Consider the following 72,089-nt stretch of genomic DNA (forward strand, 5'->3'; position numbering starts at 1 on the left):
TTTCATTCAAATCATTTATCTTATTTATTTGTAACATTTAAATCTTTCATTTTTTTTATATATCCCGTTCAAATCTTTTATATGTTAAAATGGATACAAATTAGCCATATCTTCATTATTTTTAATTAAAAAAAGTGTTGAGGTGGCTTGCCATGAATTATTATTAGTAATAGTTTTTAAGTTTAATTGCATTTTTGGACCCCTATCTTTCTAGGCTTGTATGATGAAGATTTGCGTTTGCCTATGAGCTTGATGATTTTTTTTGGAGTTTTTGATTATTTTTTTCATAAAAAAGGATAACTATGTTGTTATTTTATAACATAGAGGACTAAATCGTGACAAAAAAAAAAGATAAAGGACGAAAGTGTTACCTAAAATAAAGTTAAGGGACTAATTGTGTAATTTTGCCTAAAAAAAATGCTATCTTAAACCACCTTATTATAGCATATATAGATTAAAGCGCTATTTAATTCCTATTTTAGATAGCTCTTTGTAGTAAAAATGCTATATAAAACCATCATTTGATAGTGCTTTTTATTAGATAATATTATCGTTATGTTTTATTAAGGATAGTTTAGTCTTTTTTAAATGTCTAGTATTTATACTCTGTTTGATCCTTACTCTACATATTTTTTTGCTCATATGAATGAAAACCTAGTGGTCTCTTGTTATTCACTATGAAACTCTATTGTTAACACTTTTGACATACTTGCTCCGTCCTTATATCAAAACATCTTTTTGACTTAAAATTTATCTTTAAATATAAACTCCTTTTTAAATTACTAGATGCATTTATTAATATTTTTTTCTTAACATATCCCTAATTAATACTACTAACTTGTCTTGAAATATGAAAAATCAAATTTAATACACATACAAACAAAGTACAATTTGGTAATATTAACAAACAAAATAGACACATTAATTACACTAACAACTTCTCTTAAGAAATGTGAAAAATGTAAAGGATGCTTACATACAGGAACGAGGAAGTATTTTAAAGCGTCGTTTTGACCTTTAAGAGAGTGAGATTACTTAGTGCTAAACGTTGTCTAAGCCTCACTTTTTGGCATAGTGATTATTAGCAATTAGCAAAATATCATTTGTAAATCGATTGTAAGTTTGCCATTTATTTGTTGTCATACTTGGCTTTACCCCGTTTGTAATGAACCAACGGAGTAGTTTCAAATGAAAATGGTTGACAAATCTTCCTAACTTGTGAAAATAGGTGTGGATGTACGTTGGCTTGCAAGCTTTGGGAATTGATTCGATGGTAGGAAATTCAATTTGGAATAAGTGAAATCAATGGTTTAAGTTTATCTTCTTCATATTTTGCATGTTCATTGATTCAGAGAAACGAAGGGAGTTTATGATGTCTTGTGAAGTATATATGTACCGGAAATGTGGTGGGTTTTGTCGGAAGCATAATACCTATAGTTAGATATAAAAAAAACACAAACATACACCAAACATGATATTGACACTATTTCTTCAAACAATTGGTAATTCAAAAAGAAAAAAAAAGAAAAATGCTAACGAGTGAGACACTGGTTAAGAAAACTAAATATAGTATGAATATCTTAGAACTTGTGCAGTTAAAGTTTTAAAAGTGTAAAAGATGATGTTTTAAATGCAAATATTTTTTATTTTTTTTTCTTAATTAGTGTCCGAAGGACACTATTTAAGGATTTTAATTACTTTATTCGGTTACATTTATAAGCAAAAATTAATATTTTAGGTTCATTGAATAATTAATGTATCTGATCTATATATAGACCCGATATATTATTTGTTCAATGAATCTAAAAAGTTGTATTTTGCTTATAAATGTGACTTGAATGAGTAGTAAATTTTTATAAAAATTTGAGATTCAATGTATTGAAAATTGTAGTATTTAACTTTTTAAATAATAGTTTCTTAATTTGAAATGCTTTAAAGTGTTCCGAAAGCATTTATTAAGAAACCTTTTACATGGAGCATAAAGCATTTGGTCCAGTCCATTTATTTTCACACTTCCCTTTTATATGATTTATAACATAGCAAAGTAGTAAATTTATTATCATCTTTTCTTATCTTTTCTTATCTTTACAAATAAGAAGAGTCCCTAAGAAGTGTGAAAGGGTTGTTTTCTTTTATATGAGCACCCAATTCCTTTCCATGGTTACCTTTTTCAACTCTATAATTGTACTCACCATCTTGTAGAAAGTGCACTCTTCCAATTTTTAATTTATTAATTTGTTGGTGAACTCAAATCATTGTGCACTACCGCAATTTTTCAAATTTCTTAGCAAACAGTTATCATCACCAACAAAGATAACATAAAAAACCAAATTCATCATTAAATTTGGTTATAAAAGGAACACAGAATTTACTATTAGAATTTAGCATTATTAACAAGAAAAAGGTACATTAGTTGAGTACTACTAAAAACCTAAAAATTAAAATATGAATTGCCTCTTACACAGAAACATTTCTTGATTTTTCATCTTGATTCATGGCATCAGACATAGCTATTTCTTTCTTCTCTTGTTGATCCATTGTATCACAAAGAACAATTCCCATAGTCTCCGGCAAAAAGAACAATGTAAAATTGGACAACATTATAACAACTCCAAACACACCATATGAGTAAATATTGTTTTTCCTCCCCGCCGATATCAAAAAGGGACAAAATATGCAACCGAACACAATAGCTTGTCTCACCAACGACGTTGTTGTGTTCCTCACACATGTCGGAAACAACTCTATAATGTATATGAGAAACACATTATAAGCCGTACAAGCACCGAAAAACGCAACCATTGCTAAAACCACTTTAGCAGCTGGTACTCTATTCTCCAAAACAGCACACATCACACAACAAATTCCACCTAAGATAGAAAACACAAGAATTGAAGGTTTTCTTCTAAGGTTTTCCAAGAAATATGTTGCTACACAGGAAGGTAATTCCATTGAAGCACTAAAAACCACAGCCAAGTAAATGTTGAATCCTAAATTTCCAACAGCTAGTGGCATACCAAAATAAACCATTCCAAGTCCAATTCCAAGAATCATAACAGCTATCATTCTTATAACAGCCCATCTTTTATGAAATAATTCTCCTATTGATGAGTAAAGTTGAAAAAATGAAACTTTTTCTTTTGGGGGAAGTTTTGGTAAATTCGAAGCTAAGTTAACGCTATCATCATCGGCACTTTCTTCAGAAGAAACCCTTTTGAGCATTTTCAAAATTTCTTTCTCTCGACCTTGCATAACAAGCCACCTAGGCGACTCGGTAACAAAGAGATAAGCAATGACAGAGTAACATATAGCAGGAACTGACGACCAAATGTAAAGACTTTTCCAAGAAGAGTTTCGGTTAATATAAGCAAAACCAGGTAAAGACATGTACCCCATTGTGAAAGTAAAATACTCAACAATTCCAACTCTAAATCGCCATTCAGCACTAACTTTCTCAGTTAGCAAAACAAGAACACATGTACCAATAGACGAACGCCAGAAACCAATCAAGAATTTCATAGCGGAGTAAATCCAAACATTGGTTGAAAAGATTATGAGCATGGAAGTTATTGACATTGAGACACAAGAAAAGATTAGCATGTTTTTTCTACCAATAGATGAATCAGCTAATGCTGCAAGAAAAAAAGAACCAAGAAGACAACCTATAAAGAAAGAAGATTGTGGTAAACCAGTGATGAATGTGCTAGCACATTCAAGATTCCAATGAGAAATGATTGTGTTTGAAGGATGTGTGTCCCAAGACCAAGAAGATCTTGGGAGTTTGCATATATCAGAGGATGAAGTGCATATTGAATTTGTGCAGTGCCATTTTGGGTAATTATCAGTGTAAATGCTTATGAATGATTGTTGTGCATCAAAGAACATTGCAACTGCAACAAGAACAGCTTGTAAGAAATCCATCCACCCAAAATTTGATAAACTTTTTTCTATAATTACATCCCATGACAAAATTGGTTTCTTTTCTTGCTCAATATTGGAATGAGATTCAGGTACATTAATTTGTACTGAACCTTCCATTGCTATTGCTAATGTGTTTCTCAGTGTGTGTGTTTTTGTTAGGATTTGATGTTTGAGGTTGAAGATATTGTGAGGGATGAGTGTGTGGTTTTATAGTGCACAAGGACAATTTGAATTCAACTTTGTTTTTTGACTCAACTTGTGAAATCTATTGTAATAATGATAATGGTGCTACGGTGGCTGTTTGATATGTACCGTTTGCAAGTGGTTACTTACCACTGGTCACTGGTGGACCAGGAATATTATAGGAACATGCACTAAGATTTACGAGGCTTTTTATTTATTTTTCTATTGCTACCTAAGAGCATGGATGGAGACTCTCATTGAGAGGTTTTAAATGGGTCTTACATTGACACATCACTTTTTAATAATAGTATCTAATAGGTACTCAACTAGTCCAACAGAATTCCTCTATCAAAAGGTTTAATTGGGTCCCACCAATATTATTTATTTAATATACTATCTATTTAAATACACTTTTTAATCATTGTTTTAATAAAAAGGTGATGTGAGCTCATTTAAGAATGATGTCTTAATTTAGACATTGCATATTTTAAGACCCTCAATTTTTTTTCCACAATGGATGTACCTATTAGGTATCAGGTCTTAAATGTTTAAGACTCTCCCATGGTTTATGCTCTAAGTTGGTTTGTTTTTTTTTAATAATTTATTAATATCTAATTGTACTCCATCAATCTTTTTTTAATAATTTTTTTTAACAAAGATCACATATACTAAAGTTTTGTTTGCGAGTTTGGAGGGGAGGGGGAGAGAAGGTTTTGCGGGATGAAAAATAAGAGGAAAAAGGAGAAATATTTTATTTTTTTAAAATAGTAGTTTTTTAGAGAATAATAAGTTAATACATATAATTACTATATTTTTAATTTTAAAAATAATATAATAACATAGATTAAAATTGAAGAATTCTTATAAACCCTCAAAAACCCTACTCCAATACAGTTTTTTAACTCCCCCAAATGAGGAGGGTTTATTATTATGAAGAAAAGTAAACCCTCAAAGCCCTCCCATTCTATTTTCCTCTATTTCTTCCGGTTGCTCATTCCTTTTTTCCCAAGCCTTCCCCTCCTTTCCCCTGCAAACTCGCAAACAAAGCCTAAGAAAAAATATCTTACCATCATATTAAAACAAGTTTGTGAAAAATAATAATAAATGGTATATTAATATTATAAAATTTACAAATAATTTGAGAAAAAAAAAATTAGAAAAAAGAAGTTTGATTATGATAATGCTTTCATTCGGAGACTTAAATAAAAGTCTCAGACCTCTTTTCATATGAAAGATCTTGGTATCAGGTCCATTGGGTCAGGCTGGAGTGTAAGGAGTGTTTTTTTTAGGGGACGTGAGGGGTGTGTTAGCAGCCAACACTAAGTGGATTTAGTCCCACATTTGATAAATATGATACTTGAGAAGAGTTTATAAAGAGGAGCCACTTCTCACCGTACAAACTGATTTTGTAAGGATGAGTTAAACTTTCGAATCTGACACCCTATTTCTTTATGTTTAGAATATGTGAACTTTTTTTTTTTGTTAAGTAGGCTAGTGGCTAGAGCTCACACAGTTACATTGTTGAGAAATGGAGTGTCGGGGTTCGAACCCCGACCCTCCATATAATATGCAATATCCCTAACAACTGAGTTAAACTCATGGATAGAACATGTGAACTCTAACTACACACTACATGACAAATAAAAAGAGACCGATTATAAGGTGGAAGGAGTAATATCTTACCATCATAGTCGGAAAATGGATCGTCAACTTTGGCTGATATCAATTTGTCGAATATATGAGTCGCCCGATTTTTAATGTCAGTTCTATGTTTCCCTTTCTTTATGTTGCTGTCCCTTTGATATTTTATATTAGCCTTAAGAGTTTTTTTCTAACTCTTTTTTACACTATTGTCATGTACTCCACTTTGTTAGAGGTCAATTTTTTGTTTGGGGAGCATATTTTTTACAAAATTAAAGTAATCTTTGAAATTGACAATTGTCTGTTACAATAGTTTTAGGTTTAGTATGTATTCTTTTTTCTATAAAATTAGAATCTTCTAATTTTAATGTTCACTTAATTTTAATACCTTCTTAGTTTTTAGATAAAAAATTGCAAATAATTTTAGACTTTATCAAAACTAAATTTTTTTAATTATCATTGAACTTTTAAGGGCTAAATATGTTTTTGTTCTTCACAAAATAAAACCCTTTTAACTTTAATTCTTATAAAATTTAATAGTTTCTTTAGTTGATAAAATGTTTTTGCATCACTCTTTGTCGATATATTAAAACCAATTTTGTTTAATTATACTTGAAAATCGAATGATAATAACATAACGCAGCAGTCCCAGTGAGCTTAACTCAGTTGGTAGGGACAAATGCATAATATATGCAGGGGCTGGGGTTCGAACCACGAACACCCCACTTCTCCACATTAAATATGTGTGAGCTCCAGCCACTAGATTACCTGACCAAAAAAAAAAAAACATAACGCACCAAACTATTTGCAAATAATGTGACAAAATAAAAGTTGTTTGGAATATTAATTTCTTCAAGTTTGTAACGTTGACAATCTAGTAATTGATCGAAGTTGATTTGTCAATATGAATCTAATAAACATCAAACCAAGATGAAAAATCAAACAACGTCATAAAATGTCTATAATTGTCTAAATTGTTATGTCAAACTCCGTGTCCCGGAAGTCGAAACACTAATAATCCACTTATTTGTGAAAATTTCCAATGATTATTGTCATTTTATCTATTAAAAAATATTTCTTTTCTTTTAGCCGTGCCTTAAAAAAATATTCTTTGTGTCCGTGAGCTTAATATATGTAAGGTCCGGTGTTCGAACCCGAGTAAAAAAAAAATACTACTCCCTCCGTCCCTTAATACATGACATAGTTGACTCTATTACGCATTCCAATGCATAATTTTGAGCTTAAATATCTTTAATAATATGTTAGAAAAAAATCATGAAAATTTGATATTTTGAAAATACTCATCTAACGATATCTTATATGATACTAACTCTGTCCCTAATTATAGGACCCTTTTACTAAAATCACAGAAATTAAGAAAGTGAATATTTGTATTAAAATTATTTGTAATCACAATTGTTTTTACAATTTTATCCTTAAGAGAGAAAATTTGTTTATGTTTTTCATATGTTATTTATTGGTAATTGAAGAAAAGATATATAATAAACAGGGGCATGTATATAAAGAAATAATTAATGTAGTTGGAAATAGCAAAAGAGTCTTATAAAAAGGGACAAAAAAAATTCTCAAAAGGGTCTTATAATTAGGAACGGAGGTAGTATTATTTATCTATGTATATTAGTAAAAAAATATGATCAAAGTAAGCTAGATCAAAATTATAAATTTTCAAATAGATCATCTATTATGGGACGGAGGGAGTATTTTTTAAAGAGGGGTTCCTTGTTATTAGGCGTTATGCATGATAAAGGTCAATTGGTCAATAGAATTTCTGTCTCCATAAAACAAGAAATACTGCTATATCTGGCATGTGGATTATTAAATTTGGTCATAATTGGCTACGCCTTTGATTTTGACTAGAGTGAATTAAGCAAGCTAGGTGGTTCACGAACATTTGTCTTTAGTTGCCACACAATTAATGAATTCAAAGATTCAGAAGAAGAAAAAAAACAGTACACCAAATAGGATGGGTTGTGCCTGGTTGGCTGAGATATATTCCTCTGAATAGTTTGAGCTTTGGCTGCTGGGTCATTTTACCATCATATACTCCCTCCGTTCCAAATTGTATGATGTTTTGGTCATTTCACACGTATTAAGAAATGTAATTAATATTGTGTGGGGAAGAGAAATTATGATTTGTTTTACAAAATTATCCTTAATAAATTGTATGGAAAAGATAAATGAAATAATTGAAAGAAAAGAGAGTAATTAATAGTTAAGGATATAATAGGAAAAGTAACATTAATATTTCATTGGTATTGTAAAACGACATATAATTTAAGACAATTTTTTTTTTCGCAACGTACAATTTGGAACGGAGGGAGTATATACTCCAATATTCATGGATTCGTTTCAAAGATTAATTACCCAAAACAGTAACTATTTATTTATTGCATTTTGGGTTTTGGACCCTCCTTATCATACAAATTAAATATGAAATGAAGGCGAATTTTTTTTTTTTGGTTACAAAAATGAAAGAGAATGCTATTGAGTTTCCAAAATAAATATAATAATTTGTCAAAAAAAAAATTGTAGACAAAAATAATAGCATACTCCCAACATCAAGTTAATAGCATACAACTACAAAATTCCTACAAAATAATATGATTCCATCAAAGTCTTAGGTTTAATTTTTTCCAAAACCAATTTTGATAGGATAGTTTAATTTAACTTCTTAAAAAAATTATAAAATCAAAATTATCATAATACTCGTATTTCCAGATCTACAATTTTGATACCTAAATCATTGATTAAATATGTCAATGATTGAATACACATGGAGAATTCTAATTCTAATTTTCTGCATATAAATTTGACGTTGAACAAAGCCTTTCGGAATAATATAATACAACATAGCATGTTTATTTATCAAACAACATTAATTGCTTTCAAGGAAATTACATACTGATATAAGATTATTTTTTTTGTGAGAGAAACTCTGTCTTCTCTCTAAGTTTTCTTCCTCTTTCACTCATCGAGGATGGGTGATTTGTCAAAAATTGACCTAGAATCACCCCTCTGCATCTTTTTTTCTCTTTTCTTTCAATCTAAATAAGTGATTTTCACATACATCAAGTTTTTCTTTCGTGTTTTTTCTTGATTTCGTCGTCTTAGCGCGACGTTGTGTTGTTCGTCGTCTTGTGCGGCGTTGTTCGTTTGGTTCGTATTGAAATATCAGCTTCAGACAATCACAAATTCAATCATTGATTTGGACGTCAACGTTGCAGATCCAGAAGCATGGGTATCCTGGTGATTTAGATTTCATCATATTATTTGTAGGCGTTTTGCCGTTGTATGCTATTAACTTGGGTGCTGTGAGTTTGTTCGCAGATTCACCCTATACGTTTTTAGCGATATTGATCATGTTATTATCTCTGATGTATTCTATCAATTTGAATGAATGAATATCCTTTCTCTTTATAAAAAAAATAAATAATATAATACAGAGTTTTATTAGACAAGTCAAGATTTTGGTGTGGTTCGCAGATTCTATTTCGTATCCGTTTCAATACACTTCTCAAACGTATGACCTGACGTCGCATGTACAAACCAGATCTATGTTTGTTCTATTTTAATAGTATGGAGTAACTTTCGTAAATCTTTGATAGTGTAATTAATTTTGTACCATGTTATAGATAGAAACTAGGGATACACGGGTTTGATTAAAATTTTTAATGTAAATGAAAAAAAGATTGTACATTTTTTATTTATAAAATAAGTTTTTTTTTTAAAAGATTATATATTTTTTTGAGTTATGTTTTATGAAGCAAAATTACATTTGCACAATACTAAATGTAAATTTGTTGCAATTTGAATTAGAGATAATTTGTTAAAGTTATTTTTTATCGTTATTTCAATGAAAAGTGATTTGGAGGAGCCCATCAAAACAGACACTAAACATATTTAAAGTTGATTAATGTGTCGAGCCGATACAAACTAAAACAACGAATGTGTAGTTGAAAAAAAAAACGAACGAAACCGTTTCAAAAAAAAAAAAGAATGAATGAAACCATATAAAAGATTATTTTTTAACACAGTTAAAGTTCTTCGTTTCCAAAAAATCAGATGTTTATTGGCATAAAAAATCAAAGGCGTGTAGGCCTATATTCTTAAGTTTAATAGTTGGATTTTTTTTGTTAGTTTTATTTTTGGAATAAGAAATTTTTTTTGTTAGTTATTTTTGGAATAAGAATATTTTTCGTTAGTTGAGTGAAGAAAAATTAAAAAGCTACGAAAAGGGATTTTTTGATATTAAAAAAATACGAAGGTTCCTTATAAAAAAACTGAGATTTTATTTAATTTAAAAGTTTTTTTTTTTAAAGTTAAAAAGGTACTAATAGCATATATTCTATCATTATTAAAAAAAAGCATATATTCAATCAATATTTAAAAGCGATTAAAAAAAGCATAACATTGGCTGCTCATTTGGAACCATTTATGTGATTAGTTGATGTGTAGATAGAAACTTACAGTTGTAACCATTAATAAGTTTTTTCACCATTGAAATAATTCAAATGGTTATTGTTGTGTTGGAAGGATTTTATTTTATTAAGGTGCCGAAGTTTAGATTCTGTTATAAAAAGTCCGATTGCTTGGGATTCACAGTTATTATTGTAAAAAATTAATGGTACAAATCGAAGTGTGTTAGTTAACAATGAATAACGTAGTTGCTGAAGTTATTGTGAATGATAGATAGATTTGAAAACAGTGCATCAAATATATTTACATTGAGGAAGACCACTAAATATCTTATGGTACACTACATTTTTCGTGTATTATACATAATTCTCATCATGCTCAACAATTAGAATTTTCAGTCCCTCTGGGGAAGCGACTCTTGAAAAGGCAACATATAGCTGTCCATGATTAAGTACAGGTCTTGGCAAATATAATCCCACATAATTTAATGACTGGGCTTGACTTTTGTTTATTGTCATTGCATAGCACACATTAATTGGAAACTGCCTCCTGCGCAACAGAAAAGGCCATTTAGAGTCGTTAGAAGTAAGAACAATTTTGGGGATTAGCACCTTTGAACCAACGTTAGATCCTGTAATTATTTTAGCCTATATTACTCGCTCTCCTAGATGCGTAATAATAAGTCTTGTTCCATTACACATTCCTAATGCTGGATTGATATTCCTCAATAACATAATAGGCATTCCTTCTTTAAGCTCCAAACAATGTCTTGGAAATCCATTAATATTTAAGGAGTTTAGAAATTCCATAGGATACATGAGCTCTTGATCTCATATGTTGTCAGTTGTCTTGTCAATCTCGTTTGAGCTTCTGTATTGTTTTGTTTCTCCATCAGTAAACTGAACAATATAATTATTGATTTCATCAACTGTTTCATTTAGAGGATTGAGTATTGCTCTTTCCCTGAAATATTCTTCATCCCACAGATGGCTCTTTAATTCTGGGTAAGTGTTATCCACAATTTGTTTGAGTGGATAACCCATTGGAGGGATAAGATATTGATCTGATATTGTCGTCCACGATGCAACATCTTCACCATGTCGGCTTTGTGCTTCAATGTTTTCATCACCAAGCTGAAGTAGCCATTTATTGAATTCATGTATCACATCATGTTCTTCGCCTGTAGAGGTAGTATTTCTGACCCTCATGCTTTTGGACAACGAAAATATTGTACAGTAGTCCCACAAAGACTTGTTGATGCATGATTGAATTATATCATGTATCTGACCTTTTGGTATTACAGGAAGTATTTGCCTAAAATCTCCTCCAAGAAGAACTGTCTTTCCTCCAAATGGTTGCTCTGCCCTATCCGAAAATTTGAACCCAATTATGTCTTTAAGTGTCCTATCAAGAGCTTCAAAAGCATATCTTTGAGTCATTGGTGCTTCATCCCAGATTATCAGATCTGTTTGAACCATTAGATCAGCTAGATGAGTATTTTGGTTTATTGATCATGTGCTGTCTTCATAGATCTCAAGAGGAATTTTAAATCTACTATGAGCGGTCCTTCCTCCAGGAAGCAAGAGGGATGCAATACCTGTCAGTAATAAAATTAAAAAAAAAAAATTGAAAATACATTTATGCATGCAAGCATATGTGTTTGTGTGTGCGTGCGTGTGTGTGTGTATATATATATATTTGAATAAAGATTGTATGTTTTTTTATATTTTTGTAGAAGAAAAGCATATAATTTTAGATAGATTATAGCATATAATAGTTGCTAATTTGGTACATATAGTAATTTGTACAATAAATATTGGAATGAAGCGCAGAAATAAGGGTGTATGGACTGACATATTTATAAGTACAAATAGACAACATGTAAATTTATATAAGGGTTTGAAAAAGTGATGGGCTTTACCTGAAGATGCAACAACAAGTACTATCTTTTTTTCTGACCTGAGTTTTGCAATAATTGTTCTTTATAGAAAAGTCTTGTCAATCCTTCCATGACCAATATTAGTGTTGACAGCATTTATAATGTTATTATATATATCAATCTGTTGTTCGTTCAACAATGGATGACATCTTTCGTGTTCTTTTTTCAGGTCATCAACATTATAACTAAGCTCTTCTACAATAAGTCGGTTTTCCATGGCTTCAAAGGATTCACTATTTGGCAACGACATTTCATCAAAATCAGAAAGGTAACTTCCAGCACAAACCAAAATCTTGTCAATTTCAATCAAGCAGTATGATTGAATCTGTTCATCATTAAGCTCCAATCTGGAGTGTTGAAACAATATTCTTTATTTGTAGACAATATCGTCAGACAACGTTTTTCAATTAGTTTCCAATAGTTTCCCTATATCTGCCACTTCTCCATAAAGCAAAATGGTAACTGATAGATTTTTAGCAAGTGTACTAAAATTATCGAAGTAATAAAATTAAGTTCGTATTCACGAGGACTGTGTTAATCTCAATTTAGCAATAATGTTAATGTGTAGGATGTGTAAATTTCTTTTAGTGCCCGAGGCAGTAGGTTGGTGTGCATAAAAAGTAAATAACATAAAATAAGATAGTTTTGGAAAAGACAAGGAGAGAGATGAGATTAGGTATTTCGAATCATCGATGTTCCCCTAATTGGTATACTGCACCTATTCGTATTAATGATTTTCTAGTTCCACGATCGTTAACAAAATAGCCCTAATCAAAACAACTGTTTCTTCAAAATCTTGTATTTTTCATGCTTTCCTTGTTGTGTAAGCTTGCTTGTGAACTCAAAACATCATGAAAATGACACTAAAAATAATGAATGACTAACTATCATCAGTAACAAATAACTCTCTTAATTGAGTGCTTGTGGCACGCTGTGATGCTTCATTCAATGCATCATTCCACTCTCTGTTATCATTCAATAGCCCAAGAGCATTACATGTTTATTTGAATGTCTGATAAGTCACCCCTCCCACTGTCTTTATTTCTTCATAGCTTGTTGGACCATGAACAATATTCAGTTAAATTCTGAGGCAATATCTCTCCCCGCTAGTTGGATGTGCATAATAAATTCTTTCAATTGTTCTTCCAGCTTTCCTTTTTTTCCACTTTTTTTTCTCTCGTCCCAAACAATTTTTTTGGGAAACTCAAAATACGTTAATGTACGTGCTTCCGAGCTCATTGAATTCATTAGCATCCATTCTGTAAACATAGTATGTTCAACTCCTTCCTTTGAAATGACGTCTGACAATTTCTCTGAATCTCTTAGAGTGATTGAGTGTTCTTCTGCCAAATGAAAGCTCAATCTCATAACAGCTGGATTTCTGTAGTGTATGTCAAAATTGAATATCCTCCAACATGCTTCACATGTCGATACATACCTACAATGAATAATGCATAAAAGATGAAATGGTTATAAATTCATTGTGATCATTATTATAGTATTCCCTATAACTACATTGACGTACCTACAATCCAAGAATGTTTTGACCTCATCAACCATTATTATCTGAGTTGCATTTGTGCTTCTGTTGCCCAAAACATTATCTTCTATTACCATTGTTGCTCTATTTGGGCCCTTGTGAAGATATTTAAATAGGTACTTTATGCTTCTTGACTTGTTGCACCATTCAACATTTAGATGTGCTTGAAATGCCAGCAACATTTTGATTCACCAAAATCTCCAACAATGAGACCAACAATTTCCGTTGCGGTGGGTGCTGTATATTGTCTTGAATCATTTGATCTTGTGCCAATCAACCTTATGCGAACCTCTTTGTTTTCCGGTACAGATAATCTATCCCTTGCCATTCTAAATAATTTGGCTACAGAATTATTCATGTCGAGCATATCCTTTAGGCGCCGAACAATATCTGCAGCAAGGTCTCGTGCAATCTTCCCACCATTCAGCGAACTCAATCGATTTTGGATCTCATTCTCCGTATCATGGACATAAAGCTGGGAGAATTTAGGTTGTTTTCATTGGCCAGGTATGAGTCCACCAATTCTATGATAGTTTTGACCACTAATTTTGTACACATATAGGCCTGGACGTAAGTTCATTGTGTTGTCTATTTTAGCACCCATGGCTGTGAATGCAAAAATAGAATTATATGCCCGTATTTTTTCTCTAAATTTAACGGAGTGTCTGCCACCTTTGTAAGCTAAAAGTTCCTTCAAGTAGTCTGGTGGTTGCTCTAAAAACTCTAGGGAGACATCCCCTTTCAGGCAACAAAGAGAGAATGTTGGTTTCCTTGGTCGATATGGTTTATCAGCTCTCTCATTAGACCACATTGTGCTTCCACATTTTTCGCATTCAAAATTTGGATGGCCGAGATCCATATAAGTTTGGACATGCTCTGCAAATGAGATTTTAAAGTGAAAGAATATTGGTTTTTGCAATGCTAAATTGTTTAAAGAAATAAGCCATTCTAACCATTTGTTGGATTCATCCTTCTGCTGTGTGTTCTAGATGCGATTGACCCAGTTTGTTGGTTGTTGTTTCCTGTTGAGAGTATATATATTGAATATTATCAGTTCACGTTAGTCAGTTTTTAGAGTCTTAAGCATCGGGAGTCAGAAAAGGTCATAAATGTAGCTATGATGGTTTCATTGTGCATTTAAATATTGTAATTAAATATTATAAGCTACTATTAAATTGTTCATGCAAAGAGATAACACTACCCACTTGTGTGTTGGATTCGACGTGTACTGTGAATACTTTTGGTATTTCTCCTTTTATGCGTTGTTATGGATTTTGATGTCTCACCTAGTTGGCCAGTGTTTCCTGTCGAAGAGTAAGCAGATGTAACAGAAGCAGTAAATGTTAGATTTTTACGACACCTTGAATGTACCGAGAATTGAAAAATGTTAGAACAATTAAAAACTATGTATTTTTATTTATTTTTCTTCACCTATGGATGCTGCCTGTAACACCCCGTTCTTCCAAGATAAAAATTTCATAAAGATAATCAGAGTAATTCACATATAAACAGAATGTTACACTTCTAAAAGATCGTACATGGAATAATTAACTAATTTTCCTTCAAAGTTCAATCAACATAAATATTCAAAACTTCGCAACGGAATTTATTTCAACTTCTAAAAATCGTAGTCTTTGGCACGAAGGTCTCATCATAAATATCTCATAGAAACCCAGTCTAAAAACATAGCTTACATATATACATGGTTAAATGCATTAGACAATGATACATCTTACATTAATTTTCTCCTCTTCTTCTGTAAATCTGGTATTTCAATGCTAAGAGATCCACTTGAGGAAGAACACGCAGTGGCAATGTTGTCTTCTTTCTCAATCTGAAATTTGTTAAATTACATCAAAAATTTTGTATATAATGATTTTCAGCAATGAAGAATAAATGAATGGAAACATGATATAACTAAACACCTTAACAATTGGCTTCAAAATCTTATGTGCTGTGAAACTTTGTATTCCACGACGTTCAAAGTAAGAGCTCAGCTTAACTTGAAAAATATGCTTTGAACCAATGATATGCTGGAGCTGTTTAGGCAGATTAGAGTCACGTCCAGTCTGCTATCCAAACAAAAAGGAATGGAATGTCAGTTGAGAAAACAATCAACTTTTATTCTATGTTTTCAATAAAATTAAAAATAAAAACACATATAAACACCATATTAGATTTAGGATAGAATGTAACACACATTTTCTAAATCCGGGGTGAGGTCATCTAGCTTCAGCTGTGCCAATTGTTCAGCAACTTCGGCAAACAATACAAATATTGTTGATTTCGTAGAGTCGTTGAATGGAAGCTCCAAACGGTACCTATAGAGATTCATTGTAATTATTTCAAGCAAAATGTATATTTTTAAGGCCATGTGATCAGGAAAAAATAATTACATCAAATGACCTCACCTAATCTTTAGATAGTCGACCTTTTTAGTACAATACTCACAATTGAAGTCTGTCTCAGTGGAACTCACAGTTTTCCTACAATGAGGGCATGAAATATAATACAATCCATTTTTTAGCAGGATGTCATCAACTGTTGCAACACAATTGTAGACAACATCACCCTGCAAGTAAAGTTGAAAGTATGAGTGTAAGACACACTGTGATAATGAAATAAAAAATAGGTCTAGAGAATAATTAACCAAGTTTTGACATGATAAACTCCCGAAACTACCATGGATAAAAGCTCAGATATGGTCTTCACGTCAACAGTAGTTAAAGACAAAGTTTCAGTTGTTTTCACAACACTGGTTTTTCCCCTACAACGATGCAACAACACACAATTAGAAAATAGGCAACATAATATAAACATAAGTATTTAAACATGAGTTAAATGACGCACTTGGGCGACAAAATTAGATCAGCAACTTCAGGGGGTGTCTATGTTGATATAAATTTTTGTGGAGCTTGAAGATGAAACATAAAGCTCACCTACAAAAATATATCACATATGGAGTGGTTGAGGAGAGGGTAAGTTGAATATTAAATGCCATGGTATGATCAGTTACCTTGGTATTGTTTTACCAAAGTGGAGGTAAAAATTGCCACATTTGGCTTAGGAGCAGTGTAACGCCCTAGTCGTTATTTTATTTATTTTTGATTTATTTAGAGTCTTTTATATGATTTTAAATAATATTTGTGGTTTATGTGGTGTGTTATATTTTATTATATGGTTTATTTTAATAATAATTAGAATAAGTGGGAAATAATTATTATTTTGGAGGTTGGGGAGTTAATTAGCAATTAATAGAATTAAGGGGAGTTTAATGAAATAAATGGGAGTTATATTTTGGGGAGTTAGGAAAAGAGAAGTCAGAAAGCAGTGTACGTGAAAAACATAGCTTTTGGGAGAAAAGGGAGAAGAGCCAAGCAGAGTCAAGGGAATCCTATTGTTGTGCATTTGTTCATCGAAATTAAGGTAAGGGTGAAGTTTACTTTCAATAATGTAGAATGAAATTCTGATTCTTGGTTTAACATTGTTCTGTATGAAAATTGGGAAATTGGGTTTATGTTGGATTATTTGGTTTTTGAGTGAATTGAGTGTAGAGATTGCTTTTTTGATGTTAGAAATAGGTTCTGAGTGCATACAGCAAGTTATTTCGTATCTGTAAACTGATTTGGGGAGTGAAATTAAGAAAATTAGGATTTTGGGGAAAAACCTGCATTCTGTCCGTGCTGAGATTCATCGCTCGCCCCGGCGAGTAGCTTGTCTCGCCTCGCGAGTGAGCAACTTCATGGCTCGCCTCGCGAGCAGAACCACTCGCCATAGCGAGCATGTGCCTGTGAGATCGTGATTTTTGAATTGTTGTTATAAGCCGTATTTTGGTTAGTTTTGAGTGCCTAAATGATTTTAGAGAGGACTGAGACAATTTTTAGATTAAAAAGATGAATAGGGAGCTTAAAAATGAAGATTTAGTGAGAAAAATGTCAAAACTCCCGAGAGCACCCTTTTTCTCATTCGCCTTGAGTTCGCCACGGCGAGCAACCTTTTTCCTGAGCTCGCCATAGCGAGCAGATGCACTCGCGAGGCGAGTTGCCCAGTATCTGAACTGCTTGTTATTAAAATTGAATGATGTTGAATGATCTTGATGTCTGAGCATAATTATTATTAATTGTGTAATTTTATGGGATTGTTGGATTGGTTATGATGATTTGCTGTTGACTGTGGTGTATGCTTTTATTTAATAGTTGTAAGTTATATATATATATATATATATATATATATATATATATATATGCATTGATAAGTTTTATGTAGATATACAAAAGTGGAGTCCATTGCATAGACATAAAAGCGGGAGGGCTCATGCCCTGGAACGCCTTGTCGTTCAAAGCGGGAGGACTCATGTCCTGGAACACCTTGTTGTTCAAAGTGGTGAGGGCTTATGCCCTGATGAATGCTTTAACCATTCAATATCTGGTGAGGGCTTCTGCCCTGTAGATTGGTACCACATGCATTGTGTATTGTTGCATTGTCGAGGAGTCTTAGCGGTGTTGTTGAGTAGTTGCATGAGTCATTGTTGTTGGTTGTAAATACCATTGTTGTTGATGTGTTGATTTATGAAATATATATATATATATATTGAATGACTATTATGATGTTAGGGTGTTAGATTCAGTTGATGAATTTTATATCTATTATTATTGTTGTGAATCTCACCCCTTCTGCTTGAAAATGTTGCCCTTCCTATGGGTAACATGCAGGTGATCCTGAGTAGTAGGTGGTGGCTCAATGTCTAGGGCTCTGATACGTACGGGATGAGATTTACTTGTTTATTTTCATTCCTATGTATCAATTTTTGGAACATGCTGATGTAGCCCTTATTGTTGTTTGAATTACTTTGATGAGGCTTTCATGCCAGAATTTTATGGAGAATTAAACAGTTGATGTTAATTGTTGTTTTTATGAAATTATTCCGCTGCAAGGTTTTGGTGAAACTATTAAAGTTTGTTGTTTATTAAATAGTTTTATATTCTATTTAAGAAAATTTTGAAAAGTAGTGTGACATGCCCGTTTGGGATATACTCTGATGTATTATTTAATATTTAATTGCTTTGGGATAACGGGGTGTTACAAGCAGCATGCATTTGATCTTTCAGCTTTTGATTAAACATTGGAGAATAGTCATCTCATAGTGTTACCTTCAAGACATTCCCATTGCCAAAAGTCACGAAGGATTAAAAAGTTTGTGAATTGATTTTTGTGGTAAATGTGTTATAATACTACTAAATGATAATTAAATCACGGGGAACAAATTATGTTGCACCTGCCATCCCCCAAATGAAGTGACAACATGTCGACTTTCCCATTGACAGTTGTTTTCTCCTCAATTGGATCCACATCAATTATAAATCCAATTACATCTGTCGAGAAACAAAAGTGTTACATTCTTTACACAATGTAATAGATGCGTATGACATATAATTTAATATTTTGATAAACCAACCTGCTAACACCTCTTTCCCGCAACGTTTGGGCAGATCATTGAAATTAACAAATTTAAAGATATAGCGAGGGATTGTGTTGTCATCCGAGCCCTCCTCAATCACAACTGCGCCACCATAGAAACTAAGCATGGAGGGATTGTTTTCAACCACATCATATTTCTCCTTGGTTTTTGAGACCTCAAAGCACGAAATTACATATATCTTGCCTTCTTGCAAGACTTTCTTCAATGAAGGTGAGAACCTCCTTGGTATTGTAGCATGAATGCAATTTGCGAAGGAACAACAATGTAGCAATTTCATCGACAAACACCTTCTCATCAATTAGCACCATATTTGTACTAATTATTTCCTTTTTTTTTTGTTATATTCAGCGTGTCCCACATGTGTGCTACCCTAACTTTGATCCTGGTATCAGGGGCAGCATTAGAGAGTTCGTTGAGAAAGGTATGCACACCATTGTTGTTGACTTCTCCGACACTGTAAAAGTAAAGAACATGAAAAAAGATTAGATTAAAGCTTTTATTTAACATGGTAAAGGAAAAGTGTAGGAAAGTGGTTTACTTGGTTCCAATGACATCAATGGCAGACATGGTAGGGAAGCAAAGAGAGTATGTGGGAATCAATGAAATTACACAGATAGATGCGACAGAATGAGTGGAAAAGGAATGACACCAGTGCTGGTTATATAGGTGTCTGGGAAATACTGTCATTGAAATGGTTTAAACTGTAACATATTTTTAGGCTTTATGTGAAGGAATGCGAAGAGGCATTGAAATTGTAACCCTGCATGTTTGTTATTTGTTTATTTATTTAATTAAATTTATATTGCATTCTTGGTGATATAAATAAAAAAATTGTGAACCTTGATTATTGTTACCATTACTTTTGTGTGGCATGGTATATTAAAACCGTAACCTATAAGAATGTAGAATTGGAAAAATTTATGTAGTGGCCATTTTTTTTGTTGTATTAACCCGTCCCCCATGATGACTAAATAAGGAGTTACAATATGAAATAAAGGTGCATAATTTTGGTAAAAAGGAGTTACCCATATAACTGTCAGTCGCTTATAATAAAGGTAATAAGTAAGATGTGTAACTGACCATTACTACACCATAATCATTCAAGTTTTGGTAATCATTAATAAAAAAATTAGCAAATGATTTTTGGTAAATGGGAGTTACACATAGATTGCCACAATAAATTCATTGTATATGAATATCTCGATGAAAATTTCAGGGGTGACCAACTTCATTTGTCAAAATTTTTTAAAAATATAGACCAATTTCTGACTAAAATTTAGGGGACTCATATTATTGCGAAAATAAACTAATAAGGAAATTAAGTATTCAATATACACCTCAATACATATTCTGGCCTTAATATTTTGTGCATGTGTAACCGACAATGTTAGGAGACATAATAATAAATAATGAATTATTAACAATGAAAAAGCAAGGAGAATGCATTCATATAAGAAATAAGAATTATAAGAAAGGGGGCATTGGTGAGGTGACACATAAGTAAAGTGTAGCTTAGAATGAGAGAGAACATATATAAAGAGATAGTTAGAAAGGGGGGAATTGGTAAGGTGACATATAGGCAAAATGTAGCTTAGAATACATGTATATAGAGATTTTCCATCAGCTCTGAACAATGACTAATTTTTATCTGGTATTGTTAAGAATGAATTAGTTCCTCTGGTGAGAGATATTTTACCTTTTTAATTAAGTGTTTATGGTTCAGTTTATGACTCTAACGTATGAAGAAAATTTAGTTGGAAAGGGAGATCTCTCCTCGTGTGTATCACAAATTTTCAGACAAAGATTCGTTAACAATGGGTTATATTGGTGAATTGGATTTTCATAACCATGCGTTTGGGTTAACCGAGGGTTATATTGGTGAAGTGGATTCATGATCAATGGATGCTCAATAGCATAACTTACTGCTAGCTGAGATGTTGTCAAACCCATCAGGATTGCCATATATGCATCAGGTCATGGCATGTATGTTTTCAGATTAGCCGATGAAGATGGAAAACCATGCTCTAGATACGAAGTTGTATGATTTAGAATGATTAACTTGAATTTCATAGTGGTCTTAGCAAACATATATCCAAGATAAAGTCATAAAATAAGGAACTAAATTTATCATGATATTTCATCTGTTACTAAATCTATGTCGCAATTTACCACTTTAATGTACAATTTTGATATTTTGAAAATATTAATTGAGACAAATCGAAAAGCATCTTTTTTTTTTTTGTGGTGGTCGGGGTTTGAACCCCGCACCTTGCTTATATTATGCATTGTCCAAACCAACTAGCTAAGCTCACGAGGACAAATCGAAAAGCATCTAATTTAATAATAAACCAAAATGATCAAAGTAAATTATGTGAATAGTACACATTGTCAAACTATATCAGTATATTTATGAATCAAAACCTAATGATTAATAGTTATGCAACTAAACTGAAGTGACCTTTAATGAGTAAATAAGCAATTACCTCCATAAAATTGTAAGTTTCGTTAATTATTTCTATAAATTAACAAAACTTCAATTATCCCCTGAAATTGCACAATCCAAAAGGGGTAAATTGATTAATGTTGTACAATTTCAGGGGGTAATTGAAGTTTTGTTAATTTCAAAGAAGTAAATAACGAAACTTACAATTTCAAGAGAGTAATTGCCTATTTACTCGACCTTTAATCTAGCCTTTGTTTGTGGATCATATAGAAGCCCTTTAGAATGTATTGGCAGGTAACTTATGTAATGAAATTGTTTTGGTGGAAAGAATATTACTTGTACTTTAATTATATAGATGGATCTAATATCACTTGTGCTAATATCTTACTCCATCTAATTGAATAAGAGAAATCTGTAATTTGTTGTTAAAAAATATATATAAAATGGTGAATAATATTTCTTATTCTTCCCTTTTCTCTTAAAAGGCGTGAACGTTTGTTATCATCCTTGACGTTTTTATTTTAATAAATAAATAAATAAATAGGAATATTGATGACCATTTTAGTTGGTTAACTATAGTGCATGTTTGCCCCTTGGAATATACTCCTTTTTGCTTTCATTTGGCTTTTGATATCATGTGTGCAAATATTAATGCAAAATGTTCATTATGCTTTATTACGTGTGCAACACTATCCATGTATCTATATATTATATAAAAATTTATACGATGTATTTGGCAATTTGATATGTACCTAGACTTTTGATCATTGAATCTCTTTATATCCCAAATAAAAGTAAAAAGACCTCATATATTTTTTTTCCAAATTATAAGAAAGAAACGTAAACTTTTATCTTATTTAATTATGTTTAATTTAATTATGTTTAATGTTATTTAAAAAATTGTTTCTAAAAATAAATTTTACTTATTCTCATAAAATTAAATGTAAATTATATTTAATTCATTCTCCCTCTTATTTTCACTATAATCAGCAACCAATGAAATTATTTTTACACATTTTACATAAAAAATATTCGAAGAACAAGTATTATTAGAGCATTGTAGAACAACTTAGATGAATAACATTTGTATAGAAAACAATGTAATTATTACTTTAAAACTACTTTGACTTATATTTTTAAAATAAAATTTTCAATTTGTGTATTTCTTAAACAATATCTTTATGACATTTGTTGATATTATATCCTTTAAATGATTATATTTTGATTTTCGTAACTAAGTGTGAATTACATTATCCAATTGTTATTATAAGCAAAAGTTTGTTTTTTAAGTTTATTTAATAAATGATGTATGTGGTTTATTATATATACCATATATATTATTTATTGAATGAATTTAAAAGTAGTGTTTTGTTTATAATAATGATCGATAGAGTTTAGGATCTCAAGCTTTGGATTTTACAAGTGGGGTCGATAGAGCCGTCCAAAAGGAGCCAACTTTAATCATAGCAGACAAAATCTTTGGTTTTTGCAGAAAACGGATTGCATGCAGTTGTGAATATAATGTGACTTAACAGTCACAACAAAAATAGTTTAGGAATTAGTTTTGTACGTCCATTTTTCCATCCGTGACAAAAAAATTTGTCAAAAAAAAAAAATCCGTGAAAAATTGTCGTTTTTTAATTGTTTGCAAGACTAATGTAGCTTAAAAAAGGAAAAATAAATGTTGTAGTGATTATACCAATTACATGTAAAAAAACATTAAAAAAATCCTATTATTGAAGAATTTCGTAGTTCAATTAATTTGAGTTAAAGAATTAAAAAAGTTGAAGAGTTAAAAGTTGATGTTCTAAATTCTAACAAACACAAGACACTAGTACTGTGATATTTGGTAGAAAAAAAAAAGGGTAGTGTTATATCTCGTGATAGATTTTACCATGACCGGGATTGTGAAACACCTTTTAGCCACTTAAATTCTCTCATGACCCAAAAAATGTGATTTTTTTTTTGACAAAAATAAACGATATTTATTCATTCAAATTAATAGAGTACATCGATACAATACAAATTTAAATTCGCTAAAAACAAAAAGGATGAATCTATGAACAAACTCACAACATCCATGTTAATAGCATAAAACGGCAAAGTACCTATGCCTACAAATATGACTAATATGACTATATTCAAGTCTCCGGAATACTTATGTCTCTGGATCTGCAACGTTGACGACGTCAAAGTCATTGTCATTGATCGGATCTGCACTTGCTCAAAGCTAATCTTTCAACCTGAATCAAATAAACACCGCACTAAGACGAGAGATAAAAAATAAACCACACAAAGACGGGAAATCAAAACAAACAGAGTCGTTCAAAGACGACGAAATCACAAAAACAAACGAAAGAAAACAGAAAATATGTGAAATCAGTTATTCAATTAGGATAGAAGAAAAAACAACTCGGATGGATGATTTTTGGGTCAAAATTGACCCTAAATCACCTCTCTAACAAGAAAAAGAAGAAGAAAGGGGTGACGGCTACTATTATTAAACTGAATGATTTATAAAAAAAACTGTCTTGATTTATTTTCTCTTTTATTTATCTATTTATTTATTTTAGTACAATTTATTTATTAATTTTATATATAACGATGATCAGAGCATTTTATTTCTCTCCAACCAAATGTAAAAACAGCTGCAGACCCCTTGTTTTCATGCGTGATGACACTTCACTAGTGTTTTGCAAGGATACTATCATTTTTAGAAAAATCAAAGGAATTATCTTATCTTATAATGAAAAAAAAAAAGTAGAGGAGTAAGGGGCAATTAGGTAATATATGCTATTACAATCTTACATATGAGGGAGAAAACATCTCTCTAATCCACTACAATAATAATGATACAAAGAGGTTACACGAAATTAGCGTATAAGCCCACAAAGAACGTATCCTAATTTTTACCTATTTTTCAAGTCACTCAAACGCACGATGAATCCTATGAGAAAACAATAAAGAAAGCTTTTAGATTATTTCTCTAATAAGATCTCATTAGCCAATGTGTTTATGAAGTGTTTTCCAACCCAAAAACCTCTCACCAAAGAAAACAATAAAGAAAGCTTTTAGATTATTTCTCTAATGAGATCTCATTAACCTTAAAGTTACCTCTTTTAGTTTTCCAAGATTCTCTCGAAGCTCTTTTTCTCTCTTGCCAAAAGAATTGAAGAATCAAATCTTATATAACATTCAGACCTAGGCAAAATCGCATCACGATTTGCCTAAATCACGCCACAATTTGAAACTCGTACACAGTACAGTACCGAACCTGATCCAAAAATACGAGCTTGATGAAATCCATTCCATCACATATTCATGACACCATCTCCTCTTATATTATGTAATGATTTTTTTTCAAATATAAAATATTAGAAGTTTACGATTGTATACCATTTTTAGTAGAAATACTTTACTTGTTTTCTTATTCTTATGTATGATTCATAATTACTCTTTTATTTTGCAGCTATCACCTTTGTTTGAAAACTCACATATCTTCTCGTAGAGTTTATACATAGAAAGAGTTTTACAACATAATAGATAGCTAGCTGCACCTTTACTCAACTGTTAAGAGGTTACCAAGAAAACAAGAAACTGAGAATAAATAACAAGTCTGATGTCGCAGTTACATAATGGAGCTAACTTAACCATAGGTAAACTATGAGGCACTCACAATCCAATCATAGGTCTCTAGTTCATAAGGTTACATTCGTAAAAAATATGAAGTATACTACAAAGTATAAACATGAAAAAACAACATAAAAATAAGAGAATTTTTAAGCTCCATGTTATATCTAAAAATAAGATGCTATAAACACTTGACACTCAATTTTTTAAAAATTTGGTCAAAGTATAGTAGTTAAGTTTAAAATAAACAAAAATAAATAAATAACATGTCAGTGTTTTGCCTTGTATTAGAATTCACCTCCTTAGTTGCATTATCCTATATTCCTCCATTGGATTTTCTTTCAAAGCAACTTTCTCAACTACAATCTATTTAACGAAGTGCAAACGAATGTCAATGTATTTCGTCCTTTCATGATACATTTAATGATTTGTCAAATTGCTGACACTTGACTATCACAATGTATCTTCGCACATGTTTGAGAAATTCCTAACTCACCAATAATCCCTTTCAACAATATGGCTTCCTTCACCCCTTCAACAAGGGCAATGTACTCCGCTTGAATTATAGATAGAGCCACCACAGATTGTTGATTTATCTTCCATCTAATAGTCGTGCCATAAAGAGTCAACACAACCTAGTAAAGATTTCCTTGTGTCCACATTGCCCGCGTAGTCTTTATCTACATACCCTTCCAAATCGTCTTCCTCTTGAGCTGCTTTTGTGTACTTCAAACCGTTCTTCAAAGATCCGCTCAAGTATATCAAAATTCATTTCAAAGCTTGCCAAGGAACAATATATGGATTTTCCATAAACTGAGTCACCATTCTAACCGCACAAGCTAAGTCCATACATGATGCTTCCAACCCAACTTGTACAGGGAATATCCTCCATTATCATTTTCTCATGCTCGGATTGAGTACATTGTTTAATGGACAACTTTGTGTGATAACCTAAGGAGTGCCAACCTTTAGAGTTTGACATTCTAAAATACTCCACCACCTTCTTCAAGTAACTAGTTTTAGACAAGAATAATTCACTTTTATCACGGTTCCTTATAACATCAATTCCAAAAACCCTTTTTATCAGACCAAGATCCTTTATCTCAAATTCACCATTTAATTTTTCTTTGACCATTTAATTTCACTTTAGTCTAGTCAACATCAAAGCCAAATTCATATATACTCCAGTTGCAAATGCAAAATACAGCATTTGCTTGCTCTTGCACCTTTTATATGACCCAAAAATACTATTTGGACAAGTAGTGCAAGGAATAGAGAATAATTTCTGTCCAATAAAAAGATGCACGTGAGCAATTACTATTACTATCTTTTTTTTCATAAGCTGAGCACTATTATTACGGATATATTTTTTGATGTAATTCTTGTTCTTGCCTCCTTTGCCTCTCTTTTTATAATGGAGCATGAATCTTCTAGTGAAAAAGAGAAAGGGTCCCAACAGGATGGAGAAGTGTCTGGTTATAGTCAAATTGATCATCTTGTTTCAGAAATAGGTAAATTTATTCTGTGTGAATTATTTGATCCCTAGAATAGTTAAAGTAAATTTGTCTTGATGAATAGAGTGAACAAGTATATTCTTCAAGATATTGTACATGGAAAAACGTACATTTCATGCTCTAATATTATCAATCTTATCAGCACAAGAATTGAAAATAAATCTCTGAATTTTCATGCTCTAATGAGAAACACTAAAGCATCTATAGATTTTGGCAGTGATCATAAATCTCCTCCAAACGTATTTGAGAGGCAGCATTTGTGTTTTCTGATTTCCAGTTACAACTTCTCTACATATTCAATCCTTTTCATCTAATAGTATCCATGCCCTGTAAACTGAAACTTCAAGACAAAATGGAATACAATCATACACCTTTAATAATTTTCAAGGAAAATGGAATACAGTCATAAAGTTTAATATATTTTGACAAAAATACATAACATAAAAAATAAACTAACATCTGTTGGATGGCATTTCAGTTGAGAGATGGTATGCTGGTAAGTATACTTCCGGTCAATTGATACAAAAACAAGTTCAAGGAGCCTAATAGTCCAGAAAGCTCTGTCAATGTCTGCAGCAGTATTCTTACCAACACAAGATTATTCCTAGAAATATCAATGAATTTGCATAAAATCAAAAACTCAATTCATTTACTAAAAAAAATTAGAGTTTCTTAAAAGTGGCCTAGACTAGAAATATGGAGTAGTATCTTGTTAACATTTAGAGAAAGATTTAAATTCAGTTCAAAGACAGAACAGAATGTTGATATTTTGATCTTACCAACCTTTAATTTTTTGATGCTTGAAGCTGTTGACAGCTAGTTTCTGTATTGAAGAATTAAATAACATTTATGGTTGTCGAAACAGCTCCCTGAATCATTAAAAATTGTACTTCAAATAAGTTTCCAAGGGCACAATTAATTCCTTGTAAAGGATTATAAATTTATAATCTAACTGTGAAATATCTTACCCAAGAAAAAGCTCTGACTTATAACACCATGAAGCAATTGGTGTAGTTGAAGAAAGCTCTGTCTTCTCTATGTCCCCCTTCGTCACAGAGCATGAACACTAAATAAAAGCAACGGATCTTTTTAGAATTCCAACTTCAAGAGAGACATAATGATAAAAGGAATTCTTGCATGTAATACAGAAAGACCAAGTTTGTGTGAAAAAATAAGATACAAACTCAAGTAAATACTTATGCTAATATAAATCTGCAACAACTCATGAGATGTACCATAAACTAGCATGTGTTAAACTTGATCTGATGTTTACGAAGTACTAGCAATTAAGGTGTAAACTTGTGCTACTCTTATTTGCTAGCTAGAGTTAAACATTTTCAATAAACAAGATTTTAGTATAGGGATGAATGTTTAGAGAATTAATTTAAATTGAAAATAGCAAAGATGTTAAATTTGAATTTCAAAGATACATATGTTTGTTGCCTAGAGCTGGTACCTGCTTAAAATCTGTACAATATGAGAATCAGCGCATGCATCATCTAGAAGTTGTAGTTCAGTTTATTATGACATCATTGATCACCAAACATTGAATGTGAGAAATCTTCCCCCACTCTTCACCTTTAGGTTTCATGTATCGTTCTTTGACAACAGAAGGACCACAAATTGCTAGCCTTGAAATGGATTTAGGCAGGCCCTCCACCGGTAAGCATTGAAGGTTGGGGCAATTAGAGAGACACAAAGATTCAAGAGAGGAGAGGTTGCAGAAACCCTCGTAATCCAATTTTTTAAGATTCATTTCAAGATTACTACACTCTCTGATATACAGACGTGTAAGGCTACAATGATGCTCCTGTGAAATCATTTCAAGATTACTACACTTAGTCAAACTGAGGCACTCGAGTTTTGGGAAGAAGTCCAGATGAAAGGTCCAAATATTCAAGAAAGTTGTAGGAACAGCCTAGAGGAATGTTCATAGTTGGGGAACGCATAATCATTAGTGTTTCAAGAGAGATGTGCCCAACCCATTCAAGGAACGATTCTTTCATACACCATTCATCAATTCTGAGAATTCTGAGAGTAGATAGTTGATAACCGATATGCAGCCTTCCACAATTACTTAGATGTAATCGACGAATGGATGGAGCAAATGGAACAGAAGCCACAAGTTGGCTGCAGTTAGTAATTTTTAGTTTCAACAAACAAGGAAGTTGCTCAGGTAAACACTCTTCTAGATATGGACAATCATTTATGAAAAGCTTTTGGAGACACGGAAAAGCACCTGTCACAATTTTACAATCCCATTCTTCCCATCCCTCCATATTCTCAAATTTTAAGATTTCCAAGGATGTAAATGGAGGACTAACTGAAGAAGAGATGCTCCTATTGTCATAAAATTCACTACCAATCGCCACTATCCCAGATAGCCCTGTGATCCACAATTTCTTGAGAGATGGCAAAATCCCAAGTGGAGGCAACAACACACAATTTTCACAATCTCTCAATTTTAAAGACACCAAATTTGACAATTAATTATCTCAAAACCATTCTGGAAATCGTGTACCTCCATAGCCCCGTATTGACAACTTCTTCAATTGTTTGGAAGGTTGCAACTTCTCCAGCACTTCCCTTTCTTTCTCCGAATTGTCACTGCATGCATTCCATTCTAACTCTAGCTTCACAAGATGTACTTTATTTTTCAAAGTTGCTGCCAATGCATCAGAGGGATTTACAATCTTTTGCAGCTCTAAAATTAATAGTGTTCCATGAAGATTGAATTCTCCTATAACTGATGAATATTGGCCTCGCTACCTTTGTCCACATAAAATGAACTCAGCACTTGAAGATTCTTTAGTTTTCCCACATCCATTGGTCTTCTTCTCACTTTCGTTTTGCTAAAGTTGAGGTAACGGACATTAGTGAGTTTATATAAATTTAATGGCAACTCTTCCAAACACTTACAATTCATCAGCTTGAGTATTTGCAAGTTATAGAGAGAACAGACTGAATCCAGTAGCTTCTTTATGTTGGTACCAGAGACGTCTAGAAAACGGAGATGCTTGAGATTGCCTATGGTGTCAAGCAACTCATTCTCAGTGGAAAAACCAGACATTGACAAGACACGAAAGAACTTAAACTTTGAGAACAATTCCTGCATCAATATGCTAGACATCAAAAGTTTACTGTCACCTTCGTTGGATCTCATACATAGTGGAAGAAATGTGCGTAATCTATTTGCATTATATAAGGTCTCAAAAAATTTGAAACTATTGCCTGAATTTCCTAAAAATGACACATGGCGAGTCATTTTCAATCTGTTATGAGATTCCTCATCTTTGAGTGTTGAGCAAAAATCACCGCACACATATTTAGCCAAATCATTGAGAAGGTCATGCATGATAAAATCCATCTCATATTCCCTTGATTCCTGAAAAAATGACCTTGAAAATAGATCATTGAAGTATTGTTCACCAACTTCTTCTACACTCATACTTTTTAAAGGGCATTGCAGAAAATTTTCACCCATCCATAATAAAATTAAATACAGGCGTCAATGGATTTTTTGGTGTCTATCAAATAATTTCCTTGTTTAAAGAGCTCTTATTATATGAGAAGAGTAAAAAAACAATGACTGTTTCTTTTCCCACCCTACCTCTTCTCATACGCCCTCTTTTTTTCTCTTCAAAAAATACCCGTGTTCGGATTATATAATCCGAACTCCTTTTTTGGGATTTTAGGATTATATAATCCAAAAACTACCTAAACACAAAAATCATAATAAAATTGATACAAAGGTCTATGTTGACCATCGTACTATCCTGACATAAACTGCAAAGTAAGGAATTTTTGGGAATGAAGCTATGTTAAATCTCTTGATTCATTTATAAGTAGTGGTCATTATTATATACAAAAGTTCTTCCTCCACTGCCACTAACCTCAACCACCTAACTCACTTTCCTGTTTTATTAGTTTTACTTGTTATTCAACCTGTTTTCAGATATCTAATTTATTATCTTCGGTGGAATAGTATATAATATCACAGACTAGACTGTAGTTTCTCCTCCCAAATAGTATTTGTTTTTGACACTATGCAGCAGTTGCAAATTGCAATGATAATATGATTCAATAATATAGAATTAAAACATGAATCATGAAGCATGCAACCAGCAACCATTCAAAACATGAAGCACACGACAGACAATCTTTGACCCTTCAAAAAAAAAAAAACAACAATCTTTGAAAAAAAAGTGTGAAGCATACAACAAAAATTTGAGATGATATCAACAAACTAACCTTGGTTGTTGGTTCTGCCAGTTAGTGTCCTGCCCACACCCTTTACATTCATCTCATTCAGCAATTGTTCTGCCCTCTCCACGTCCTAAGTTTCAAAAAAGTATTCGAATAAAAAATAACTCGACAGGTCAACCCACTCGCAGCCCATTTTATGGATTATACAGGGGTTGCTTGAGACAAATTGAAAATCTCAATCTGCCTCAGCAAAAAGGGTGGATTAAATGGGTCAACCTAATGGCATCAACCCATTTCACCACTCCTATATGAATGAAAGGATTATGTATAAAATAGTATATATCAATATATGTAGTTAGTATGAATGCCTAGTTGAATTTTTTTTGGTGTGTGTGTGTATAACAAAATTCAGATTAATCTTTGCAGGTGGGGAGCCCGAACACACTTATTGTCTGAGCAGAGCTATGTATACATCTCCCGGGGCTTGGCCCCGGCCACTTTTTTAATAAACTTTCTGCGTTTTGTTGGCCCCGGGGCAACACACTTACTGTGTTTTGTTGGTTTAACACTTTGAAATAGTTACTATAGTTGCGTTATATCTGACCCATCCCACCTATCAATCTTCCCTCCCCCTTGATAATGGCCTCTTATAACAATGAAACCAGAAATTTCACATGGATATTCAAACAACCTATGAGGTTGATCAGAGTATGCTATTAGCAAAGATAAATATGTGGACCAGCGAAGCTTAGAAGAGACAGAAAAAAACTCAACCTGTATCATTGGTATTGCACACAGCTGGTTTATGTTGACTTCCACAGAAGGTATCCCATATAACCTTGCAAGACACCACACATTTTCATCACAAGCGTTTGAAATTTCTACTTGATTCTCATGATCACAAGCATTTGAAATTAAATTGAAGAGTTTCAGACCTTTAAATACATTAAAATAATAATCAATCCAAATAAGCAAAACCTACCTGATAAAAATAAAATATCCAAGTTCTTTCCTCAAAAAAATAAAATATCCAAGTTCTAGTCAAATTATTTAAAATAAGCATGGACGAAGCATTAGCTATAAAATTACATGTAAATAATTTTTGAAAATGAAGTTCTCAATGTCCAATGAGAGAACTAAGAAATAACTCTTCTATCTATATTTTATAACAGAAAATAGTGGGAAGTGTTTTTGTTTGGATATACCTATCTAAACATTATGTTCCCACATAAACAGATCATCAATTTTTTGGGAAACAAAACGCAACTATATATTCCATCACATCCCAACTGCCAAGCATTAGTTCCATTTTAGAAGAGATTTCTAACAAAGCAGAAAGCAACTTTCTTTAATTTTTTGACAGAACCACAGATAGTCTATGTCTATCCCTACTTTTACATGAATAAATATAATGAGTTTGGAAAGTTGTAAACCCGGATAGTCTTCCAATCTTCCCCATTTGGTTTTCCAAAAAATGGTGTTTAAGCAATGGACAGTTGCCACAAATAATGCATAACAGGTTTCGAAATAATATGATTTATGATAGTTAACATACAAGGTTTGTAAAGTGTCCCTGCATGACAAGTGAAAACATGAAGGAATACCCTCTGGTAACCAGAAGAAATAAACGGCCTACAATTACAGGAAAAAGCTACTTTTGAATTAGCAAGATTATCATCATATCACATCAGCATTTGTTGTATTTTATACATTGTATTTCTTGACATCAGACCCCTTTCCACGACATGATCCCAGAACATCTGTGACACTTTGTTTTGACTAGCATCAAGAGCACTAAAGCATCTATAGATTTTGACAGTGATCATCAACCTTCTCCTAGCCATCTCTTCTAACATATCTGAGGCAGCATTTGTGTTCCCTGATTTCCAGTAAGAAAAAGCAAGACTAGTGTAGATAACACTATCACCTGAAATACCCTTCCCTTCCATATGATATAATAACTTTTCAGCACATTCAATCCTCTCTATCTTGCATAACCTTCTTATCAATGCCCTGTAGAGTGAAATATTAAGACAAAAACCTTTACTCAAAAACTCATCTGGCAGTGCTAGAACTGCATCAGTATTGTCTTTCTTGCAATAGCTATCTACAATCCACGAATAAGTGCGATAATTTGGAGAAAATCCGGCATCGAGCATTCCAAACAATAGTTCCTTGGCACTTTCGAGCTCGCTTGTTTTGCAGAATCCATGAATCAGTGCTTTATATGTAAAGGAGTTGGGCGTTAGTCCAGCTTCTAACATCTTAGTTTTAAATTTCAAAGCAGAGTTCAAATCTCCTATCTTGCAATAAGCATTAATCAGTGTGTTACATGTGACACTGTCAGCTTGGACTTTTCTTTCACTCATTTCGTGCAAGAGTTTGTTGGCATCCCTTATTCTGCCATCTGAACACAGCTTACGCAAAATCGAATTGTAAGTAACAACACCAGGGTACAATCCCTTAGCCACCATCATTTCACGCAACCTCAAAGCTTCCTCAAACTCATTCGCTTTACAATATCCATCAATCAATGTAGTATATGTGACATGATTCGGAATGGCATCTTTGATTTCGCCAAACATCCTCATAGCTTCCCTCATTTTCCCTTCTTTGCAAAATCCATAAATAAGAGAATTGTAACTAACAATATCAAGATTTATTCCCTCTCTTTCCATTTTATCCTGGACCGATAAAGCCTCATAATGCAGACCCTTTTTGCAATACAAAGCTATCAAAGTATTGTACGTAAAAATATCAGGAACCACACCCTTCACTTCCATCTCATTCAATATAAACTCTGCTCTCTCCACATCTCTCGATTTCGAACAAGCATGAATTAAACAATTATAAACATAAATATTCGGAACAACCCCATCTTGAACCATTCTCTTATAAACCTTCCATACCATACTAGTAATCCCATCTTTCAACAAAGAGTTCATAAGCACAGTACAAGCATGCAAATGAGGCTTCAAATTACACAAACTCATCTGCTCAAAAACCTGAACCGCATCATGGGTCATCTTCGATTTCGCATAATGTATCACAATCCAGCTCAAAACATGTGAATTAACTTCCGGGTCATCATGAATCCGCACCAAAGAAGTCAAAACCGAAGGCGATGAAAGAATTTCCCTTTGCGCCATTTTATCAAGCACCTGTTGTGCAGTTTTGAAATGGCGGTGTTTGGTGAGCATGTGAATCATTGACCATGAAGAATGTAAGGAATGAGTGTAGTGTGGAATGGATTGAGCCCATTTGAAGAAATGGAAGATGAAAAAGGGTTCGTAACGGTGTTGCTTGAGATGCAAGATAACTTGGTGAATGGTAGTGGAAGTGAGTGTAGAAGCTGTTTTGGGTTTTAAGAGATTGTTCCAATCACCCTTTACGATAATTGCACATACACTTTCAATTAAGTGCTTATTGGAAGTTTCAATCATAAGCATGCTTTTCATTGAGATTTGATAGCTTTCTGCATGTGGATGATGGTGTCGTTTTCTGTAATTGGGGTCGTTTGCGTATAAAAGAGATTATTCTGAAATGGATGGTTTGAGTCTTAATTTCATCGCTCACAATTTATCTCGAGACCAATTTAGTTTTTGATAGAAAAATAAAATAATACATAAATTAGTTCATGATAAAAAATATAATATATATTCAAATTTGTCTTTCGTAATTTTCATAGGAAAAGGAAAATCATTTTGTTAATGTGATTCATATTTAACTGTTTGTTACTCGTGTACTAATTAGTTAGTTAAACTGATAATGCGTAAGAATTTATGGTAACATATGTAATTGACATGTCATCGTTTTTTTTTTTTTTTTTAAATAGTTTAGCGTTTAGAAATCCACTATTAAGTTAAATAAGTGTGGAATATGGGATTTGAATCTCAATCCATACATATATAATGTAAGACCAGGATATATGTCGGACACACGTCGACAACGAATTAGTTAAATATGAATCATAAATAGACTAATTTGTCTTTAATATAAAAATGACAATGACTACTTTGATTTTATTGTGTTTGAGGATGAATTTGGCTGCAAACAAATTGTCAAGCACTGGTTAAGTTTTTATTCCATTTTCATTTCCAAAAGTTTGTGTTTGTTTTATTTGTTAAGAAAAAAAAATTAATTTTTAAGGGATTTGTACAAAAAGAGTTAATGGTGTTCTCTTCTGGTGTGGGGGAAGAGTTGAGACCCTCAAAGTAATGGGAGAAGTTCACATGGGACGATGTGGATCCCACGACGATGTTGACCTGATAATGAAATAGTTTATTCATGTTTTGAATTATTATTTACAAAATTATCTCTAAAGTTATTGTTAATAGGATTGAACATTTTTGAACGATATCATTTCCCGGTACCAGTAGAGTTTTATATCGGATCGTAGCATCCATCATAATATCATCGTGGCTCAAGAAATGGTACATTCCATGTCTAAAATGAAAGGTGAGAAAATGTTTATGTCTATCAAGATCAATATGGAGAAAGCATATCAACTTAACTCAAAATCCAAAGAAAATTACCTAGAGGATTGTAAGTTCCCAGCAAAGCTTATTTTGATGATTCATCATTGTATTTCATTCACCGCCTATAAAATATTGTGGAATGGTGAGAAATCATAAATTTCTATTTCTTTTAGAGGTATAAGACAAGGAGATCTAATCTCTCATTTATTTGTCATTTGTATGGAAAGGCTTTCGCATATTATGTTGACCAGGTTGAGACGGAGCACTTGTGTGCTGCTAGGTACGGTGCCAAAATATCTCACCTTATTTTTGTTGATGAGATAGAGAAAATTCAATGTGGGTTTCTTTGGGGAGATATTGAGCATAAGCGCAGAAAGCTCGCCTGGTGAATTGGGATGCTTGTTGCCAACCAAGGACAAAGAGGCGTGGGTTTTAAGAGACCGTGTCGGATGAATAAGAATTTCCTTATGAAGATGTAGTGGAAACTTATCAAAAATCGAGGTGATCTATGGTGCAAAGTGCTTCTTGGTAAGTATGATAGACATATTGATCTATTGTTCTCTAATAACAGTGTTTTTCTCATCAGCATTCCAAAGTTACATCAACACCACACTTTCTATGTGTGATGTCTTCAATAAAGATGGGGAATTAGAATCTGAGCTTCTTATGTAACAATTTAACGGTAAATGTTGTAACTTGAGTGCTTTCCTTACCATCCTCATCTAATGTGGACGAGGCTGACACTTTGGGCTAGGAAGGTACTAACACTCACCAGTTTTCCATTCAAAGGGCTTATGTACAAACTGGTAACATTCAATCTACAATGGAAGACTCTTTGGAGTGGAAAGGACCCCCATCACTTATAAAACTTTTATCTGGTTGGTTGTTCATAAGTGTTTGCTCACAAATTCTTGCAGAAGGAAGTAGGGAATGAGAATTTCTTATGTTTGTACTAATTGTGGGTGATATGTTGAGACAACCCTCCATGTATTTTGAGATTATGTTGTTGCTACCCAGGTTTGGCTTTGCCTTATTCCATCTAGTCTTATGACTATTTTCTTTTCTTTTGTTTGCAGAGATTAGATTTTCAATAACATCAAAGGAGACAAATCAAAGGTTACAATAAGAAATTTGGATCTTGTGACGTCCTTTAAGCTGAAATGTGGACATGTAACTTAGATTGGATACGGCTTAGAAGAAGAGCATTTTTTATCTCGTCGTAGAAAGTGATTCTAATATTCTACTTTAATAAGGCACGTTCAAAATCTTTTGGCTTTGAGTTTGGGTATCAAATTTTATTATACTTGAAAAGGGAAAGAAATCGATTTGCTGATTGACTAATTAAGTTTAATCTTTCTTTAGACTTTTTAAATTGTAGAAGTGTATATACTCCTTTCGATGAGCTTTATAGACTACTTTAGACTTTCGCTCTCTTTTCTATTTTAAAATAAAATACAGATTCCAATCTTTAGAGAATAAAAATCAAAGCAAAATATTTTACAAAGAAAAAAAAGTAAAATCTTATTTTGCATGAATTGAAACAACATCTGTGCTTAGAAAAGTAATATTATTGTCAAGTTAACAACAACAACAACAAATTGGCTCAAGTGGTAAGGGACTTGAGTCCCTTAAATATGTGGTCATGAGTCCGATTTTTCTAACTCATACGTATAAAAAAAATCTGATTGGAAGGAGAGAACTCGCCTTTTATACCCCACACATTATCTGATAGAGATTAATCATGGTTAATCGGCGGTGAAAAATTCATACCATATCATGATAACCCAAAAATATATCTAATTCAACAATAAATTGATACATGGTGTAAGATATTTGAATCACTTAAACAAGTTGCCGGAGATTTATATTTATCTCTCTTGTATGGAGAAATTTCACTTGAAAAGAGAAAATTCATTAAAAAATTAATAAAGTTCACTTTATAAGTTAAATCAACTATTACCAATATCTTTTATAATATAACTTTATTTCAATAAGGCGCACAATCTCATATATAAGTAAAAATGATTGAACTTAACAAAAACGTTCTTAAAACCCTTGAAAAAAAATCTTAAAAACAGATAGAGAAAAATTTGAATGAAATTATAGAAAATATTTTACAATATTAGTTAATATCAATCGACAAGAAAATATTTGTTTATATTAATTTTTTTGTCACATGGTTTGGTGATTAGGTTCATACACTTTAAATGGTGAGAAGTAAAAAATCACTACAAAATAATATCATTGATAACCACCAACTTATATACACTTATAGGACAAAATTTTCATAAGACTATAAAATTATTTATTCAATTTATCATAGTAATTAGGAACTTGAAAAAATCATTAGAACTTAATTTATATATACCGTAAATATACATATAACTTAATTCAATCAATCAAATGAATGATTAAAATTAAAAGCTTAATCATCTTAAAATTATGATTGTTTGACAATATAAAATTTCTTTAAAAATCTCATAAATTTTTTGAGGTTATAATGAAAATTTTAGTTTTGAAAAAAAAAAAAAACTTTTTAGTCAAAATGGTTATTATAATCTTTTTAGTCGAAACTACGAGATAATAATAAAAAAAATTCCTCAAATAAATAATTCTATATAAGCTGTCAAAAAATGTACTCATTTAATCTCAAAATAATAAATATACATAAATTATAAAATATAATTAATATTGGATAGAGACTAAAAATTATGAGTTGCTTTATGAAAATACTTTTCCTTACTGAGATAACTAAATTAAAATAAATGAAAAAAATATACAGTAATAAATAGTAAATGATATAATAAAAAATAAATAATTCCTCTATAAAAATAATAAAAAATAAACATTTAGACATAAAATGATTTATAATTTTGTCTCATGAATTTAATTCAGTTGGTGAGATCAGTGCATAATATTAGAGCTGTCAAAACGGGCGATCCGGCCCTAGCGGGCTTCGGGTTTCAGCGGGCCGGGCCAAAAAGCCCGGCTGACAAAACGGGCTTGAAATATACTACCCGAGCCCGGCCCTACACGGGCCGCGGGCTAAACGGGCCGGCCCATATTAAAAATTATATATTTTTTTATTTTAAAAAAGTACTATAAAACACTGCTATAATTTTTTTATAAATAATATTTTTAATATGTTATGGTTATAGATATTTATATATTCGATCTTTAAAACTATAAATAACGAAATGAATAAATATAATTTTATATTACATTTATATTTGTGTTAATTCATTGAATTTTCACTTTTGTTTTTTACTTTGATAATCAACTAAGTAAATAATTATTTGAAAAATATATATAATTTATAGAATTTTTTTTTGTTATGCGAGCTAACGGGCTACCCGCGGCCCATTCGGGCTAGCCCTAACGGGTACCGGGCTTTTAAAGGCCGGGCTAAAAAATCCTATTAAAATTCAGGCTCAATATTTTAGGCCCAAACCCTATATTTATTCGGGCTAAACAGACCAGCCCGTTTTGACAGCTCTACATAATATATGCAAGGTTCTGGTTCAAACCCCAACTTAAAAAATAAATGATTTATAATTTTGGAACAAACATATTTTGTCAAAGTGACGTGTCATTTCCTCTAAAAACAAAAAAGTGACATGTAATTTGGGATCTTGTGAGAAATAAATATGGAAAATAAAAGTTTTGTGTTGACCAAATATTAAAAAAAGAAGTAAAATAATAATTTGTTTGAATTAGACAGATCTAATCTACTCCTATTAGCGAAAAATAATTTAAAGATTTCGCCGCCGTGTTCCCTCCGTCGTCCTCATCGGAGAATCTCTCTCTCTGAAACAAAGGTTCTTTCTCTCTCTCTCTCTAGCTGTTGCATTTGACTTTGCATCCTTATTCCTATTAAGACTTCTCTTTTATCTTTTCCTTCGTTTTCACAATACACTCTTCACATTACTGCTTCTCACGTTCCTTCCATTTTCCATTGACCCATTTTCATTCTTCCTTACCGTAATTTCATCCATTTCCTTTCAATTTTCCATTTTCTGTTATAATTTGTATGTATAAAAATGTAGAGTGTTTTCTACTCTTGATTTTTGAAGTGTTTTTTAAGTTTTGAATTTTTATAATGACGTGTTTTTCTTCATTTTCACGATTTCATTCTTTTTTATATATGTTTTAGCGATAAGATTCTATTCTTAATGTTTGGTTTTTGTTTTTCTCTATCTACTTCACTAGTATGTCTGTTATTATGTTTCATTTTTTATTTTACAAATTAAACATTTATTTTGATTGTTTATGTTTGATGATAAGAATGATTTAAAACTTTATAGGTATTTAGTTTGATTATGAAATAGTTGATTGTTGATTAGGATCACATAATGCAGAATAATTGTTAAACCTCATAATGTTATTGCATCTTGGCAAGATTTAATTGATAAATTTATTTCAATTTTGTCTGGCTAATTAATGGTCTTGCCCCCGTGATTTTAAACAATGGTCACAGTAATAGTTGCAGTTGTGTCGTGATCCTTCATATTTCAAAGAATTGCGGTCAAATGTGGCTGATGTGGCTTAATTACGGTCACATTGCGGTTTTGAAACTGTCAAGAAGAGCGGTGGATTATAGTAAGGAGGGTAGATCAGACGGAGGGTAGTTAAATCACTAGAGATAGAAGTCTAGAAAAACTATTAAGAGAAACTATCAGGAACGATTTGGAGATTAACGAGTTGGATGAAAATGTGGTTTTTGATAAACGTTATGGCGTCGTTTGATTCATATAGTGTACTTAGTGGGATAAGGCTTGATTATTGTTGATGTATTGTGGTTTTGAAACATAAGAATCCGTTATATTGCGGCCCAGATTGCAGTTGCGGACTTTTATTTAAAACCATATTCTTGCCATTTAAATTTTGATTGTACCAGTGCACTCTGAAATGTTCTTTAACTTCTTTTAGTTTGATTTTTGGATGCACTAAAGGGTTTTATTTATTCTGCTGATGTGAGAAATTTGTTTATTTACAGATCTGAGAGTTTGTTTGTTCTATCAAGAACTGAGGAAGGTTCAAGCACATGATATTTTGATATCTTTCTGTCTGATAGGAAGACCATGGCACGAGCTTCACCGTTACTGATGATATGTTTGGTTCTTGGTTCTTCCTTTGCTACTTATAATTTGGTGACAATGATAATCCACTATGGATCGGCAGATAGTTTAGCTACCGAGGATGGTGGATTGTTTTTTGACCCTATCGTTGAGATGCCTGAACATGTGAAGAACACAAAAACATCTAAAGCACCGTTTCATATTGCGTTGACTGCAACTGATGCCATCTACAACAAATGGCAATGCCGTATCATGTACTACTGGTATAAGAAGCAAAGGAGTCTACCTGGATCAGAGATGGGAGGATTCACTAGAATTTTACATTCTGGAAAGGCTGACAACTTGATGGATGAAATTCCTACTGTTGTTGTTGATCCACTTCCGGAAGGTCTAGACCGGGTGAGGCCGCTAACCATGACTTTCAGTTATACATTTATACATGTTTTGAATATATCTACTGACGTAAGCACTTGTAAAATTGTTTAGTAGAGTTTATCAAAATAGCTTATGACATGTACATAAACTGTTAGAAGCTGTTCTTCATATCCATGATAAGTGGTAATGCTATAAGCACTTAGCTGTTTGTCCAAACAAGGTCCTAGTCTAGCATACTTCCATGCCAGTTAAGGTCCATTTTAACATTTGAAAATAAAAGGAATGCGGTTTTCGACTAGCATACCTTGGTGAAAGAAGTAAAATCCGACAAAATAATTTGGTATCGCTGAAAAATTCAAGGGATGATATCAGATTGAGGAATGGGGTAATCATTGAATACAACAATTATATGCTTTCAGTTGTGTGCTTGAATTTTAAAGGTAGTAAAGATATGTAAATTTATGCGTCTTTTCCTTTTGTTTGCCGAAGGTAGAAATAGTATATGCTCGGTATTGCAGAATTTAGTGTTAAGGTTTGCAGGAAAAAATATTTTGTGCATCAGTTTGGAGTTCCAATCATTTATAAAATGTATTGGTTTAGGAAGTTACTGTGATAAGGCTTCAAGTCCACAAAGACACATTATCCGGAAAGTCTATTGTAGGAAACATAAGACTTAGTTTTAATGATTTCCATGTTAAGACTCTCCTATTATTGATAGATTGATTTATTCTTGTTTTCCATCAGTAAATACAATTTAAATATTTTTTGACACATTGCTTAATCTTTGCAGGGATACGTCGTTCTGAATAGACCATGGGCCTTTGTTCAGTGGCTGGAAAAGGCTAACATAGAAGAAGAGTTAGATCTCTTATCCTAAGTGATCTATGTTTTAGTTGACAATAATATAAATTGACTTAGTTTCTTTGCTTTTGATGCAGATATATTTTAATGGCAGAACCTGATCACGTATTTGTACGCCCTCTTCCCAATCTGGCATTTGGAGAAAATCCAGCTGCTTTTCCATTTTTCTACATTAAGCCTAAAGAAAATGAAAAAATCGTAAGGAAGTATTATCCTGAGGAGAATGGACCGGTTACAAATGTTGATCCGATTGGCAATTCTCCTGTAATTATCAGAAAGGTGGAATCTCTTTCAGAAACTTCTATTTAATTGCATTGGATTAATACCTGTTCTTCATGGTTGAATAAACATCCCCTGTCCTTAACATTGTTCAGGTTTACTAATTTTATCAGTTATTGGTGCACTTGTTATCTATGTTGCATCATCACTTCAAATTAAAGGCGTGTCCGGAGTCTGACACGTGTCAGCCGACATGACACCGACACTTGTGATTTCATTCAATTACTTCCATTTTCTCAAATTATTACAGTTTCGACGTGTCTGTGTCGTGTATGGTGTCTGGTATCCATTTATGTGTCATGTCCGGTGTCTCTGGTTCATAGTTCGTTGTGTTGAAAGATCTCAATGCCTACATTCAATATAGACTTATATTTCACTGTGCTAGCTTGAATTTTTGAATATGCTGGTTCATTAAGACCGGGCGAGTGAATACTTTTAGCTCACACGGTGAGGGGTGCATATTTTTCTTTCTTTCAGGATTTGATTGCCAAAATTGCTCCCACATGGATGAATATTTCTATGAAGATGAAAGAGGACCCGGAGACCGATAAAGCTTTTGGATGGGTGCTGGAAATGTATGTCTTACCTATTAACCGACATATGTTGCAGATTCTTTTTGTTCTTGAAATGGTATTGATAGTTTGATGCTGACATTGTGTTATGTATTCTGGAACCAAGGTATGGTTATGCTGTTGCATCTGCCCTGCATGGCGTGAGACATATTCTGCGAAAAGATTTCATGCTACAGGTTCGATATTAACATCCTATAGATATAGCTCTTGATGTTTGTTTAGTTATAATGTTATCAGCTCAAATGGTTACCAACTATTACGCATACCCAACTCTTATTTTGCTTCTTGTATGTGACTTTTCAGCCCCCATGGGATACCGAAACTTTCAATAAGTACATTATTCATTATACTTACGGGTGTGACTACAATCTAAAGGTACATTATTTCTCCCAATCCTTGAATGGAAAAATTATGGTATTTGAATACTAGCAACAACAACAAGAATCAAACCTTTTCCCTTCTGAAAACTTCTTGATTTTGTTACTATGCCATGGAACTTTGCTTTAGCTGGTGTGAACTTTTGAAATACACCACTAGCTACTTGTCATGTCATAGATTATATGTTTTTTTTTCTTTCTGGTACTTGTCTTAATATTGTTTCATAATACTCAGGGTGAATTGACTTACGGTAAAATTGGTGAGTGGAGATTTGACAAAAGATCACATCTGCGAGGACCACCACCAAGAAACTTGCCATTACCCCCTCCAGGTGTTCCTGAAAGTGTGGTATGTCTACAGCTTAATAGTTTATTTACGAAATTCATCTTATTAGGATAATATTTAGCAAGAAATGCTTTCCATTATACACACGGCTTAATTTAAAAAAAAATCTCAATAAAGTCATGTTGTTTTCATTTCCCTTACATGGAAGGTGAGAAGAAATGCATCTTTTCCCATGTATTATCTATTGTGAAACACTAAAGAAATCAGCTTCTAGTGCTGCCTGACATTAGGATACTATAATTAAAAATGTGATTTGTTACCATGTATGTGCTTGATAAATGTTACCAAGCCATCTTTTGATTCGCTTGTAGGTAGAACATCTCAAATCTTTTTATAGTGTTAAATAGAGAAATATTCTTGTGCATCATGGTGCGACTTACTCCCCTAGATGTTGTAGGTTGTTTCCTAACAGCTACTGTCAGACTAGAAAGAGGTGATTGACGAAACAGTCTAATAGCAAATGATACCTCTCTTATCGAGTGGAATTCCTTGGGTTAAACATTCATCTATTGTTATGTTAGTGACCATTGTCAAGTATGATATCCCTCGTGGGCTCTCCTTCAGCCTCTAAAGATAATTTTAGATCATATGCTTTCAGTGTAACATTTCCTTTCTAGTTCATCTTGTTGACGTTATGAGATTTTGGATAGAAGGATGAGTGAAATAATAACAAACATAATTATATAGCATCTAGATGGGAATATCTACATTCAGCCTCCCCGGTGCTTATCTAACAGTTGCTTTTCTAGTTCATTGGTCTTACTTCTATAATATAAAGTATATATTTTTTATCCAGTAGCAAAACCATTGCATTATCTAACCTGTTATTTGTTTCCTATAATGTTTTCAGGCGACTCTTGTAAAGATGGTGAATGAGGCTTCTGCTAACATCCCCAACTGGGATACATTGTAAATATATTTTTTTTCTTTCTATTCATCATGATATTTGAAGTACATGTTTTTCCAGTTACAGAAAAAGTGTAGACATCGAGGCAATAATTTATATTTTTCTCGTGTGTTTAGTCATAGAATCATAGATCAATTTGCACCAAATACCTCACTATACACCTTTTAATACAACTATTTAAATGAAGGATTATATCTTGTTTTCGGGGTGATATTCTTGAATGACATTTTGGCGTAGCACAATGCCGATAGTATCGTCAAAGGGGGCAAATTTTTGTACCCCTGTTTTCGCGCTATTACACTTTGGTTTATATTTTCATTTTCTGTTTTGTCCTTGCTCGGATTAGAGTATACATCTGAACAGGGTTCATCTAAAAGTATACATGTGGAGTCGATGTTTGGATTTACATTTTCTGGATTGAAGTAATACTGAAAAATGAGTCTGTGGTTGATGGTGCTGGTTGTTATTTGGAGATCTTTTGATCCATTATTATGTCGTGATGTGTCTGTACAAATTGTAAAACATACCATGATACCTTATGTTAAGATGTCCAGAAACATGTCATGAATCCATTTCAAGTTTCAACCATTGTCCTCAAAAAACCACATAACATACAAGTAAACATTATAAGTTAATGTTAATTTACAAAATCAGACCAATCTATATTAGAGATTCCCTCAGGCATGTTTCCAGCAAACCCAAAAAAAAAAGTCACATTGAGGTGTATCAACTTTATCATTTTAAATTATGTTTTTGAGTTAATAACAACTTCATCAGATGATCAACACTCTAGTTAGCTGTTAGCTTCATTGTAAGTATGAATAACACTACATTCTTCATCATCTTCAACATGTTTTTGAGAGAATAAAGAGCATTGTCCTTTTTTAGTCACCAGCAAGTAAAAAATATTTTTCCCTCCCACTCGTTGTGATACATGAAATTGATCTAAAACATATAAGAATCATAATGTTTCTTAATTATTATAAAAAATAATGTTATGTTTCTAAGTATATGTTACGCTAAAACAATTTTTTTTTTTTAATAATTACATGAAAGTAAGGTTTTTTTTTAGTAAATAATAACAGATGTCATAGTATTATCGTTTTCACAAAATATTATCAATTAAAATATATTGAATATTTAACAGAATATAATATTGAATCTTATTCAAGAAAGCCATTAAACACTATACAAGAGTTGTTCTCCAGGAGAAATATAATATTGTAATTATAATGAAATACACCAAATCGCTTACATAGTGTTGAGAATAGTGGTATCAATAAATTGGATTTTTTTTTTCTTTTCATTTGTGGATTGCACTGAGTGTTGCATCAGAAGGTATTAGTATAAGTGTGGGAGAAAGATATCAATGAGGGCGTGAATATGTTATGTGTCTTAAAAGATATATCATGCATCCTGGACTGTGTATGTAATTGCTTTAGCTTTCATGGGAGGTCAAACATATGATCATCTGTGTCATATCATGGGAGGTCAAACATATGATCATCTGTGTCATATCATGGGAGGAGATGTCTTCCAGATAACGTTTGTGTACCTATTTATTGGTTTTTATGTTCCTTTCTTATGTATAAATTGATTTTCCTAGGATTAGGTAATCACATGTGTTTTATGTCTTGCAACATAAATTCCATGATTGATCTATTATCTTATGTTCTTCTTCAGGATAACATTATTAGAGACGTTCTCACATGCTTTTTACCTGGTTACTATGTTCCAAAGTGATTCAGATTCTAGTCTAAGTGCATCTATTTGTCAATGCATCCAAACATCTCATTTTAGGACTAGTAAGAACACAATATCATGGTTAAAAATTAATCTATATCATAAATTTATCACATTTCCTTGCACTATACGATGCACATTCATGATCATACGATATATATATATATATATATATATATATATATATATATATTCATTGTTCTTAATACTTATGTATTATCTTTAATGTTTTTTGACTAATAACCCCTCATTGTCAGTCAATGATTCAAATTGGGTAAGGAATGTGTTCATGTTATTTTATATAGTCTTCAACAATTTTATGGTAGGTAAAACTATTGGACCAATATTCCTATTTTCGAAATTATTTTAGAGAGAAAGCAAATAGTCTATCAGATCATAAATAATTTGATAAATCTTGGTTCCTTTTGCTTCAAGATATTTTAATTTAATTCTTCATATAAATGTTTTGTGAAAGGTTGAAATGTGACATCCTAAGCCTTTCATTGAAAATTATTTTTTAGACTTAATTTAATTTAAATCAGCTGCAAAAATCATTCATAAATAATTTATTTTATTAAGTATCTAAAATTTGGGTTTAGGGTGTTACATTAATGGTATCAAAGACTAATTTATCAAATCAAACATTTATAAATTCATAAAAGTTTGATGTCTATACTACTTGTGGCGGTGCATCAGCCAAATAGAAGTGCATATCTCCCATAACTGCAGGGAGAAATTCATTTTTATATATTGATTCTACAGTCACGGTTTCACCATCATCAATCTTCATTGAACCTAATTTTGGATAACATACAGACATTCCAACAAGGTAACCTTCCTCATTCCCTGCTTCTTTTCCCGTTCCATATGTTGGTGTCGATGTACACAAAATCCTTCCATCCTAATTAATTAATGGAAAACAAAAAAAATTAATAAAGCACTATCACGGGATTAATTTGACTATATATGAAATTAAGAAAATTTATTACCGTTTAAGAAATAAAATGAGAAAACATAACCAAATTTAGTCAAATGAATAATATTAAACTTTACCTGTCCGTATAATGTTGCATTAATAACACCTGTATGCGCATGACCAGTGGCGTAGATAAGATAACCACCTTTCTTCATAGGGATGCTTGCTTTTTGAACGTGGAAGAGGTTTGTACTATTATTTTCTGTAATAGTAAACTCTGCCTGTAATAAATTTAGAAATCTTCGTGGATCACTTGTTTCTAACGTGCAAATAATTAAAAAAAACTATTATCATTAGGTTTAAGAAATTATCTTGTTTTGTTTTTACAAGAAAATGATAGTTTTTTGTATTCTATGATAGTAAATAGAGTTTCAATAAGCCTCCTACTAAGGTTTTCAAACCCAATTGCCTAAGCCACATATTGGTCATGACATAATTTAATTAACCACAAAAAATAAAAAATAATAATTTAAATTATTTACTTACCCGACAATCGTGGATTGTTTCAGAACCATTTGTTGTCACCCGATCAGTGACGTCAAGTACATAAAATCTAACTGCAGATTGGTGTTGGTCCCAGTTAACCCAGGTTATGTTGTATCTTATGGCAAGATTTCTCCTTGGTGCTTGAAATCCCTTTCTCATTTTGCACTGAAATTTATCTTGGCAACAAAGGACTCCTGCTTTATATTCAGGAGTCACTTTTCCATGGAATCCAACTGTCACATCATAAAAATTTTCAGGGAGATTAAACTGGTCACACCTACATTGAGTACAAATTTTCTTATTTTCAACGCCTCGTGTATCAATGACCAGCACACCCAACAACCATTGCTCTTCCCACCCTTCTGTAATATCTGCAGGGTTACCTATTTCAACCGCAAATGGATAAGGAAGTTTTGTACTTGTTCCTCGCGTTTCACTTCCAGAACTCCATTGATGTGGAAGAATACCGTTGTTGCACGTTCCATCATTTCTTTTGTAAATGAGATCCCCAGAAGGTTTGGTATGATCATTTGGATCTTGTGACATTGACATATTCTTCTTTATAATATATTTTAAAATAAACCAATGATGAATGTAAGTTTCATGCAATGGTACAAAGTTTCCATGTTCATCAACTAGATCAACATCAAAGCTCTTGATTCCAACATGACCCTTTGGAAATTCAATATTATACATTTGTTTATCTGCGACTTCTCTAGGCCCCACTTCAAACTCTTTTGACAAATATGTTGTTGATTGGATAACATTTGGAGATCGTGGTTGTGAATAAGTTGTGCTTGATAGCATCACAAATATTGATAATGGGAAAATAAACGATTTAGAGATTAATCTCATGTTTACCTGCACACAAATGATTATTGTTAGATCATTAGTTATGGTTAATGCTTCTTTTGATATTATTTTGTGTAAATAAATAAATGAAAATACCGTAGGGAAGATTTTTTCCTTCTTGATTTCCTTGGAATTGAAGTTAAAAACTTGTAGAATTCAATTTTGTGAAGATGTGGAGATCTTGCATGTTACGTACTTTTATAGTTGAAATCTAAAGGATTGGCATAACTTTGACATGTAACTATTGCATGTTTTATACTTTTTTTAACAATCCCAACACATATGTTGACTCCCGTTTTTAGGTGTCTGAGGTGTTTTTATATACCGTTAAGTAGTTTAACTACAAAAAATCGTTAAGAATTTATTAGGAAATCTAAAAATGCAAGTCATTTAGAAATTTCCTTTTATCTAGCTATTTTTTTGAAATAAATTTTTTATTTTGAATATATCTCAACAAAATATTTTACTTAACAATATTATTTACAAATATTAATTAGTTAGAGATATTGGTTGTTATATTTTTCATCTAAAAAAAAAAATTCATACCAAGTAATTTTTTTTTTTACAAAAGTGAAATAATCTCTCAAAAGGGACAAAAAAAAATAGAATGTTGAAAACATAAGCCAATCCTCTTTCTTAAAGGATAAAATTGTAAAAACAATAATAATTACAAACATATTTAATACAAATATCCACTATCTTAATTCCCGTTATTTTTTCAAAAGGGCCTTATAATTAGGACGGATGTAGCATATTTATGTGGGTATTTACACTCTCATAGGTAATTGAAAAGAAGAATAGTTCAAATTCCTAAATTGTCATCTATCGGAACCACTTTTAAATATGAATCTTAGAATTTCACCACATACCCTAATTATCTCTAATTGACTAAAGAAATAATAATAAAGATCATATGTAACAGTTTTGATTTAAAAAAGAACCCATTCTTCACTTATCTAAGATCAGACACATTGTCTAGGTAAGTGATGGTCGGATAGTAGGGTATCCTATCCATAGGGATTGACTTTTCGTCCAAACAACTTGTGTTACTTATTTTTTAGTTGAAGATATAATAAAATATAAGGGTTAGAGAGTTGCAATTTTTATGTGTTTGGATTAGAGCATGTTTACCTTTTTTTGGTTGCAGAAAAGTAAGCAGCAGTTAGGATTCTCGATATTTATATTTTTGGATGTTAAATAACAGTCATAGGTAGACTATACAAGTGATGAGTCCGTTGGGACGTTACTAAACTAATAGGTTTGAAACTGCACTTGCTGATCACACGGTGATCCTTACGTGTGGGGTCTATAAATCTCGGTTAATTAGGTCTATCCCTCAAATGTTGGGCTGCACCTGGTAGTCACACAATGATCCTTACGTGTGAGGTCGTTCAATCTCAAAGGTAATTGAAAACATAGACTTTATGTTCATTTCCCAAGGCAATGAAGGTCAAGGTTCCTTAAGTCCATCCATATATGCATCTTAGAACATTCATAGCACACTCTCGTCACACTTAGTAGTTCTACAAACGGGCAGTGATGACAGTTGTCATGTCATATTTTTAGAGTATTTTTAATTAAGTTTTTTGGTCTAATTATATTAGTTTAGTATTTAATTTAGAGTCGTTTTGAATAAATTGTCATTTTTGTTTATTGAGTTAAATAGTGAGTAATTATCTACTGTTACTTAAAAAATAAGACAAAATCATGGTTTTATGCTAAGTGAAAAGTTGTTGTCTTTTAAATAATGGGCATGTAACCAAAAAAAATAATGGGCCAAGGAGATAACGTGGAGATGCTGACCCAAAAAGAGAAGAAATTTCAATCACATATAAAAGGAAGATTTTCACGTTTTATCAAAGGGGGTATCACACAGTAATCTAAAAGGGATTTTTTGAACAGAAGGAGCACGAGACAGAGAGAAGCGCTACGGTATGCCAAACAACAATGATGATAAGAAAGAAAATTCAGGAACAACATCGCCAACAACGAAACTCTTGGGTTTATTTTCTTTTCTTATGTTGTTTGTTTCTACGAACATGAGTAGCTAATTTCTTTTGATTGAGCCATATGAATCTATTGTAATCTGTGAACCATGTAATTTGTTTGAACTCCCTTTGATATCATTGGAAACCTAGTCATTATTCATAATTATTTATATTTAATGCTTTTCATGTAATTATGTATGACTACTAGCCCTATCTTCTTAGTTATATGAATCAGTCATGCTTTTTAATTGACTACTAGCCCTATCTATTAAATTTGAACTAATAATTCTGTTTGGCTTTACATATGAAGCTACATATAGGAAGTTGCGAGTTATGACTTTATGATTAACGAACCAAACATTCCGTCATAAAGCTGGGTTAACTTTGAGAGCAAAGAGCTGCAAATTATACACAATGCATAATAGAGGGTTTGAAGGCTTGATCATCTGTTTTAATCTAATTTTTAAACCAATTTATTTACATTATTATAAGTTTATTGCAACCAAACCAACTGCCTAGGGCAACCCCCATTTTAACACTTTTGTCGAGTAGAAATTGAAACACTCCCAGTGGATACTGCGATGCATTTTTAGTACACTTGCTAAAAATCTATCAAGCAGCCCTATCAACGTCTACTTTACCAATAGTTTAAGAGAATGGTTCTATTAGGCTACGACTTATTTCCTTCAAGCAGATACTTGTTTCCTTAATTATTAACTAGTTACCTCTTAGGTTCAGCAGATCCTCAAATTCAGACATTGTTGTTCCTACGTTCGAGATTCTACTTTGATAATTAAGATCAATCTCCTTATTTAAATTAGCAATAACAGAGAGGTTGCGTTGCATTTCTTTCATAAAAGTGAGGAAAGAGTTTTCTAAAGAGAAATGAATAGTGTCCAGAAGCTTGTATGAACTGGTTGGGATGCTCTGTTTATACCCCCAGGCGTAAGGATTGGGTTCATAGCACTCCATTGGGTATGTATTGTTGTAATGATTGAACTGGTTTGCTGCAAAAATTTTCATGAATAGTTTCCAGAAACAATCATAAAAAAAAATAAATACCGAAGTAGCACTATTCTAAAAGTGACTGTAAATAATAAAAATTATTATGATTACTATACATCCTATTTTTTTATAGAATAAAATAAATTGCAGAAATTTAAGTGACAGAAAAATTAGAATAGAAATAAGTAATTTGAATCGCTTAGTCCAAAAATATCATCAATCCCCGTCAAAATAGCGAACATAAAATAACTAAAACATTAAATTAAATAATTATCCAACAAAATAAATACAAGTTTGATGTGCGAATTAGGCAAGTTTACCAAATCATTTACCAAGTAATAATATGATAAGTAAAATATTGTATCCGCAGATATTGTCGTTTCGTTCAACACTATCGGTGTAAATTTTTTTTATTCATACATTCATTCAATAATGTGCTATCAAATGATTTAATGATTTTAAACACATAATATTGATGTGTCAAACAATCATTTGATGCATTTATAAAGTATTCTTACATTGATAATGTAAACAAGTTAAATCAAATTGATATATAAAAAATAGTTTAAACTTACAAGAAATTGAGAAAGATCTCGATAAAATTAAGAAAAATAAAACAACCATACATGGATGGGAGAGTAACTCTTTTCATGCTCATGTCTAAACGCTATACATTGCTTGTATCAATGGTATTTGGGAGGTAATAAGCAGAGGCAATATGATGCTCAGTAGAAGGAAGACAACGGTTTATAGAATATTTACACTATCACCCACTTTTCAGCAAACTTTGTTCAAATGTGTTTATCGACCCTTTAACATTGAGGTGATAGGTCCAAAAATGCGTATATGATTAGTTACACACATTTTCTTCTTGTTTTATATTTTAAGCTTAATTTTACAAATAAATATTTCATCAACAATATTATAAATCAATTAATTAATCAATTCTATTTCAAGTCAAAAAACTTATAGGAACTTAAAGGACGAATTTGTAAAAAAAAAAACCTTAAAGAACTAACTTGTTAGAATGATATGAAATAAAGACACGGGTGAAATTTGGCCTTCAAAAAATTTCAAAATGGAAAATTTTATATGGCCACAAAATTCCTTATTCATTAGGCTCCTTCCACTTAAACAAGAGGTGATCATACTTTTCAGCATTTAATTTGCGGACATGACATTTTCTAATTTGAAAAGCAAAACAAAATCAATAGCATAATCTGAATTCATAAAATGAAATAAGCTGACCCATAAACTATTTAAAAGTTTTTTTTTTCTAAGATGCCAAATTAGTCACCAAAAGTGACAACATTAAAAGAAGCACATCACAAGTCAACAACATCATACCAACCCAAGTGGGTTGGAAACTATTTAAAAGATAATATGAGACATGATCAATATTAATAAATATCAAAATCTAGAATGCCATCATTAGAATTTGATAATTTCAAACTAAACATAAACATAAAATCTAGATTAAAATTTTGCGAAATCTTTTTGAACTTCTGACTTAACTTCCCGTAGTGGGTTGGAAACTATTTAAAAGATAATGTGAGACATGATCAATATCAATAAATATCAAAATCTAGAATGCCATCATTAGAATTTGATAATTTCAAACTAAACATTAAACATAAAATCTAGATTAAAATTTTGCGAAATCTTTTTGAACTTCCGACTTAACTTCCCATAGTGAGCAGACTTTCAGCTTCAGCCAAAGGATTAGTAAACGGATTTTTGGTTTCAGCAGGCGGACTAGTGAGCAAGTTTTTGGCTTCAGCAGAAGGATTAGCGACCAGATTTTTCGCTTCAGCAGAAGGATTAGTCAACAGTTTTTTGGCTTCAGCAGCTTTTTGAGCCTATGCACGAATCGAGTTTAGCTTTGCAGTCACCATACTAATGTACTCAGCCTGTAAACATATTAAGTAGATAAGTAACTATTGTGTCTTAAAAGTCGTGTTTAGAGATTTTATATAAAGCAGAAGCTAGTATAATTATGAATAACACTTTGTATTGACAAAGGTAGTTATAGCGTCAATTTTGTTTTAAAAACTACTGAAAGTAGCTTCTCAATAGAATCAGAAATCTAATTCTTTTCAAAAGCTTAAACAAAACACACTTTGAAATTTTTAGAAAGTGATTTTTTTGTAAGATAAAAGTTGATTCTTTGAATATATGCTTTCACAATCAAGCAAAGTCCATGAACTGAAAAATCTACAAGAACGTTAAATTTTTTGCAATAAGAAAGTCACAACATTGCACACACAAGCATAAAAGTAATACCTCAGTTTTGGAAGAAACATTCAGCTTCTCCTCAAATGTCTGTACTAATTGAACAAGCTTAGGGAAACTTGATTTGTCATTAAGATGGCCATGCTTGATAAACTCTTCCAAGCTGCATCAAATATATTACATTTACACAGATGGTAGATCATGTCAGAATATTGAAGAGCTTCAGAAAATGTTATAAAAGGAAGTCAAATATTAGAAGTTAAACGCCCATAGTTCTAAAGTCTAAATAACATATCAAGTCAATTAACAAAATGCTCAACAATGGCATTCTTATATTCTTTGCAATAAAAGGAGGATGTCAATTTATTATCATAAGATAAAGTTAACTTCCAAAAGGAGTTAAGAGAAAACAGACTTGAAAAGAACAATTCAATGACAACGATATTAATGGAGTATTGCAAGTGCTCAAGTAGAAAACAAGAAGATTTTAACATTTGAACTTATGCTTAACACAATCTGTTACACAACTGGATATTATAAACACATGATACATAGGTTTCTGATAAATTAAAAGAGAATGTGCAATTCAAATCATATTTTTGTGTAGTCATGTTTCTTACATTTTCTTCACAACCCTTTTCCGGTTCTCTTTGATTTTCCATCTCTCGGTTGGAATGTTGGCTTCTTGCTTATCACGTTGCATTTTGTTTGAGAAGTACTCAAAATTGACCTGAAAAAGTCCATAAAATATTGTCATAAAATTATAAAAAAGAAAAAGAAAAAAGGAGAGCATGTTATACTATGAAAGAGAAATAACAACATTGATAATTGCTCAAGTAAAACAAGGGACTCATGGCATTCATCAAACATAACAATCACATAATATATTATGTAATGCATAATATCAAATCAATGTGACACCTAGGTGATTGTATAAGTAATGCATAATATCAAAGGAGACTTTCATGTGATTGTATTAGTATCTATTGTTATGGATTAGGTATTTTTAATTGAGACGAGATGATTAGATTTTACAACATTACATGCACCACCCAATTCGGAAAGCAAAACAAGATCAGCAGTTCAACACAATCCGAATTCAAAAAACAAAAAATGAAATAAAACGACTGATAATTATATACTTGATCAGAATCAATAAATATCGAATTATTGAATGTCTGCACTACACTTAGATCAATTAACAACTCGAAACATAAAATCTAACGTAAATTAAATTTATGAGTACCATTTTTATCGATCCGTCCTTTTGACCTTCGGACTTGAATCCCATCATGTTCGCTTTTTTAATCAAAGAAATCACACTCGTTGACAAAATATAAAAATTGAACGATTTCACCAATAAACCACCAAAGAAAGGACATAGTAGGTGACGCCAAGAAATTAAAATCATGATGAAGGAAGAGCATCAGGTCACAATGAACCTGCAACAAGTTGTTCCAGAAAAAAATTAAAATAAGAACACGGAAGTAATAAAATGGTTTGGCAGAAATGACAATGAATAGATGCAATCAGATCCAATTCACATACCTGTGTGTAGTTAAACCAAGAGAAGTTCTGTCTACATTTGGTTGAAATGATTGACAGCAGATAATAATGTGAAGAGCGGCCAGTGGAAAGAACAAGTGGGTAGCAGCGGCTAGGGTTCCTATCCAAACCCTAACTATCTAATATATATATAGCATTGAGCAACTTTTTTCTTTGGACCAAAACACCTCCTTTTCTTTTAAAAAGATGGGTAATTATGTAATTTAGAATTTAATATTTTTTATTAAATAATGTCTGTATTCATGTATGAGTCCTTTTTTCCTTAAAAAAAAAATGTATGAGTTCTTCTTCTTCTTTTTTTTTCCCATAAATGTTTGTGTTCTTTTTTGCCTTCGAAAGATGTGCAACTCTCATTTAAGGCCTAAATATATTACAAAATAAACATTTGTTTATAGCACAAGTAGTTTTGCAAAGGGACGAAGAATAGCATTAAAATCAAGACAAGCCAAAGAGTTCAACCACCACCAAGAATGAAGTTTGATGCGGTTGAGTTACCAATCCAATGTTAAATCTTTGATTCAAAAAAATATCCTTGCATTGCGCTCATTACAAACAATCTAATTAGTATCCAACCAAACAACTTGAACTCGTACACGATTATTTTTATTGAAACCATTTGAAACTCCAAATTGAACCCTGTGTTCCAAAACATCTGCTAGATTAATAGTTGAAATACCTAACCAATGAAGAACGAAATCTCAATTACCGCCAAAAGATTCACTCCCTACAAACAAATGTATAATTGATTCTTCTTTCCTGTAACCTCTAGTGTAGGTCATTCAAACATGAATCACCATTCTATGACAAGATAAATTGTCTCTTCCAAATCCCCACATAGTAGATTGATTTATGTTTTTCAGCAATAAGGTTTCAAGTTTTATTCTATACGTATACTAGTAGTTTGCTATGCGTAATTCTATTTTATGCTTTACGTACGTAGTTGTATGATTTGTCTTCTCGCCAGGGAGGAAGCTCGAAGGGGGACTTGCAATAGCCACGGTCCCCCAAACTTTTGAAAGGAAAAAACCATAGTAGTATGATATTATATTTTTCGATCTTAATATTATTTTTTTGATATTTTTTTTTTATTTTTTTTCTGCAACCCATTTGGGGTTGGCTTGGGATCTTGGAGTTTGCTCCTCCAGAGGTCTCAGGTTCGATTCCCTCTGGTGCCAATTTCGGTGGGCTAAGTCTATACAGAGCTTGCTCTGGCTTTGAACGGAGCGTCCACAAGTGGGCGGTGGGATTGGTCCCCTTGGATTAGTCGATTCTTGGATCGGATACCAAGTTTTCAAAAAAAAAATATTAATAATATTTTTTTGCAAGATTTTCGATCTTAATATTTATCTTGTGGACTTTTATACAATATTGTATAATGATATTGTTTTCATTCAATATGTTTGTCATTATACAAAAATCTTTAACACCGATAAAGAGAAGAGTTTTTTCTCTAAATTATAGAGGAATCTTAATATTTAACTAGAATTCCAATTTATGATACTTCATTGCAATTTCCCTTTGAAATATAGAATTATTGTTTGTAAATTTGTTTTCACACTCTCAGCCACTACCAAAGATTTCAAATATTTTCTTTGTTTCATATTTTCTTTCATGCTATTCGTTGTTTTATATTTTCTTTCAATGTTATTCAAATATCAATTTAGTCTCGTCATTTTCTGACAAGCCTTAAGATATTCAACTTTCTTATATCTTTAAATTTTCTTATAATTTTGGATATCTATTAATTTTGAATATACCTTAAAATATATAAGAAAATGAAGTTAGTGTTGAGTGAAGTTTTTACGTTTCTAAACCATCTCTTTTGTTAACAACACAAATATTGAAACAGAAAGTCTCCTCCTAACTATGTGAGCAAGATTTATGCAGAAGGAAATTGGTTGTTCATAGGAAAAAATAATAAATCTTGAAAGCTAACAAGAGTTGAGAAACCACCATAAATGATCAAATATTCCAATTAGATGCGTGTTCAAAAAGAAAGCTATATTAATGCTTATGCAATAACAATATCACATATATCTTGACCATAAAATTACAGTAACATTAATGTAGCATGTATCTTGAAGCTCAATACATTTTGAAAACTCAAATCAAGTGTTGAAAATGATAAGACATTTAAGGCTTAAATAAGGCCTAACACATGGTGAAAAAGAAAAAGACAAAGCCATGAAATTTGAAAAAGAAAAACACATAAATGTGAAATGGCGCTGCGAAGCACAGATACTCCTTGGATTAGGCATGTCCCGTCCGACATCGACACGACACCAACAAATATAATTACACTGAATTATATAATTTTCTTAAATTGTTAGCGGTGTCGACGTGCTGTGTCTGGTGTCCATGTTCGTATCCGTGCTTTATAGGCGTTGATACATGATTGAAAGTACTTCATTGACATTTTCCTAAGAACAATTTCCATTTAAGATTGATCAAAATTTTCCTTGCAAATTGAAGCGAGTTTGTTGGGTTTGTTGTTGATGGATGGTGTGTCAAAAGCCTTGAAATTCGATTTTGATCCAATTGGTGTTAAGTTCCCATTTGGTAGTAACAACGGTACTTTGGATTTCGGATGGTTTCAAGTATACATACTTTTTTATACATACAAAATTAATCGAATAAATCACATTTGGTGAAATGAAAAGAATATAATTGATGATGAAAGACCAAACAAAGAAAACAATAGTAGATGATGAAGAAATAAAGGCCATCTTCAACCAAGACTGCATGGTGTTCTCTAAAAGTGGGGATTTAGCCAATATCAGAAAGAAAAAAAACAGTAAGAAATGAAATTAAATGGAATGAAATCTAACATTAAAGAATGGAAGATGCATACATGCACCCATGGTTAAACAAAACTATTCATGGCAGAAGTGGCGGCTAGGGTTTTAAGGCAAATAAGGGGGTGTGCGGGGTTCGAACCTCAACCCTTACTTATTACAATGCATTGTCCTTATTACAAGTCGAGCTACACTCATTTAGGCTAAATTCATTACACTTATGCATTGTGAAAAACTATTATACTTGTGCAAATTAGACAAATTATGTTTTCCGCTTTGCTATTCTATTTAACCGTATATATAATTTATTGCACTTTGTTTATTTGTTAACAGTTTTTCCCCTCCCTCATGCTTATTGTTTTAAAATTTTGTAGATAATGTTTTATCCTCTATGCATTCATATCATCTTTTGTCATTTATTTTCAAATATAATTTTGAACGTTTTATTTAGAATCTGTTGGTTACTAAAGAACCAAGTTTGGTTCCATTACTTGTTGTAGATGTTTGGGAACAAGTCTACTACTACTTAAAGGTTAATATGGTATTTTATTTTTTATTTTTTACCATTTTGATGGTTAATAAAATTATTCACACGGTAGGCTTAACCAAAATTTAAGCATATAATGGTGTGAGATATCATTTGTTCGCACACGGTAGGCTTAGCTAAAACTACTGAAATGGTCATCAAAACATAAGTGAGAAACTATGGTGGCCAAGAAATGGAATTATTTTGAATCCTTGATTAGTGAATAACATTGAAGTTTAATAATTCCATTAGTACACAGAATTGCAGATATATGAATCATAACATATATAGACGAAGCAGATAATAGTGTGAGAGTGAACAGCAACGGCAAGGGAAAATGGTTCCTTGAAAACCCTAATTATCTATTATATATAAGAGTCATTCTTGCACGGACTAGAGTGTCCAAATGGGTTAACTATATTTATTATGGATTCGAGTTTTGTTGGGCTGGGTCAAAAAGCCTTATTTAAATATGGAACATTATATCATGTACCCCAGCACGGTACCCCAGCACTGATACTTTCATCCCTACAAACCATTAAAAAAAAAATAAAAAAATCCAATTTTACCCCTTTTATCATTGTACTTCATCCCCATAAAGTATTTTCTATATCGAACTTATTTCATCAGACAATCAAATTTGTAAACTATAAAATAGAGAATAGGTATTATGGAAGAAAAAACATAATGGAATTCTACAACTTTGAATTTCCACCCTGAGTTTGTTCCCAAATCACTTTCCGGCTCTAAAACTTTGTTGATACAAATTCAAAGCTTTGTTAATTACTTAATTAATTATAAACTCTTTTCCCCTATTAGTGAAAAGGTGAAAGGTGATAATAATTTATTGAATCCAAACACAAATTGTATTGAAATAAGAGGAATGCATGGACACCTTCTTTTCAACACTCATTTTCTTATTGGGTGAAACCATTATATGACCCACCATTTTGAATGGAAACCATTTTTAAAGTGTGAGACCCATCATTATTTAAGCCAATAAGAAATGAGTTTTGTAGAGTGTTAAGAAGAAACTGTTACTAGCCTACTCTTGAAATAAAAACAAAATGAGAAAAAGAGTGTTGCTGCGGAAAGAGAAATTATTGATCAATTTCATTTTTGGATATTTAATTTGTTAACGCTATGGTAGTAAAAACATGCATGTGTAGAAAGTTGATGGATTAATAAGTGAAATTATAAGTGTCTAGACGCATCTTAGTCATAATTAAACATTTTTGGTCCATGGTTCCCCCTCTAGGACTGTTTATTTACAACGTTTTCTACAAAATAGAGTATCATGGACAATATCAATATGTCCAAACCCCACTACAATTTTACCTCCCGCGATCCTTCAAGTTATTTTATTATCAATTGGTTAAGTTTCTTTTGGTTATAAATTTGTCTTTAAGTTGTAGAATATTTACACTATCACCCACTTTTCAACAAACTTTGTTCGAATGTGTGTATGGACCCTTTAACATTGTGGTGATAGGCCCAAAAATACTTATGACATCAAACATGATTAGTTACATGCATTTTCTTCTTGTTTTTGAATTCAAGCTTAATTTTACAAATAAATATTTCATCAGCAATATTATAAATCAATTAATTAGTCAATTCTATTTCAAATCAAAAAACTCAAAAGAACTTAAAGGACAAATTTGTAACAAAAAAACTTAAAAAACTAGCTTGTTAGAATCATATAAAATAAAGACACCGGTGGAATTTGGCCTTCAAAAAATTTCAAAATGGGAAATACTTTTTAGCATTTAATTTGTGGACATGATATTTTCTAGCAAATTAGAACAAAATCAATAGCATAATCTGAATTCATAAAATGAACCATAAACTGTTTAAAAGTGTCTTTTTTTTCTAAGATGCCAAATTAGCCACCGAAATTGACAACATTAAAAGAAGCACGTCACACGTCAACAACATCAGACCAACCCAAGTGGGTCGAAAACTATTTAAAAGATAATTTAAGACATGATCAATATCAATACATATCAAAATGTCATCATTAAAATTTGATAATTTCAAACTAAACATAAAATCTAGATTAAAATTTTGAGAAATCCTTTTGAACTTCTGACTTTACTTCCCATATTTCAAAATCTAGAATTTCATTCCTAGAATTCGATATTATCACAATAAACATAAACATAAAATCTAATATACATTTTTGAGCAATCATTTTGAACTATTTAGCGACCCTTAAATCTTTGTGTAGGATCAGTGAGGAACTTAAACACTTTCTCAGCTGATAGAGGAACCTAAACACTTTCTCAATAGAGATCCTGATGCCTCCAATGCTATCTTGAATTATCTTTGGAAATCCCAAGTTACTTGAAATGGTTAAACATTCACAGAACATCTTAACCATTCAATGAGAAAGCATCAACACACTCTTCATTACACACTTTGTTTCTGTTTTTCTATCTTTAATGTGCTTCACTGCTCCATCTAAAGTTTCGCGAAAAAGACCATACGAGAAGCCATTGTTGTGTAACGCTTGTGGATTGCATTTCAAGTCTAAAGAACCCTTGAAAACTATATCCCGAAGATAGCCCAGCAAAATCTGTTAGTGGTTGCAGAATCTACCTGCCAAAGAAATTAAAATCAAAGCATCTTAGTACTCCAAAAATAAAATAAAAAATCAATGCGACACCTAGGTGATTGTATAAGTAATGCATAATATCAAGAGACTTTAATGTGATTGTATTAGTATCTATTGTTATGGATTAGGTATTTTTAATTGAGACGAGATGATTAGATTTTACAACATTTAATTAGCAGCAATGACATGCACCACCCAATTCGAAAAGAAAAACAAGATCAAGATCAGCAGTTCAACACAATCCGAATTAAAAAAATGAAATAAAGCGACTAATAACCATGTAAACGATAACTATATACTTGATCAGAATCAATAAATATCGAAATATTGAATGTTTGCACTACAATTAGATAAATTAACAATTCGAAACATAAAATCTAACGTAAATCAAATTTATGAGTACCATTTTGATCGATCTGTCCTATTGACCTTCAGACTTGAATCCCATCCAGTTTGCTTTTTTAATCAAAGAAATCACACTCGTTGACGATGAAATCATGATCAAGGACGAGCATCAGGTCACAATGAACCTGCAACAAGTTGTTCCAGAAAAAAATTAAAATAAGAACACGGAAGTAATAAAATGGTTTGGCAGAAATGACAATGAATAGATGCAATCAGATCCAATTCACATACCTGTGTGTAGTTAAACCAAGAGAACGTTCTGTCTACATTTGGTTGAAATGATTGACAGCAGATAATAATGTGAAGAGCGGCCAGTGGATGGACAAAGTGGGTAGCAGCGGCTAGGGTTCCTATCCAAACCCTAACTATCTAATATATATATAGCATTGAGCAACTTTTTTCTTTGACCAGAAACACCTCCTTTTCTTTTAAAAAGATGGGTAATTATGTAACTTAAAATTTAATATTTTTTATTAAATAATTTCTGTATTATGTAGGAGTCCTTTTTTCCTTCAAAAAAAAATGTATGAGTTTTTTTTTTTTCTCAAAATAAATGTTTGTGTTCTTTTTTGCCTTCGAAAGATGTGCAACTCTCATTTTAGGCCTAAATATATTACAAAATAAACATCTGTTTATAGCACAACTAGTTTCGCAAAGGGACGAAGAATAGCATTAAAATCAAGACAAGTCAAAGGGTTCAACCGCCACCAAGAATGAAGTTTGATGCGGTTGAGTAACCAATCCAATGTTAAATCTTTGATTAAAAAAAAGATCCTTGCACTGCGCTCCTTCCACACAATCTAATTAGTATCCAACCAAACAACTTGAACTCGTACACAATTATCTTTATTGAAACCATTTGAAACTCCAAATATATGAAATATCTTGTATAGATCATGCATTAGAAAATTGATTTTTTCTTCAACAAATTATACTTTCAACTCGGTCCCCCCTAAGCTAAATTTCTGGCACTGTCCCTGCTTCTCACTAAATTATGGTGACCCATACATCTACTAGAGTGTGCATAAGCTAGGTAATAATCAATATTATATTATATAAGTAAATGAAGTTAGTGTTGAGTGAAGTTTTTACGTTTCTACACCATCTCTTTTGTTAACAACACAAATATTGAAACAGAAAGTCTCCTCCATATATACTATGTGAGCAAGATTTATGGAGAAGGAAATTGGTTGTTCATAGGAAAAAATAATAAATCTTGAAAGCTAACAAGAGTTGAGAAACCACCATAAATGATCAAATATTCCAATTAGATGCGTGTTCAAAAAGAAAGCTATATTAATGCTTATGCAATAACATTAATATCACATATATCTTGACCATAAAATTACAGTAACATTAATGTAGCATGTATCTTGAAGTTCAATACATTTTGAAAACTCAAATCAAGTGTTGAAAATGATAATAAGCCATTTAAGGCTTAAATAAGGCCTAACACATGGTGAAAAAGAAAAAGACAAAGCCATGAAATGTGAAAAAGAAAAACACATAAATGTGAAATGGCGCTGCAAAGCACAGATACTCCTTGGATTAGGCATGTCCCGGTGTCGGACATGTGTCGTGCACCCATGCAAGATGCATACATGCACCCATGGTTAAACAAAACTATTCATGGCAGAAGTGGCAGCTAGGGTTTTAAGGAAAATAAGGGGGTGTGCGGGGTTCGAACCTCAACCCTTGCTTATTACAATGCATTGTCCTTATTACAAGTCGAGCTACACTCATTTAGGCTAAATTCATTACACTTATGCACCGTGAAAAACTAATATACTTGTGCAAATTAGACAAATTATGTTTTCCGCTTTGCTATTCTATTTAACCGTATACATAATTTATTGCACTTTGTTTATTTGTTAACAGTTTTTCCCCTCCCTCATGCTTATTGTTTTAAACTTTTGTAGATAATGTTTTATCCTCTATGCATTCATATCATCTTTGGTTATCAAATCAAGTGTTTTATCAAATATTGCAGAAATACCGTGTTGAATGAAAGACTACCAACACATTGGCTATAGAAGCAACTTCATCAGAATCAAACTGCAAGTATTTGGGGCCGTTTTTTTACAACATTTTGTACTAAATAGAGTACCATCAGTCAATATCAATATGTGCAAACCCCCTCTACCACCATAGCCACTATTTAACAACGCTTGACATAAAAAAAATTCAAAATAGGAAATTTATTTGCTCGGCCACACTAATCCTTATGCATCAGGTACTTTCTGTTGAAACAAGGTGTGATCATACTTTCCGGCATTTAAGTAGCATATATGACATTTACTAGCCAATTCGAAAAGCAAAACAAAATCAACAGCATAATCGGAATTCATAAAATAAAATAAACTGAATCAGAAACTATGTTGAAGATGTTATTAGAATTCGATAATTTCACACTAAAGGTAAACATAGAATCTAAATTAAATTTTTGAGCAATCCTTTTGAACTTTTGAATTAACATCTCATATATCAAAAATAAAATTTCCTGAATTCCATGATTTCCCACTACACATAAACATAAAATCTAAATTAAATTTTTTGAGCAATCTTTTTGAACTTCTGACTTAACATTTGTGACGTACAATGAATGATTCCCTAAATGATTTGAGCTTTTCAAAAGACTGTTAAACTAGCTAGTGAACCTTAAATCTTTGAGTAGGATTAGTGAGGAACTTAAACACTTTCTCAGCTGATAGAGGAATCCAAAGGGTGGCAGCACCAGCAACAACTATGCAAGTTGGCTTGACTTCAGTACTCTTTTTCTAAATAGAGACCCTGATGCCTCCAACGCTATCTTGAATTAAATTTGGAAATTCCAAGCTACTTGACATGGTTAAACATTTACAGAACATTGTGACCATTATATGAGGAAGCTTCAACACACTCTTCATCACACTCTTTGTTTCTGGTTTTCTAGCATTTCTAGAGTTTGTTGTAGATCCATTATGTGCTTCACAACTTCATCTAAAGTAAGAAGCCTTGTTGTGTAGCGCTTGTAGATTGCATTTCAAGGCTAAAGGAACCCTTGAAAACTATCTCCCGAAGATAGCCCAGCAAAATCTGTCAATGGTTGCAGAAGATCTACTGGCCAAAGAAATAAAAATCAAAGCATCTTAGTAATCCAAAAAAATAAAAATCAATGTGACACCAAGGTGATTTCATCAATAAGGCATAATATCAAGAGACTTTACTGTGATTGTATCGGTATCTAGTGTTATGCATTAGGTATTTTCAATTCAAATTATATGAATTCTTCAAATTTAATCTATGTTATATTATTTTTAAAATTAAAAAATATAGCAATCATATGTATTAATTTATCATTCTCTAAAAAACTCTTTCTAAACCATGTGCATCCCTCATTAATCTAGTTTTTCTCTTTTCAATTCCCCATATCGTAGACACATTTATGTTTTCTGAACTAAGGTTTCGAGTTTTCTTGATATGGATAAACATATAGTGTCTCTTTCTGCTTGTGATTTTCGTAAGTGTTCAAAATTGTGAAAATAGTAAAATTAAAATGGTAAGACCGAGTGTCAACTCGAGTACCGTGTTATACTGATGAATAATATTTATATTTTAAATGAAGAAAAAGTTACTAGATTTGTTGGATATTAATTATGAAAATCAAGCAAATTAAGATTCATTTGAACTTTATAATAATAAATGTCATATATGAGATTCACTAGATGACTGTCATAAGTTTTCAACTTTACTATGACTATTGAATCCCTTTATCTAATTACTACCGATTTCTGTAAAATAATTTTTCCCCAATTCCTTAGAGAATTCAATATTAAATTAAGCATGAAAGTACAAGAATTCTCAATTGGTTTCAATGGTTCGCATCTATACATATATTGCAAAGGCAATAATTGCTTATTTCAAAGTGTTCATTAACTCAACTTCAATTATAGTCACTGTGTTACGTCAAATAAGACAACAATAAATGTTGTTGTTAAAACATTAGTTAGGACAGGGACATTAAATATTGTTGCAAAACTTTTTGCAATAGCACTTATACCAAGGAGATGCAACGGCATTTTTTTCGCAATAACATTTTTTTCACAGCAACTCTATGTTTTTCGTATCGATATATGTCGCTGCGAAAAACCATTTTTCTTGTAGTGATAATGACATAATAAAAAACATTGAATTCAAGGACAATTTTTGAAAAATAAATCCAAAACCAACACAGAGTTGAAAGAAATAAACTAAACAACTGACTTAAGTGACATCAAGTCAAACATGTTGGTTCCATTTAGGAATATGTTGATATATTTGAATTGGCCTTAAACCAGGTAAACTTGATCTATGAACACTCTCTTAGTGCATTTTTTTTTTATGGTATTGGGTACCATATTCAGATGCATGTGCGTTTGTTTAATCCTACCTTAATTGCTCATGTTGTAAACCTAGCTAAGTTATATTAAAGCCTCGTTTCTTGTAACCAAAAAAAAAAAGCCTCGTTTCTCTCCACCTCCAAATTTTCATTTGATTTCCCTTCACAAAAATAAAATGCAACTCTCCCTAAACCTATCATCAATTCAATCTCTAACTATTCCTTTCTCAACACCCCAAACTCCACTGCTGATTTAAGTGAAAATTGCAGCAAACCACATTCGGCCAGTAACATTATTGACGTCAGTATTACTGAGGAATTTGTTTTGTCACCAATGCGCCAGTAATACGACATACTAAGGGATTTGATTTTGTGCATTAATGAGGGTTTATTTCCTCCTGTAAAAAGCTACCAAATCGAGTATATCAACCAAAGCTACCAAATCATCACATAGCTCAAATTACATCAAAGTAAAATAGATAACAGCTACTCTAACAAGTTACGTTCCAAAGTAACCGCATTAAACCAACATTACTTCCAAGTAATCCAAACTTGAAATTAAAGCATCATTTGAAACAATGCAAAACAGTGTCGAAAGACCTTACAAAATCAGTCAACTTATAAGTCAAATAACATGAAAAATAAAGCTTCGTTCAAGTCAACAAAATCAAACTTGAGCTGATTGCAACTTATCTATCTGCTCTAAGAAAATAATTTTGCTAATATACATTGCAGAATTTTGCACTTATGTTTCCAATAACTGCAATCATCAATTAGTGGAAAGATTAGGCTTACAAGAATTTTGCAGTCATCAACAAAGCAAGTTATCTGGTTGAAAAAGATCAGGCTTAAATTGTGAGTACAACAATTCGAAACCAATAAGATTAGTATTATAACATATTACCAATTGTTTGTTAATACTAAAAATCAAGTACACGGAAAGACCAGCTGAAATGATCTTATTTTTCTAATTATCCAATTTTCTAATGTACCAATTTCTGATGATCGGAAAACAAAAAATCAAATACAGTTCTTGTACGGGTTAATTAAACAACTCACTTTTATTTTTTAAGAATACTAGCTACCATTTATCTAATAAATCATGTTTCTGTTTTTTGTGCAAATATAAAGACTATAACATCAACATCAACAACAAAAACAACCCTTTTGTTGATGATTTCATTGACCCTCTTTGCAAGTTGAACCTAAGAGAAACCTGAATTCATCAAATCCATGCCAGTTCTAAATCCCAACGCATAAACAGAAGATTCAAAAATGTTTCTGCAACACGGTTGAGAAAACTTCAAGCTCCTTTGACACCTGGTGGACAGACCCCATTACAGCTTCAGTTCTTCTGTTGTTTGAAGAAACTTTCCCATAAAAAGTTTTCTTTCGAAATGGTATTGATGCTGAAAAGTGGCTCATAAGCACTTGTAGTCATGATTCACTTGCTCATAACAACAATACTTTAAAATTTGTTTCTTCAGAATCCTCAAACATTTGAACTAGACAATGCGATAATAGCTTTAAGCAGAATATGCAAGATTTTTCAAACAAATCAAGATTTTTGTGAAACAAAACCAATTGCTACTGCAGGCTGCTTTATGACTATTTGAGTAAACATAGGTTTCTAGTTCTATAGCTTTATATAGTGGCAGTATCATTTCAATGAAGAATAATGCTTCAACACATATTGCAATGAAGTCCCTATAAAAATCAAACCAGACTTTGCAAAATGGCAGCAACTTGTAAGATTTAAGATTAGAACTACCATTTGAACAATCTACACATATCATTAAAAGTGCTGAAAAGATTGTACATGTATAATTTAATATTTTCCAAATATAAAGGATCTCCAAGTAGCAAAGGATTCTAGAATGAAATCAAGACCTTGTCTGGCAGCAAGGAAGTATTACATTTATTCAACGTATTGCCTCTTTTGGGAAAAAACTGAGAAAGGTTGGGTTCGGTTTACAATATAGATTCACAGAATAAGATGAACTTGCACTTGCACTTTTTCTGCTAATTACTAAGTTGATATAAAACTTTAAAATATTTAATGGGTTCCATTCAAATGTATGTGAAGTATGTTACCTGTTCAGCGCGACAAGATGAAGATAGGGAGGGGGAGCAGAGGCTGGCAAAGCAGCGGATGAAGATGAATCGTTGGATGCATGGAACAGCTTAAATTTTCTTGGCTTGTAAATGTGTGATTTACCTAACTGCAGGGAATCCACATTCGAGCTGATGCGGTTTCATCGTCATCCATAGGTGATTGATTAGTTGTGCATATTGAGCTGTGTCACCCTATGTAGCAAAATTGTGTGATTCCTCTTTAGAGGAATCTTTTCATTAGGAGGCATCTATAAAAAAATCATGCTAATAACAAATTAGTTCATATCGCTACAGGTTAAATTAACTAAAATAAAATGTAACCAATTAAGATGTATTTTAGCTTAATTTTCTTTTTATCATACATGCAAATTTATGACTTAGCAGATAAGAAAATAGAGACAACCCAGGATCCTCTATCATGGCCCTAATACTTGACCCCACAATAGTTAAAACAAGCAGACCAAATATCAACTGGATAGGTTTTTTTTTTTTTTTTTTTTCATTAAAGATGAACAATTAGAGGAAACAGGTAGCCTTTATATTTCAGAATAAAAAAAAACCCTTAACGGACCATTAATGTCAGCGTGATATAACATGGCATTAGAAATGGTTAATTTTCAATTTCAGTTGAAATGTCATTCACAAGTTTTGTGAGTCATTATCATAGATACTTTTTTTGGTTACGATTAGATTACTGGTTTGTTGTATTTTAGATTTCTATCCCTAAAATAATGGACTTACATTACATATGCAGATTCAGTATGGACACCCACAAAAATTAGATTCTTTTTCCGATCGGTACGAAAATAGAACTCAATCAATGATGGATCTACACTTTTTTCCTTTTTCTGTTAATTATAAACGAAGTTTTAGTGCCATTAATTTCAAATATAAAATTATGAAATACAACAATAAAAACTTATAATATCATTCTATTCCAATGCAAACAAGGCGTAATTGATCAGTCAGTGTGAAGGGATGCATTGAAGCAATATCGTAAATGAAATCCCTAAAACCTGAACTTTTGCCCACATACATAAAGAGGCTTCGGTATCTTATTTCATACAACAATTTGACTATCATTAAAGTAATATCGTAAATGAAATCCCTAAAACCTGAACTTTTACCCACATACATATAGAGCTAACATGTTACAGACAACAAAATGTTCAATGACATAATGTAAAGTTTAACGACTTTAATGTCAGTCAGTTCAAAATTGCAGGAACATGGAATTTTCTTTTCTTCATCTTCATGGCTAAAGTGGTAATCACAAGTAATTTCTTCACCAGCTAATAGAGGAATCCAAAGGGTGGCAGCACCAGCAACACCCATACCAGTTTGGCGTAAAGGACCATATGAGTAGCCATTGTTGTGTGTGGATTGCAATTCTAGCCTAAAGACAGTTGAGGATTTTGAACATGGACGTCTCTTATAGATAAATATGGTCTTGAAGGAAATGATTGACTTGATGCAGTGTATAATGCTCGCAAACAATGGGGCCCCTGCTTACTTTCGTGACACATTCTTTGCTGCTTTAACTTCAAAACATGGAGCAAACTGCCAAAAAATATAAAAATGAAAGCATCTTAATAATCCAAAAATAAAAAATAAAAAATAAAAAAAATGAAGAGACTTTAATGTGTATGGTGTCTAGTGTTATCGATTAGGTATTTTTAATTGAAACTAGTTGAACAGATTTTTCAACATGTAACTAGCAGACAAAGCCAATTTGAAAAGCAAAACAAGATCAACATCATAATCTATACATGATCAATATCAATAAATATATCATGAATCAGTAACCATCTAAAAGATAATTCAATACATAATCAAAATCAATATCGATAAATATCAAAGTCTTAAATGTCATTATTAGAATTCAATGAATGAGCCCTAAACGTAAAATCTAAAGTGAATTTCTGAGTACCAATTTTGTGGATCCATATTTTTGAACTTCTTACCTCAGATCCCATCCTGTCCGAATTTCTCGCTATTTAATCAAAGAAACTACACTCGATATTAAAATCATAGATGATGATGATGGCAAGAAATTAAAATCACCAAGGACTATCATCAGGTCACAATGAAGCTGCAACAAGATAAAAAATTAAATTAGAACACTGAAGTAATAAGATGATTTTCCAGAAATTAAAATGAACAGATGCAAAAAAAGTGTATTCAGATCCAATGCAAACCTGTGTGAGTTGATGTATAGTGAAGAGCAGCCAGTGGAAAGAACAAGTGGGTAGCAGCGGCTAGGGTTCTGCAAACCCTATCTATCTAATATATATATATTATTTGCAACTTTTCACTTTGGACCATAAACCCCCACCTTTTCTTTTAAAGTGATGGGCAATTATGTAATTTAAAATATAATATTAGTGATGGGTAATTTTGTAATTTAAAATTCCATATTTTTAATTAATGTTGTATTCATGTCTGTCTCTCGTTTTTTTTTTTGTTTTTGCACTTGCTAATTCTTGATATTTCTTCATCTAATCTGTATGTAATCTATGTTAAACCCTCGTTAATCTAGTTTTTATCTTCCAATTCCTCATATTATAGGCACATTATGTTTTCTGAAATAAGGTTTTGTGTTTTCTTGATATGATAAAGATATAGTTTATCTTCCTAATAGCAATTTTCGCAAGTGTTCGAAATCATGAAAGTAGTAAAATTAAAATGGTAAAACCGAGTGTGAACTCGAGGATTGCGTTATACTATCGAATAATAATTATATTTTAATTGATCAAAGAGTTATTGGATTTGTTATATAGCAATTATGAAAAGCAAATTAAGGTTGGTTTGAACTTTATAATAATAAATGGTCAGAGATGAGATTCAATAGATGACTGTCTTAAGTTATCAACTTTACTATGACTATCTCTAAAAAAAAAAAAAAAAAAAAAAACTGTACTATGATTATCTCTAAATAAAAAAAAAACTGTACTATGACTATTGAATCCATTTACCTAATTAATATCGAATTCTCTAAAATATTCTTGCTCTAATTCCTTAGTGACGTAGTCATTAATTCTAAATTATGTCAAGGGTTTGCATCTATTCCTATACTAAAAATGCAATACTTGTTTATCTCAAAGTGTTAATAAACTCAATTAACATTTTACAATATGAACTCAAATAAGTTTAAACAAGCCCGGGCGTTAAAATCTTTAAGAATGGAGATAAGAAAAATAATTTCAATATTTTTCATCAATAATCATAGATCAAATCACATAATAAAAAATTTCATCTAGTTCTACTCATTTCCAACAACGGAGGATTTAGTTACTCGCGATAAATATACAAGAGATAGAGATTAATATTTTTTTATTAAAGAATTTGTTGTATTCATTTATGTGTTCTTTTTTGAGTTTTGTAATTATTGTTTTTCTTCTTTTTATGTCACTTCAAATGATGTGCAACTCTCATTATGAGGCCAAAAATTATTCCAAAAGTAAGGCCACATGGACAAAAAAATAGTATTAAAATCAAGACGAGTGAAAAAATATTACAAAACCGCCATCAAGAATGAAGACTGATGTGGTCCAGTAACCGATCCAATCTTAACTCTTTGTTTCAAAAAAATCCTTGCATTGCGCTCCTTCCAAACAATCTATATAGTATCCGACCATACAGCTTGAAGTCCTACATGATTATCTTTCTTGAAACCATTTGAACCTCTAAATTGAACGGCTTGTTCCAAAAAAACAACTGGATGTTAGTTGAAATACCCAAGCAATTAAAAACGAAATGTCAAATACCACCAAAAGACTCACACCCTACAAACAAATGTATAATTGATTTTTATTTCCCGTAACCTCTAGTGTATGTCATTCAAATATGAATCACCATCCCACGACAAGATAAATTCTCTTCCAAATCCCCATATAGTAGACCCATCTATGTTTTTCTGCAATAAGGTTTTGAGTTTGACGCTCACTTTTATTTTCTACGTACACCAATAGTTTGCTAGGTGTTATTATATTTTTCAGTCTCTATATTTATTTTTTGTGGACTTTTCACTCAATATGTTTGTCCTTGAACAAAAGTCTTTAACACCAAAAAAATATTTATAGAAGAATCTTAATATTTTACTAGAAATCCAATTTATGCAATTCTCCTTAGAAATATCGAATCATTGCCTGTAACTTTGTTTTCACACTCTCAACCATTACCAAAGATTCATCGGTTGCGATTGCATCCTCCTACGTTTG

General features: G+C 31.9%; 4 protein-coding genes and 2 long non-coding RNA genes across 8 annotated transcripts; 1 reads left to right on the forward strand and 5 right to left on the reverse strand.

The window, feature by feature from the left end:
- Positions 1-2,367: 2,367 nt before the first annotated feature.
- On the reverse strand, positions 2,368-4,176 carry LOC11444704 (organic cation/carnitine transporter 3). Its single transcript, XM_003627804.4, has one exon. The coding sequence runs from the start codon at positions 4,036-4,038 to the stop codon at positions 2,458-2,460; it is 1,581 nt and encodes a 526-aa protein (XP_003627852.2). The 5' UTR covers positions 4,039-4,176; the 3' UTR covers positions 2,368-2,457.
- A 22,567-nt stretch (positions 4,177-26,743) lies between these two features.
- Positions 26,744-31,695, reverse strand: LOC112417108 (uncharacterized). The gene is made up of 5 exons (XR_003007623.2): positions 28,184-31,695; positions 27,696-27,793; positions 27,511-27,596; positions 27,185-27,331; positions 26,744-27,067 (listed from the first exon to the last, which is right to left on the reverse strand). It is a non-coding gene; the product is annotated as an uncharacterized lncRNA (long non-coding RNA).
- A 758-nt stretch (positions 31,696-32,453) lies between these two features.
- LOC11443986 (pentatricopeptide repeat-containing protein At5g38730) lies at positions 32,454-34,521 on the reverse strand. The gene has a single exon (XM_024772029.2). The coding sequence runs from the start codon at positions 34,389-34,391 to the stop codon at positions 32,616-32,618; it is 1,776 nt and encodes a 591-aa protein (XP_024627797.1). The 5' UTR covers positions 34,392-34,521; the 3' UTR covers positions 32,454-32,615.
- Positions 34,522-39,144: 4,623 nt separating this feature from the next.
- LOC11443987 (hydroxyproline O-arabinosyltransferase RDN2-like) lies at positions 39,145-44,417 on the forward strand. Of its 3 annotated transcripts, none has more exons than NM_001424302.1 (9): positions 39,145-39,229; positions 40,408-40,888; positions 41,655-41,722; positions 41,803-42,004; positions 42,482-42,579; positions 42,683-42,752; positions 42,880-42,951; positions 43,189-43,302; positions 44,150-44,417. In NM_001424302.1, exons 2-9 carry the CDS (start codon positions 40,493-40,495, stop codon positions 44,210-44,212), a joined length of 1,083 nt encoding a protein of 360 aa, NP_001411231.1. In that variant the 5' UTR covers positions 39,145-39,229; positions 40,408-40,492; the 3' UTR covers positions 44,213-44,417. The 3 variants fall into 3 exon arrangements, with proteins under 3 accessions (NP_001411231.1, XP_003627860.1, XP_024629505.1); XM_003627812.4 differs by lacking the exon at positions 39,145-39,229 and adding an exon at positions 39,246-39,392 and having other exon boundaries at positions 44,150-44,409; XM_024773737.2 differs by lacking the exon at positions 39,145-39,229 and adding an exon at positions 39,328-39,439 and having other exon boundaries at positions 44,150-44,409.
- A 2,202-nt stretch (positions 44,418-46,619) lies between these two features.
- On the reverse strand, positions 46,620-48,107 carry LOC11445746 (uncharacterized). Its single transcript, XM_003627813.2, has 3 exons — positions 47,412-48,107; positions 47,003-47,146; positions 46,620-46,850 (listed from the first exon to the last, which is right to left on the reverse strand). Exons 1-3 carry the CDS (start codon positions 48,105-48,107, stop codon positions 46,620-46,622), a joined length of 1,071 nt encoding a protein of 356 aa, XP_003627861.2.
- Positions 48,108-68,856: 20,749 nt separating this feature from the next.
- LOC11444705 (uncharacterized) lies at positions 68,857-70,118 on the reverse strand. The gene is made up of 3 exons (XR_003007451.2): positions 70,068-70,118; positions 69,834-69,961; positions 68,857-69,429 (listed from the first exon to the last, which is right to left on the reverse strand). It is a non-coding gene; the product is annotated as an uncharacterized lncRNA (long non-coding RNA).
- Positions 70,119-72,089: the final 1,971 nt, after the last annotated feature.

This window comes from Medicago truncatula, chromosome 8 (assembly GCF_003473485.1).
Source record: "Medicago truncatula cultivar Jemalong A17 chromosome 8, MtrunA17r5.0-ANR, whole genome shotgun sequence".
Classification (NCBI taxonomy): Eukaryota; Viridiplantae; Streptophyta; class Magnoliopsida; order Fabales; family Fabaceae; genus Medicago; species Medicago truncatula.

Bases quoted from the DNA above. Each gene is read 5' to 3' on its own strand.
- LOC11444704 (XM_003627804.4), bottom strand. From the start codon at position 4,038: ATGGAAGGTTCAGTACAAATTAATGTACCTGAATCTCATTCCAATATT.
- LOC11443986 (XM_024772029.2), bottom strand. From the start codon at position 34,391: ATGAAAAGCATGCTTATGATTGAAACTTCCAATAAGCACTTAATTGAA.
- LOC11443987 (NM_001424302.1), top strand. From the start codon at position 40,493: ATGGCACGAGCTTCACCGTTACTGATGATATGTTTGGTTCTTGGTTCT. The intron at 40,889-41,654 runs GTGAGGCCGCTA...TAATCTTTGCAG, and splicing joins TTCCGGAAGGTCTAGACCGG to GGATACGTCGTTCTGAATAG. The intron at 42,005-42,481 runs GTGGAATCTCTT...TCTTTCTTTCAG, and splicing joins CTCCTGTAATTATCAGAAAG to GATTTGATTGCCAAAATTGC.
- LOC11445746 (XM_003627813.2), bottom strand. From the start codon at position 48,107: ATGTATAATATTGAATTTCCAAAGGGTCATGTTGGAATCAAGAGCTTT. The intron at 47,147-47,411 runs GTAAGTAAATAA...AATTTATTACAG, and splicing joins AAACAATCCACGATTGTCGG to GCAGAGTTTACTATTACAGA. The intron at 46,851-47,002 runs GTAAAGTTTAAT...TTAATTAATTAG, and splicing joins ATGCAACATTATACGGACAG to GATGGAAGGATTTTGTGTAC.